The following is a 71,019-nucleotide window of genomic DNA, read 5'->3' as shown; positions in this document are numbered from 1 at the left end:
AACTACCCAAGCGTAACGGAAGTCGAACAAAAGGCTTTTGGAAGGGGAATTTGACGATGTTGTAAGCCTGTAACTGAGAGTGAGGGAGCAACTACGGACTCCATTATCTACCCCTACCACTCTCTCTGTTTAATGATAATTTTTTTTTAATTATAATAATTCTTTTAAAGTAAAGGAAAAATTGAAGAATAAATATATAGGGTTATTTTGGGAATAATGGTGGGTGGAAAAATAGTTATATGTTTTTTCACATTTTATGGTGGGTGTAGGTATAAAATGGGTGGGAAAATAAGACACGGGGGTAGGCATATCACCATCCAAAACTGACATGAAAAATAGGTTTATAGGGCTGGGCATTTAATAAAAAAACTAGAAACTAGTCTCTCTGTACGCGCTCAAGGGCATGTGAGATGTATTTTTTCATCACAGTCTTTAAAATGTGTTACTTCAGTTGTTTTCTTATTTGCCCATCCTAAGTTTTTGATTTTGAATGACTAACACTTATTTTTTAACGAATTTGTGAGAGGCCAACACTAATATTTCCTCCTATATTTTCAATAGATACCTTGAACGTACATATTTTTTTTTTCTCTTTTGATTAGAAGTAGTAGGAAGAGGATTCTAGAGATCCTCGCATCCTAGTTTTCGTCAGATATTATTTGTGTTTAATTTTAAATAAAAAAAGTCAAATGATTTCTGACCGCACGATACACAATGAATGGCTAAGAAGTGGGGGTACCTAGGATCCCCACAAAATGGATCCGAATGAGATTTGTTTGTACCATACTTAGGGCCTCCGTATTTAAATCTCGTATAAATACTCGGGGGACTCAAATGTAATTATGTAATAAAGGAAAGGGCAAATATGTCATAAGTGATGAGCCCTTATTCTATAAAATGGACTCCTCACCCTCATAATGGGAGAGGCTAATTCCTAGGCCATGAGGATCCTCACACTCTCTCCTTCACAATCCTCTCATAAATACAATATCAGTGTGGACGTAGCCCAAACATTGGGGTGAACCACGATACATCTTGTGTTATTTACTTTCTTACAGATTCACGGTCGGATTTACGTTGTTCCAAGACCCCTCCGGTTTTGTGCATCAACATTTGGCGCCGTTTATGGGAATTGACACGAAAAACTATGTCGGTTCTCTTTCATTTTTTCATCTCACCACCGTGAAACCTTCACAACCTCACCACTGTCCACCGTTGATCTGTAAAACCCAAGAAACAACCAAAACTCTCTCTGCCTCTCTTTTGCTTCTGATCTCTTTCACCTCTTCAAACAAAACACCACAAAACTCTCTCTCTCTCCCCTTTCTCTCTGCACCTCAAAAACCAGCATCTTCTTCGATCTTCCAGGCCCATTTCCCCAATCTCAGCTGACTACGCAATCATGGGCTGCACCCAGTCCAAGATCGAAAACCATTCCAAGTGTTTACTTGAAAAAGAAAAAAAAAATATCTTGTCTATCTTCGAAGTGCATTTTGTGGGTTTTCAATGGCGTCATCCAAGCAAATGGAGGAGGAGACAGCTGCCCATGAACCAACAGACGTGAACAGAGGTGTTGTTAAGGAATCGACGGTCAGGGTGGAGACTACTTAGGTGGCTGATAACCTGGGGAGGCCAATAGAGTTTGGGGAGCGCGAGGAGAAGCTCGGTGTGCTTGGGTCAATGATGAAGGTGGTGACAGGGACTTTAGAGCATGCTAAGGAAGCTGTGGTGGGGAACCCCACGAAGAAAGTTAGGCTCAAGAGAAGGGCAGGGATGAGTTCTTCAAGTCCCGCATCCAGAAATACCAATCATCAGAAATCTCAGGTCGTCGCCCTCCTCAACTGCAAGAGCTTCCCGGTCTCTTCGACATGTCGAAATTCGAGAAGAAGGACATTTTCATCGGAACCTACATGCCCTCCCTAGAGCTCACTGGCGGCTACCGCATCCTCTCCTACCTTGACACATCAGAACCCAAGCACGACAAGCTGAAGCGGGTCATTTTCTACCTCCTCAAGTCGAGTCGCGACTCCGTCCTACCCGAGTTTCACTTGTCCTTCACGGAGCTTTTTGAAACTCTGGAGACCGCTCTCATCGACAAAGGTAAAGCCAACTTTGTCGCAGCCAACGATCAGGCTGCGTTTAACTTCCTAGCCCGGTCACTGCAGTTCTCTTCGCTTTACACTTCCACTTCCAACAACATCATCTGATTACGCACATGGAATCGAAAGGCGCTTCGTCTGTGTTGGTCTGCACATTTTTGGATAAACCATCGAGACGGAAGGTTGATTTTCAGCTTCCCAGCAAAGGAAAATTCTACCACGGTTTCGAGGTCAAATCCGTTTCTTCTTCCCCATTTTTAGTCTTTAGCTGCATTGAATCTGTTGCAAACAAAGATATATTACCCTGAAAGCTGTTTAGAGGAACCCCGCATTTGAGGCTTGATTGATTCGGAAACCAAAACAAAAAAAGAAACAAGAAACCATATGGGAATAAAGATTGAAGTTCTGGGTTGGCTAGGAATTGGTGTGGAATGCAGGGGCAGTGAGAAAGAAGCCATGGATGATAGCTCGACGATAACAACGTCTCGGTCCGGCGTTCCCATGGATGTCGGTGTTCTTTTCCAATACCTACTTTAGTACAGGGTGCACATGCATGACAGCTCAGAGTCAGAGATGAAAGTGAAAAGAAAAAGCAAAAGCAAAGATAGAGACAGAGAGACAGAGAGGCGCAGTGAAAAGAGAATATTTCAGACAGCAGAAAAAGAAAAAGAAAAGAGAAAAGAAGATGTCTGCCACCTGCTGGAAAAAGAAAAAAAAAAAGAAAAAGAAAAAGGGAGGCTCTTCTCGAGAGCACATAGGGGATAACACAAAAGAAAAAGAAAAAAGGAGATCTTACTAAAGCCAAAGAAGATGCCCACACTTTCATCATGCATGTTCCTATTTTCTGAGAAAGCTACGGGAAGACCTAAGAGGAAGATAAGGGTTCCTTACTTTAAAGTGATGTAATTTACTTTTCTTATCTTTTGCAGACATCTGTATAAACCCCCATCAGAGGGTAATAATAATAATAATAAAAAAACGGCAAGCCCAAAATAATGGGCTGGAATGTTATGTGGAGGGCGAAGGCCCATATGCCCAAAAGAGCCAGGCCCTCTATTATCACCAACCAGGTGATCAAAAGTACGTCCAGTACTACAAAAAATTATTTGGCAGCCTACCGCTATTATCACCAACCAGGTGATCAAAAGTACACCCAGTACTCCAAAATTATTCGGCACCCTGTGAAGGAAATTTTGTGAAAAACATGTTCATTTGTGCAACATCTATGACATGCAATTAACATTTAAAGGCGAAATCATGCTTGTATGTACTAAAAAACAAAACATTACCCATGAAATTCAAAGCCTAGTAGAAAGGTGAGCCAAGACTCAACTCAAGAACAAAGTGAGTTGAGATATTTTATACCTTTGTTGATTCCTCTTTGCATAAGCAAAGGCTAATCACCCAAGGAGAGGGCCTTCATTCCTTGCTACTTAGTTCCATCAATTTCTTGGAGGAGGATGGTAGAAAGGATTCTCCAAGTTCCCAAAATTGAGAACCTTTAATTTTTCCATACCAAGGAGGGACTTGAAGAAGAGATGAGTGACCTTGGAGGATGAGAGATTGCTAGCTAATCTCCTCCAAGGGGGCCGGCCTCTTAGAGAGAAAAGGAGAGCATTGTGTTCTCATCCTTTCCCCAAAAGAAAACCCTAAGGATGAAATGTCTATAAAGTTGCCTTTATACCACCTCACAATGGAGTGGCAAACTTGCAATTAAACCAAGTTCACTACCCCTTTCGATATGGCCGGCCATTAAGGTTTCATTGGGCTTTCATGCCCTTTGTGTTTTCAAGTTGTCATACAACTTGAGTTAATAGGCTTGACATTCAAATCCCATTGGGCCTTACGGCCCAAAACTAACTCGAGGTCTTTAACAAACTTTATTCGTTTGATTAATTAACATATTAATTAATCCTTGCCATAAATAGTTAAACCATTTAATTATCCTTACTCATCTCCATTGTTTCTTCAATCTCTACCTTACACGGTGTACGATCCATTAGGTTCCTTTTAGCGAGGCAGTGGGCGATTAGAACTCTTTCAAATCGATTGTGAATTGAAACTTACTTTCAATTCTCCCTTTAGTGATTATACACGTTTAGGGCTTCCACAAACCATGAGTGACACCTAGCAGTATGTCATGGTTACCTAAGCTAATCATAAGAGGTGGAGAACCTATTCAGTTTAGGATTGCAATGCGATACAGTCCTTCTCTAATACAATACTCTTAACCACATTGTTTAGTTTGATAGTTTAATCATGTCTACTATCCAATGTGATTCATTTACTTATATGATTACCTTGAATGTGATTTGGAATGACTTCCTAAATCTCATTCATACTCTGGCCAGAGATTCTTAATCATATCATAGAGTATTCTCCCTCAAACGGTTTGAAGGTTAGAGATCCCTTGTTGCGCATTCACTTGCCTCCATGGCTAAGTGGCTTAACCCCAACTATGTCGTGGACACTCTCGGATAGAGTGACTTTGACATAGTCAAAGATCAAGGACCTAACCACAAGACAACTATGATGCCTCAGGTCAAAGGACTACTTTGCATTATCCTAACCATGAGTTCTCATGTGACATGAGTATGAGAACTCCTCGTTGATCGTGTTCAGTGGACTCATTCGCTATTGAGCACCTACATGCTTGTCTTGGTGTCAATCACACCAATGACTCGAGACCAGTCACTCTCCCTGAGAGAAGACACAGTATGTACTGATCTTAAGGAACTGTCAATGCCCAATTGGCAATCCTATGATCAGGAACGTTTAGGATATGTATACGAAAGAGAATGGTCTCATGAATCTAACTTGTTTAAATTACATTCTCCTAATTACATATTCCTTGGACTTATTGTTTAAGCATATAACATTTATATGAGACGGCTTAAAACAATAATCTTTGCCCTTGATATTAAACTAGATTAGTTTAACATGTGAAATGTCCGTAAAGTATCATCATATAATTGGTTTTAGGGCACATTTCCAACACCCTGCCGCTATTATCACCAACCAGGTGATCAAAAATATGTCCAGTACTCCAAAATTATACATGAGCATTACTCATGTCAATCATATATAAACATTTCATGAGCATCACTCATGTCAATCATACATAAACATTCATGAGCATCACTCATGTCAACATTCATGAGCATCACTCATGTCAACATCCATGAGCATCACTCATGTCAATCAGCTTGAAAAGCTTCATTTACAGAGCTCTAGCTTCAAAAGCTTCATTTACAAAAGCTCCATCTTCGAAAGCTTCATTTACAGAGCTCTAGCTTCAAAAGCTTCATTTACAGAGCTCTAGCTTCAAAGCTTCAACTTGCAAAGCTTCACCTACAAAGCTTCAGTGCATGGTCTACAAAAACCGCCTTCGAACAACCGCCATTTCGGCCCATACATGAATTGAATTTGAAGTCTCCAGCCAACAACCTCTATTGACTAAAGACTTAGGGGACTACACTATATACATATATTGGGCCTCATGAAAAATACTTGGGGGACTTAGCCCATTATTTATGTACTGAGGAGCGAGCCCTTATTCTATAAAAGGGACTCTCTCACTTTCTTTAGAGAGCACCCATCACTTATGTATTGAGGAGCGAGTACTTATTCTATAAAAGGGACTCCCTCACCTTCATTAAAGAGCATCACCGCTAGCTGAGCAACCGCCTCGCCATGAACATCAACTCTAGCCCATCATTTATGTATTGAGGAGCGAGCCCTTATTCTATAAAAAGGACTCCCTCATCTTCAACGCCACAAGCCGATCCAACCAAGGCAACATAAGCCACAAGCAGAGCAGCCTCGCAACATATGCTACTTCTAGTTGAGCATCATTTCAGATTAAGCACCGCCTCATATTGAGTATCAGTCCTAGACAACATCTAGTTACTTTGGCCCACACATGAACTGAATTTTAAGTCTCCAGCCAAAAGACTCTCTTGATTAAAAACTTGGGGGACTACTGTTTGTACCATACTTAAGGCCTCCGTATTTAGATCTCATATAAATACTCGGGGGATTCAAATGTAATTATGTAATAAAGGAAGAGGCAAATATTTAATAAGTGAGGAGTTCTTATTCTATAAAAGGGACTCCTCACCCTCACAATGGGAGAGGCTAATTCCTAGGCCATGAGGATCCTCACAATCTCTCCCTCACAATCCTCTCAAAAATACAATATCAGTGTGGATGTAGCCCAAACATTGGGGTGAACCACGATACATCTTGTGTTATTTACTTTCTTGCAGATTCACTGTCGGATTTACGTTGTTCCAAGACCCCTCCGGTTTTGTGCATCAACAAGATTCAATTCCGAAGTAGTAAGCTCAACCCTGTAACCAAGGAATATGTTAGAAGCAGTAAGCATATCACGCCCTAAACCTCGAGGTCGGTGGAAAAATATGACCCCGCGCCTGGTGCGTGAGTAATAATAAAAACAAATACGAGAAATCAAACTTCTCTTATAAAAGATAACTCCAAAATCCTTATAGGTGCACAAAATAAATTAAAAACTTAATCTCTCGTCTCTACCACAACCTCATCCCGTCTAACACCTATCTTGCCAAATAATTCATTTGTAAAATAAAAGGTGAGGTGTGAGCAACAACCACCGTCGCACAGTGAGTAGAATATATAATATACTAGTGAAGCGATGCCGTTTTACACACTCTAGAAAATACAATAGTAATATCAAAGCCTTAGCCATATAATTTCATATCACATCATCACTTCACATGTTCATTATATCCTTTATAAATTATAACTCACCACGTGATCCCTAATGACCATTCTGCCCTAATGTCCCCATGTGCGGTTTACATTTATCCCTTGAATTAATGCAACACTAAAGTTCTCCTACTCCATGAACATCTCAAACAATTCATTGATCAGATATACAATAATTCTGAAAGTACTTCACAAAATTTAACATGTTTGACTTGAAATAGAGAGATACTTAAAAATACCTCAAAACCCACGATATCTCATAATTTTCATTTATCAAAAAATAAGAATATTTTGAAACACATTACATGAACCACGATATCCCTTTCTTTTTCCCTCTCTACCAATTTGTATGCATTGCATGCGAACCCTAGCATTCATCAGTGCACTCATGTTTGGAAAAAGGATAAGGCACCACTCCTATTTATAGTGAAATAGGACGGCTCCAAAACTTGATCAATAAGTCAAAAACTAGTAAAATATATTTAAACCAAGGATAGGTTTAAAACTTGTTTGCAGGTGTCAAATGGAAGGCCAAAAAGAGAACAGTCAGCAGCTATAGTACTCAGGTGGAAGCTTACAATCACTACATACTGCCACCTCCTACTTGTAGCTTTACAACTCCAATTAACGACACCCACCTCAATGCCTCTAGGTATCCATACTCACCAACTTAGAATGCTTACAAGCACCTAAACAAGATAGCTACAAACCAAATTATGCCACCAACAAATTATATAGCTGCCAACACTCAACAAATAGAGTATTCGAAAAGCAGCTTACTTCTTTCTCTAGTCCTAGCATATGCCAAGTCCAAACTAAATCCACCTCATGCCAACCTAACTTGTACAATATGTATATATACATACTAGCCTCCATGCACGCGCTCACACGCATGGATAAGGATTTTTTTGAATTACGACGTGCTACGCATGATTTACATATTTTAAATGTATTTATTAATGTAGATGGAAATGAATAATAAAATATTAACGAATAGTAAATACATTTAATAAAAAGCGATCTTTTAACTAATCAAAACATTTGAATCCATATTAATAAAAGCAGTCTTTCAATTCTCATCTACATTTTATTGAATTTACATCAAGATTAGAAAAATAATATTTAATAAACAATTTATTGCTAGCACATTGTGAGGCTAAGCTCACTCCCTCCCCTTAGTGTAGATAAGCATGATTTATACATTTTAAATGTATTTATTTGCGTGAATTGCTTCAATATTTTTTTATTTTTTTATTTTCTTTTTTTATTACCAGCGCTACGTACCTCTTAAGATGTTTTGAACACATCATTCATGATTTTTCTTATTTATTATATTTTTCTTCCCCATTGTGTGGGCACCATCAACTTTATCATTTGTTTATTCTTTTCTCTCCTCCCTTTCATTTTTTTTATTCTTTTCTCTCTTCCCACTTATATTTGTATTATATTTTATGATGATCAAATTACCAAATTACCCTCGCATGATTTGACATATTATTTTGGATTGGTTTTGGATTTTTTTGGTTGAGGGGCTTTTGGTCCTATTTGTTTTTTGTTGAAGCCGCGTGACCCCAAAATTTTGTCAGTATGCGTGACCCCAAATTGGGGCTCTCGCTTTCTATATAAAAGATACATATATATAAAACACACATATACGTAATGTACTAAAGGGAAATCATTACAAACTCTTTAAATACAATATATATATATATATATATATATATATATATATATATATTTAAAATACGGAATCTCACAAAGCACAACCCTGGAACCAAAGAATATGTTAGCACAACCTTGCAAGTTCCTACCTATATGTTTTAATTTACTCATTTATTGTTGGATTCAAGAACAAAGATCACTCTTTGAACCTTTTTTTTTCTTAGAATGAAATAGCAAGAGGCATTTTTTTAATTAGCCATGCGCACCTCAAGATGACTTGCGTTAGTTGTTATTCATTATAATTGTGAAGAAATATTTGAAAAAAGTATGATATTGTATAGAGATGAGAAGTGAAATATGCCAAATGGCTGCACATAATTGGAAGCATAAAGTCGTAGCTATTGTTGTGGATACTCTATCACACATAGCAGTGCCTTTAACTATCTTCTCCACGTTACCTTCACAAGCATGCACATATATTAACTTATCTTCTTTTTCCTTGTATTTTAAATTAACTGGCAGAGCTCATGATGTTTTCATTAGTCACTTTATAAAGAGGGAACTTTTTATAGTACATACAGGAAAACTAAAAAAATTATAAAATGGCTCAATTAATAGTCATCAACATTAAAAATTTCACAAAAAAAACCATCCTGATTCAAAGATGAAGAATATTACAAACTACAAACATAAAGTCTTCTTGCAATATCAACGCCATGGTATTCATCTTTTCCTATGAGGTTGCAACTTCTAAATTGAAAGGTTATAAATTCCAAACTGGTGCAAGTTTGCCAAGCAAGCAAAATCGATCTGACTTGTTGGTTCTCCTTAAAAAAAAAGCTCCACAATCTGCTGGAAACTTGCAACATTTATGCAATTAACATAAGTAAGCACAAAAAAATTATATATTCTGATGTGGTAAACACTAACACACAAATTAAACCCTATATATTATGCAATCGTAGTACGATTAAGTAGGGATCGTTCTATTCCGGGGATTAGAAGGGATGCTAATCAACACAAATTAAACTTATAAAACTGAAAACTAAATTAAACTAACAAAACAATGAGGGGGGAGTTTTGGGACGAATTTAATGAAAACAAAATTAAATGGCAGCAAGTAAATTAAATTGTGAATGAAATATGGATGAAAGGATAGCTAAAGGATTCTTCTCCATACATGAAACATATGCATACAAATCGATTTCCAGTTATTCTTGCTATTAACCATGAATGACAATGCCCCAAATTAACTGTGAACAGCGCTAATTAATTCTCAAATTTTCCTAAGTTCATTGAATTGGACTCAGTGACGCAATCAAATTATTCTTCTCAAGTTCCCTAACTATGAAAAGCATGATAGAGATACATCTCAAAGATCATTAAGTTCTGTGAAAATCATAAGCATTGACAAATAATTCGTAACTATGAAAAGCATGATACTCCTACCAAGAATTTACTTAACTCAATCATGACTAGTGACTTTTACTACTTGCAAATATAAGTTCATAACGATTAGGTGAAATTCTCTTATATTCTAGCATAATGCATCCTTAATAAACATACAAGAATAAGTTCTCTATAAAGCAGATAAGTAAATTTCATTCATGTTTTATGAAACAATAACTTGATGTAATCAATTTATATAAAACATATGATCATGGCTTCGAATTCACCTCTAGCTAAAAAGAAACTTAGTTACAGATGTTCATCATAACTGAAAAACAATCTAAAATAAACATTGAAACTTAAAACAAAGATAGAAAGAACTCTGAAAATTCCAGCAACTTCAATGGATGAATGGTATGCATGGCACACCCTAAATCTCTGTAGGAATTTCATATATATATGGGAAAATGGCTGAATCCAAGGAGGAAAGTGTTTTTGGCATTTTTGAGTTATTTTAGGACTCTAAAAATCAGGTAGAAAGTGTTGGAATGTGATTAGGATTCATCCTTGCAGCTGGAGATAAGATAAGATGTTGGATAAGATAGGATAAGATAAGATAATGTTCCTCTCCAATTAGGACTCCTCTTTCTTGTGTAATTCCTTGTCTTCCAAGCCTCAACTTTAATCTCTCCAGATTTTAGCACATATCAAGCACCATTTAAACACAAAAAATGTCCAACCCATATGCTATCCACGCATGCTATCTAATCCAAGTCCAAATTGCTCCATTTAGCTATTTATTATCATTTTTACCAACTGAACCTACAATAATATGAAAATCACTTAAATTACCAAAATAAATGGAAAAAAATAAGATACCAAAGTCGCATAAATATGCTCCTATCAAATTCCCCCACACTTTGATTTTGCTAGTCCTCGAGCAAAACAAAGAAAACAAAACAAAACCTAAACCTTCCAACAATTGCCTTAGGGATTTCCAATGCAACATGACATGTTAAAAATCACTACTCATATAGATTTTAGCCATTCTTGCTCTTGAGCTTATACTTAACCGTAGTAACCACTCACTAGCTCGCATTTAATCAATTAAAACAACATTTGAAAGTTGTAACATGCCTTAGAGAATTCACTCTTTCCTCATCGGTTATACTCTCTATTTTCACACAAATTTTCTGACTATATTCCCTATACTAAGTATATATGCTCATACCAATTTCAAACTCCACATATTGAATCACATAACAATCAAGATAAAAGTCTATGGGTTGTAATGAGGTTAGGGTATTGAATCACATAACAAAGAAAGGTTAAGGATAAACAAAGGTTCTTAAAGTGATAGTAAGTAAAGTAATGAAATCAACACTTAGAATTCAACTTTTGATTGCAGCACCCAACTATAAACACAAAGGGGATTTTCATACAACTTTAGGGTCAGATTCACAGTTTTGGACCCTTGTTCAACAACCAACACTTATAAACTCATTCTCACTTCTTTTCAACCTCTTTTTTTTTTTTTCAATGTTTATCTTCTTTTTCAACACTTTTTTTTTCTTTGAAACATAAAACATAAGCACTACTTGATAGGAGCATATTTATGCGACTTAGTTACCTTGTTTTAGTGCATTTATGTTGTTATTTCTTAGTTAATTTAGTATTTCAAGCCAGTTTCGTGTGTTTGTAGGTCCAAAGGGTTAAAGAGGCAAAGAAGTGCATTTTGGAGCTTTTTGGAGCAGTTTTGGGTTTGGAATGGATAGCACATGCATGGAGCTAGGTGGATGGTGAAATTGAAAACCAAAAGAGGTTAGAAGTCAAGAGAAGTCAGAATGGAAGCTTGGAAGACAAGGAAAGACACAATTCAACCTTTTCCTACAAAGGTGGCGCCTTGTCTCCCCTTTGTCCCCTCTTTGTCCCTCCTTGTGCAGTATTTTCCCTTGCCATGTTTCCTTATTCCTAAACCATGTAAAACCTTTCCCTTCTTCTCTAGGACACTTTGGGACACCTAAATCCCAACCCTAGTGCCTTGCCGCACCTTTCCCTTCATTCCCTCTTCCTTGCCGCACAAGGGAGACCATTCCCTTTCCTATTTTCTGCCATAAATCACTTTCCCTTTCTCTAAAGATCCTTGCGCATATTCCTTAGCCTTTTCTCTTTAATTTCTGATTTTTACTCCTTGTGGGACAAAAATAGCTAAGTTCTAAACCTTTCCTATACTTTGCCGTGTTCCCTAGCCCTATTTATATTACTCTTTGCCGCTGCCAACCATCATCCATCAACACAATCTTTCAACCATTCACCACCATACATACTTTCAGCCATTCTCCCATACAATTCACCACTCAAACCTTCACCCATCCCTTGTGCCGCAACAAAGAGAAGAAGGAGGACCCTTGGAGTGCTTGCTATTCAAGTTTGGATTGTTGGATCATTCTTAGGTGTAATCTATCTTTTGTTTTCAATGTTTAAATTTGTTTGTCTTTGTTTTGTGAAAATCAGGAGCTAAACCCCTTTTAGCTAGGGGGAATTTTGAAACCATGAACATATTTTGCAATATGAATTGAATACTTCCGGTTGTGATTCTATGAATTGTGAATGCAATTTACTTAATTGTTTAATTGATAACTTATTCGTGTTTGGGGATTAAGGATGCATACTTAGTTTGCATGCATGAATTTGATGCTAGAATACAAGGGAGTTTCACCTAATCGTTATGAACTTGTATTCATAAGTAGTGGAGGTTGCTAGTCACAATCGTGTTAAGTAGATTCTTGGCAGGAGTATCATGCTCATCATAGTTACGAATGCCTTGTCAATGCTTATGATTTTCACAAAGCTTAATGATCTTTGATTGTATCTTTATTATGTTGTTCATGTAGGGAACTTTTGAAGAATAATTTGAGTTGCCGATGCATTCTCCGTCCAATTCAATGACTTAAGGAAAATCTGAGGGTTAATTAGTGCTGTTCATGGTTAATCTGGGGTGTTGAGATTCATGGTTTATTGAAAAGCAACTGGAAATCAATTTGTATGCAAGTGTGTCATGTGTGGAGAATGACCCTCTAGCTAGCCAATCACCTATATTTTTTCCCAAAATCGTCATAAATTTGTCTTAAGTCTTTAGTTACTTGTTTTACTTAAAATTCGTCCAAAACCCAATCCCTTTTACTTTAGAGTGTCAAATTAGTTAGAATTTGTCTTAGTTTGTGTTTTTAAGTGTTTTGAGTCAAGTTTAAATCAATTTTCGTCCAAATCACTCTCTTGTGTCTAGTTTAAGTCTATTTGATTGTTTTGTGCTGTTTAGAGTCTTTATAGCTTGTTTTGAGTTTTTTGAGTCTAGTTAAGTTTTTTTAAGCCTAGTTTTATGTTTTTGAGTCAGTCTTAATTAGATTAGAAATCCCTCCCAATCCCTGGTCTAGAACGATCCCTACTTACATCTTTACTACAATTGTCAATAAGAGGGTTTAATTTGTGTGTTAAGTTAATTTTCGCATCAAAATTTTGGTGTCGTTCTCGATCTAGAATGCTCACAAACTCGTTGTTTCTTTTTATTTATTTTCGTGTGTTTTTGTTTCTAGTTTCTAACCTTGTTTTGGTTTCTTGTTTTTAGGTACTAGTTTATGACTCGAAGTTCTCAACTAGTTCATGAACATATATTTAACTTTGACGACGATTTTGAGCGGAGTTTGAGAAGGAAGAGGAATCAACAAGGAAGAGGAATCAACAAGAATCTAATCCACCTAGCCCTGACCCCGTGCTTGAAGAAGAAGGAGTAGAAGAGGAAGAATAGCCCACGGCTAGAGGAAGCATAAGTCATGGCAACAGATAATCGAACAATTAAGGAACTTTCCGGTTCAGGATTGGACAATGCCGTGGCCCTATGCATCCAATACCCCATGGTAGCTCAAGGCAAGACTGAAGAGTTCAAGTTAAAGTCCAGTTTGTTACATCACATTCCAAAGTACCATGGGTTGTCCATGTAGGATCCAAACAAACACTTGAAAGAATTTGAAGTGGTTTGTTCAAGCATGACCCTAGTCAACGTCGATGGAATCATATTGAAGATGAAAGCGTTTCCATTCTCTCTAATGGACAAGGCTAAGGATTGGTTGTACAAATTAGCTCCCGGAACTATCACATCTTGGGAGAGCATGAAAAGAGCATTCTTAGAGAATTTCTTTCCAACATCAAGAATCATTCTTTTGAGAAAATGGATTAGTGGTATTCAACAAAATCAAGGAGAATCCTTTCCGGCATACTACGAACGTTTCAAAGCTCTTGTTGCATCATGTCCCCAACATCAAATGAAATAAGAGCTTCTCATTCAATATTTCTACGAAGGACTTCTTCCCATTGAAAGACAAATGCTAGACGCTTCAGCGGGAGGTGCTTTGGTGGACAAAACACCCATTGCTGCCAAGACCCTAATTGCTAACCACGCCTTAAATGCACAACCATATGAAGGTGTTGGACAAAGGGAGCCCCCACGACAACAACCCCAAGTGAATGAGGTGAGTACAATTTCTAAAATTCAATCATAATTAGCTAACCTCACTGTTCTTGTGTCACAGGTTGTGGATGGATCCAAAATGCAAAGTGCAGCCATATGTGGAGTGTGTTCGAGGCAAGGACATCTCAATGACCAATGTCCTCAATTGATTGAAAATGGAGGATGGGAAACTGCCCATGCCATGGGTTATCAAGGACCAAATCAGCCACGAAACGATCCATACTCCAACACTTACAATACGGGGTGGAGAGATCATCCAAATTTCAAATGGAGAGAGCCACAACAACCTACCCAACAAGGAGGATTTCGACAACCACCCCCTGTGATGTTTCCAAGGCCATACACACCACCACAACCTCCACCACAATCTGCCCAAACAAACTCCGGTACATCTTTGGATAACGATACACTTCTTACATTACTAACTTCATTGACGCAGAGCCAACAAAGTCAAGCCAAGGAGATGAATGAAGTCAAGAAGCAAATTGGGCAGATGGCGAAGTTTATGGGGCAATTTAGAGAAGAAGGAAAACTACCTAGCTCCACCATTGTCAATCCAAAATGAGGCTTTGAATCTGCCAAGGCAATCACATTGGGAAGTGGAAAACAAGTAGGGACTGATCCACAATCATTCAATTTAAGCCAAAAAGAGGACGAGAAGTTGCAATTCAAAGAGGAGGAGCAAGACAAGGCCACGACAAGGAAGGAAACAATCTTGCCGCAACTTCCTACACTCCCTAATCCTTCCAATCCGTTCACCACAGGTAAGAAAGGTTCAAATTCTGTTAATTCTAACCTTATTCCACCCAATGTACCTTTCCCTCACAGATTCATGCAATCAAATAAGGAAGAAAGTGACAAGGACATTCTTGAGACATTTAGGAAGGTACAAGTCAATATCCCACTCTTGGATGCAATCAAACAAGTCCCAAAGTACGCCAAATTCTTGAAAGAACTTTGCACCACAAGAAAGAAGATTTCAAACAAGGAGGTGGTAAGGGTAGGTGAGAATGTTTCAGTCGTCTTGCAACGTAAACTGCCCCCTAAATGCAAAGATCTGGGTAGTTTTACAATTCCTTGTGTTATAGGCAGTACTCGTTTTGAACATGCCATGTTAGACTTAGGTGCATCTATTAATGTCATGCCCTATTCAATTTATGCATCTATGAACTTAGGTGAGCTGAAAAATGATGAAGTGATTATTCAATTAGCCGATCGAACTAATGCTTATCCAAAAGGAGTTTTGGAGGATGTTTTAGTGCAGGTTAATCATTTAATCTTTCCAGCTGATTTCTATGTGCTCGAGATAGAAGACTCGACCCATTCTTCCTCACTGCCAATCCTACTTGGAAAGCCATTCATGAAAACAGCCTGCACCAAGATAGATGTGTTCAAGGGGATGTTATCCATGGAATTTGATGGGGAAGTTATTGATTTCAATCTTTCTGAAACTATTAAGTATCCTAGTGATAATCATTCTTGTTTTTCTATTGATATAATTGATTCTTTGGCGTAGGAATATCTTGAAGATTTGAATGAGGATGCACTTGAAATGGCCATTACCAAGGGAGTAGGACTCGAAAACGAAGGGGAAGGTGATGTCCATGCCCATGGCAAGGAGGGAAACAACCTTGCCGTGCCTTTTAATGAGGAGTTGGCCGAAGTTACTACTACCCTTGAATCAATTCCAAAGCATGTTGGTAAGCCTTCCGAACCAATTTCAATTCCTATTTATACTAATAAGATGCTACCTTCAGTAATGCAGCCACTTTCCTTTGAACTTAAACCATTACCAAGCCATTTGAAGTATGTTTTCTTAGGAGACCATGAGACTTTGACCGTCATCATCTCTTCCTCACTCACGGCACAAGAAGAAGAAAAGTTGGTGAGGGTGTTGAGGGAGTACAAAATAGCCATTAGATGGAGCTTGGCCGACATCAAAGGTATAAGTCCTACAACTTATATGCATCACATACTCTTGAAGGAATGAGCTAAACCATCATGTGAAGCTCAACGCCGACTTAACCCACCAATGATGGAAGTAGTCAAAAATGAGATTATCAAGCTACTTGATTGTGGAATGATCTATCCAATCTCTGATAGTCGGTGGGTTTCGCAGGTCCAAGTTGTTCCTAAGAAATCTGGAGTCACTGTGGTGAAAAACAAAGAGAATAAGCTTGTGCCCACACGTATCCAAACCGGTTGGAGGGTTTGCATTGATTATAGGAAGCTAAATGCCACTACAAGGAAGGATCATTTTCCTTTGCCATTTATTGATCAAATGCTTGAAAGGTTAGCTGGTTATGCATTTTATTGTTTTCTTAATGGTTACTTAGGTTATAATTAGATTGTAATAGCCCCGGAGGATCAAGAAAAGACCACTTTCACTTGCCCATTTGGTACATTTGCTTATCGTTGATGCGAAAATTAACTTAACACACAAATTTAACCCTCTTTTGACAAGTGTAGTATAAGTATAAGTAGGGATCGTTTTGGATCGGGGATTAGGAGGGCTTGCTAATAACCTCTAAACTGACTCAAAAACATAAAACTAAACTTAAAAACACTTAACAAGACTCACAAGACTCAAAGCAAACTTAAAATACTCAAAACAGCTTAAAACAACCAAATAAACTTAAACTAGACACTAGGAATGATTTTGGACGAAAATTGACTTTTACTTGAAACAAAACATTTAAAAACACAAATTAAAACAGATTCTAACTAATTAGACACACTAAAGTAAAGGGTGAGTGAGTTTTGGACGAAGTTGAAACAAACAAACAAGTATGAAAAACTAGACAGATTGTAAAACAAATTTGAGAAATAAGATGATGGATGGGATAGCTAGAGGCTTTTTCTCCACACATGACATGTATGCAAATAACTCGATTTCCAGTTAGTACTTCATTGAATTATGAATGATAATGCTCCAAATTAACCGTGACATCACTAGTTAACTCTCAGATTTTCCTTGTTTTATTGGATTGGATGACATCATTCGACAACCCAAAACATTCTTCTAAAGTTCCCTACATGACATCATAATAGAGATACAATCAAAGATCATTACGTTTAATGAAAATCATAAGCATTGACAAAGCACTTGCAACTATGACATCATGTCACTCATGCTAGGAATTGAACTTAACACGATCCTTTATAAGCAACCTTCACTACATGTGAATATATGTTTGTAACAATTATGTGAAACTTCCTTATATTCTAGCAACGGATTTATGCATGCCAATTAAGTGTCAACCCTTAATTAACAAATACACATAAGTTATCAATCAAATAGTTAAGCCAATTGCATTCACGATTCAAGAGTTCATAACTGGAATTTATCAAATTATATTGCACACATAATCATGGCTTTGAAATCACCCCTAGCCAAGAGGGGTTTAGCCACTCATATTTACAACAAAACGAAAGGAAATGAATTTAAACATTAGAAACAAAAGAAAGAAAACACCTAAACGCTCCAACGATCCAAGTTGGACAGCAAGCACGTCTAAGCACTTTCCTTCCCTTCCTTTGCTACGGCACAAGATGTTGGTGAGTGTTTGAAGGTTTGTTTGTATGGAGGAATGGATGTGTTTGGATGAAGGTTGTGTTGAAAATGGGAGTGAATTATTTAACCAAGTATGAACTCAATTTATGTTACACACACTTCCTTTTATAGAGGAAGTGCATGGTAATGGAGGGGAACATGGAGTGGTGTAGCAATTGAGTGCAATGATGCATGAAATCTGAAATGATGGAGGGAACAAGGAATGGTGCAGCAATTGAGTGCAATGATTCAATGTAGTGATGCATGAAATCTAAAATGATGGAGGGAACAAGGAATGGTGCAGCAATTGAGTGCAATGATTCAATGTAATGATGCATGAAATCTGAAATAATGAAGGGGACAAGGGTGATTATGCATGGCATGGGTGGAAAGGTGAGTAAGTGGTGAATCAATGAGTGCAAGGAGGTGAAAGAATATTGTGCACATGGTAGACAAAGGAAAGGAAGTGGAATGATGCAACAAATGAGTCAATGGAGGGAACATGGATGATGATGCACGGTATAGGAATCCAAAGGGAGTGCAATGGTGGTGCACGACAATGATGGAAAGGTGAATGGTGGAGTGACACCCCTTTGTGGCTGAGCTCTTTGTCCTTTTTACATTAATTCTTCTTTCTCTTTAACACATTCCTAGCCTCTTTAGTCTTCAATTTCATCCATCCACCTTGCTCCATGCATGTGCTATTCATTTGAAGCCCAAAACTACTCCAAAATACACCAAAATGCATCTTATTGCTTTATAAGGCCTATGAACCTACAAACACACGAAAATAGCTTAAAATACATAATTAACTAAGAAATAACAACATAAATGCATGAGAACAAGCTAACTCAGTCGCATAAATATGCTCCTATCAAATTCCCCCACACTTAGCTTTTGCTAGTCCTCGAGCAAAACAAAACAAACGAAACGAACAAAACACAACCTAGATCTTCCAACATTTGCCTCAGGGATTTTTAATGAAACATGACATGTTAAAAATCATCATTCCCACAGATTTTGGTCATCTTTACACTTGAGCACATACTTAATCATAGTCACCACTTACTAGTTCATAATTAACCAATTAAAACAATGTTTTGAATGTAGTAACATGCCTTAGAGAACTTTCTCAATTCCTTACAAGATACTCTCTATTTTCACACATATTTTCTTACTACACACCCTACACTAGTATATGTGAGAAGATTGATGTAAACATGAAAGACTAGGACTCACAATGTTATAACAAAGAAAGCAATTTTCTGGAGTTATTAAGCATGTTTAGATACGATCTCATGAATGGAATGCTACTACTTAGAGGCGAGAACCAGTCACACCATATGCTCATACCAATTTCGAACTCCACAAATTGAAGCACACAACACTCAGGATTGAAGTCAAGGGTTGTAACAGGGCTTGGGGGTAATGGCTAACAAAGAAAGGATAGGGATAACAAACGTTCTTAAAGCGATAGCAAGCAAAGCAATGAAATAGACACTTGGAAATCACTTTAGAATGCAGAATCACCTTTTAAATGCAAAAGGAAGATTCATGCAACACTTAGGGCCAAATTCAATGTTTTGAACCCTTTCTTTAACAAATAACACTTTAGAGCTCTTTTTCATACTTTTTTTTCAATTCTTTTTTTTTCTTTTTTTTTTCTTTTCTACCCGTGCCTTATTAAGGACTTTGGCACACACACACATACAAGAATCACTTCCCCCACACTTGCTTTCTACAATACATTGATAAAAAAAAGGAGTTCATTTTAAGTCATGCTTTACTACACAACTTCATCTTGAATATGTGTTATGCAAATCAATAGCATGCTTTGAATGAAATAGGCATGAGTTCTAGCATGTGGAACTAAATGATGAAACGCCTTCTAAGTAGCAATCAAGTAAAGAATAATGAGATCATGCAACGACTTTAGAAAACAATGATGCACAGATTATTAATTCTCCAAATAAACATTTAGGCTCAAGTCTCACAAGGTTGTAGCGTTCATTTGAATTCCTTCCTTCAAGCATGTTACAAAAACTGATTTTTCCTTTATGATTGCATGTGAATTCATAAATTATAACCACAACCAAGCATACACCAAAGAGTAAATCAAATTTTCATCCATGTTTATAACTCTCTTTAACAGTCATGTAATTAAAAACCAAATCCTCATCATTGTGTTGGAAGGTACCCTAAGACACAAATAAACACACAAAAACAACTCTTTTTGGGTTTTTCAAAACAATTTTTCAAATTTTTATGAGATTTTCGGATTTTTATGTCAAAACACACTAAAACACTCCAAAACAGCTTAAAAATACTTACAAACAGCAAGGAACAACACTAGAAGTAATGGGTGATAAACTTCTACGAATTTTATGCAAAACAACTTGGTTACCCCCCCCCCCCCACACTTAAATCAAACATTGTCCTCAATGTTTCAAGCATAAACTCACACAAAAACAAGCAAACAAACAAACAACGAATAAACATGACAAGTATTGCAAAGTAAAAACCAGACAGAGTATAGTTTAAGAACGCAAATCTGGTTTTGGAGATAGATGATTTTGTTGACTTTCCACAGCTTTGATCTCGAACTGGTTTGGAATTCTGAGTGAGGAATATTAGAGTTCCTTGGTTGTGCAGTTTGCATTCTTCTCTACTTGTTTCTTCTGCACGGCAGGTAGGCACGAGGTAGAGGTGATGGTCTGTTTCTTTCTTCAATCTTTCCTAGAGGTGATGGTCTGTTTCTTTCTTCAATCTTTCCAAGTGCCCACCATTTGCTTTCTTTATCCTTGTCCCTAGCTGAGGATGAATTAGCACATTGTCTCCATATGCTTCGAGGTATCATTTTCACTTCCCTTGTCTCCGCATGCTCGAACCCGCCAAGTTGAATCATTGACGGCTGAAGTGATAAGTCTCAAACAAGAGATCAGAGGGCTCAAGCATGAGAATAAACAGTTGCACAGGCTCGCACATGACTATGCTACAAACATGAAGAGGAAGCTCGACTAGCTGCAGGAATCTAATGGTCAGATTTTACTTTATTATCAAAGGTTTGTGGGTTTGTTCCAAAGGCATTTATTGCCTTCATCTTCTAAGACTGTACCGCGTAATGAAGCTCCAAATGATCAACCTTCAGTGACTCCTCCTTCTGGGGTTCTACCTAGTACTGAGGCTCCGAATAATCACCCTCTGGTGCCTCTTCGATTTGGGGCTCTGCCGACTGCTGAGACTTCTCCTGAGCAACCTTTGTGAAGGCTCCCTCTTGTTTGTTTATTTTGATTCATGTATATGTACATATTTGTAACTTATTGGAGATATCAATAAACAAGCTTTGCTTCATTTCAACATATTGTGTTAAATACACCAAGGCCTTCTTCACTAAGTTCTTTGAATTTTTCCTTTTGTTGAAGCTTGTATGTTGAAGCTTAGTGAGTGAAGCATGTAGGTTAAGGTAGTGCTCCCTTACTTTCCCGAGTGAGTAAAACTTCTCGTTTGGAGACTTGAAAAATCCAAGTCACTGAGTGGTCGTGAGACTTCCGAGTATCAAGGTGCAATAGCATATGGTAGGAGTCCCCCAAGTCTCCGGTCGAGGGAGTTGACGAATGAGGCATTTCCTTTCTAAGTGGTAGCCCAAAACTCCTTCTTCATATACATTTGTTATGAAAGTTGTTAGGCCCAAAGAAGAGGAGGCCTAGGCAAATTTTTTTTTTCAATTTTTTTTTTTGAATTTTCGAATTTTTGAAATTTTGAATTTCCAAATTTTTGAATTTTCGAATTTCCAAAAAAAAAAATTATATATATATTTTAAAGCTTTGTAGGTGAAGCTTTGGTGTTGAAGCTTTGGTGTTAAAGCTTTGTAGGTGAAGCTTTGAGGTTGAAGCTTTGTTGGGCACCATGAATTGATTTTGCTTCACACTATCTTGATCAAGATAGTGTGAAGCTTTTGTAGGTGAAGCTTTTTTGTTGAAGTTTTGTAGGTGAAGCTTTTGTGGGTCAGGCTTTTGTGGGTCAAGCTTTTGTAGGTGAAGCTTTTGTGGGTCAAGCTTTTATGGGTCAAGCTTTTGTGGGTCAAGCTTTTGTGTGTGAAGCTTTTGTAGGTCCAGCTTTGTTGGGCACCCTGAATTGATTTTGCTTCACACTATCTTGATCAAGATAGTGTGAAGCTTTTGAGAATTTGTAGTTGTCCTCCATTGATGAAGCTTTTGTTGGTGAAGCTTTGGAGTTGAAACTTTGTAGGTGAAGCTTTGGAGTTGAAGCTTTTGTTGGGTACCATGAATTGATTTTGCTTCACACTATCTTGATCAAGATAATGTGAAGCTTTATAGAATTTGTAGCTGTCCTCCATTGATGAAGCTTTTGTTGGTGAAGCTTTGGAGTTGAAGCTTTTGTTGGTGAAGCTTTTATGGGTGAAGCTTTTGTTGGGTACCATGAATTGATTTTGCTTCACACTATCTTGATCAAGATAGTGTGAAGCTTTTAAGAATTTGTAGTTGTCCTCCATTGATGAAGCTTTTGTTGGTGAAGCTTTGGAGTTGAAGCTTTCGTTGAATTTTTTTTTTTTTTTTAAGGAAACTAGAAATTTGAAAATGTGGGAGAGACAACCACACCTTGAAGTAGTCGAAGGTTTGGATGAACCATATAAATTGAATTTGCTTCGAACAGTCTTGAATTTGCTTCGAACGTTTAAGAATTGTGGTTGCCCTCCATTGATGAAGCTTTTGTTGGCACCATAAATTGGTTTTGCTTCACACTGTCTTGATCAAAAGTGTGTGAAGCTTTTGAGAATTGTGGTTGCCCTCCATTGATGAAGCTCTTGTTGGCACCATAAATTGATTTTGCTTCACACTGTCTTGATCAAGAGTGTGTGAAGCTTTTGAGAATTGTGGTTGCCCTCCATTGATGAAGCTATTGTTGGCACCATAAATTGATTTTGCTTCACACTGTCTTGATCAAGAGTGTGTGAAGCTTTTGAGAATTGTGGTTGAACTCCTTTGATGAAGCTCTTGTTGGCACCATAAATTGGTTTTGCTTCACACTGTCTTGATCAAGAGTGTGTGAAGCTTTCTACGAGTTGTAGTGTTTGCATTGTTACAGAGGGGAAATGTTTGAAGCTGATGCAAAAGAGTTGAATACTTGATCTTCGTATGCCATGCACTGAAGTTGCTGTTGGCTTGCAATAAGACTTTGTTGGTGACTATAACTCTTGTTGGGCATAAGTGCTCCCCTAGTTGAGTTGTCAAGCTTGAGGGTTTTTGATTATTTGTGAATACTAGGAGTTCACATGTACAAGTTGTACCACTCGTTTTCTGGTAGGTGGAATGAATGGTGAGTTGCTTTCATCACTTGGTTGGTGGTATGAAGGTGAGTTCCTTCTTCTCCTCATTAGTGGCATGAATGGCAAGTTATCAAATGATATTAGAGTACGGGTTGTACATTTCATCACCTGGTTGGTGGCATGAATGAGAGTACAGGTTGTTCATTTCATCACCTAGTTGATGGCATGAAGATGAGTTCCTTCCTCACCTGGTTGGTGGCATGAGTGGCAAGTTGCCAAATGATATTAGAGTACGAGTTGTACATTTCATCACCTGGTTGGTAGGATGAAGGAGAGTACGAGTTGTACATTTCATCACCTGGTTGGTAGCATGAATGGTAAGTTGCCAAATGATATTAGAGTACAGGTTGTACATTTCATCACCTGGTTGGTGGCATGAAGGAGAGTACGGGTTGTACATTTCATCACCTGGTTAATGGCATGAAGATGAGTTCCTTTTTCACCTGGTTGGTGGCATGAATCGCAAGTTGCCAAATGATACTAGAGTACGGGTTATACATTTCATCACCTGGTTGGTGGCATGAAGAAGAGTACGGGTTGTATATTTCATCACCTGGATGGTGGCATGAAGATGAGTTCATTCTTCACATTTCATCACCTGGTTGGTGAGAATAAGGGCAAGATGTCTAGGCACATTGTAGAAAGTGTCGAATGACACAAAATATGTTGAACCCCTTCAAAGCACAGTTGGCTTATGTATGCATGTGTTGGAATGTATGATTGAACGAATATACTATGAAGCTGTTCGTTTATTTGTATAGTCTTGTTGACATATACTTAGACTTTATTTCATGTTGGAAGCATTCATGTTAAAGCTTTGAACCTGAGTGTTTCATTGCTAGGAATGTAAGAGGATTATGATCAAGTTGTCTAAATCACCTCTTTATTGAATTCATGCCAAATAGTCTTCGTTACATAAGATGTCAAACAGCTGAAGCTTAACACTTGTACAATGTGAGTTTACTTGTAATAGTACTTCAAGTGATCAGCGTTCCATAAATGGCCAAGGGTCTTGCCATCGGAGCTTCTAAGCTTGTAGGAGCCAGGGTGACTGATGCCAACAACTTCAAACGGTCTATCCAAGTTTGGACTAAGTGTTCCTTCACTCGGGACTTTGTTGCAGAGTAATCTTTTCTTCAATACCCAGTCCTCCACTTTGAAAGAACGAGGTTTGACCCTGGAGTCATAGTAGTTGGAGATGCGTTGCTTGTAAGCGACATTCCTCAAGTGAGCCTGGTTTCTGTGTTCCTCGACTAGATCTAAGTTGAGGGTAAGTTGTTTGCCATTTTCACTTTGCACGTAGTTTTGGACTCAGAACGTTGCTTGCTCAAGCTCAACTGGGACAACTGCTTCTGTACCAAAGGCAAGTGAGAATGGGGTTTCTCCTGTTGATGTTCGATACGAAGTGCGGTATGACCAAAGAACTTGGGGTACAAATTTTGGCCAATAACCTTTAGCCTTGTCCAAGCTGGTTTTCAAAGTTCGCTTGATTATTTTGTTGATGGCTTCAACTTGTCCATTAGACTGGGGATGAGCTGGGGAGGCAAAACATAAGTTGATGTTGAACTTAGAATAGAGCATCTTGAACTTATTGTTGTCGAACTGTCGCCTGTTGTTAGTGACTATCGCATTGGGAATGCCGAATCTGCAAATGATGTTCTTCCATACGAAGTCTTATATTTTTGCCTCAGTAATGGTTGCCGAGGGTTTTACTTCGGCTCACTTTGTGAAGTAGTCAACTGCAACGATTGCATAGCGGACCTTGCCCTTCCCTGCAGGCATTGGGCTGATCAAATCAAGTCTTCATTGGGCGAATGGCCAAGGGCTGATCATGGGAGTGAGTGGCTCGGGAGGGGAGCGAGGAATAGTTGCGTAACGTTGACACTTATCACATGAGCGGGATCTTCTGATGGCATCTTGATGAAGTGTTGGCCAGTAATATCCTTGGCGAAAAGCCTTGTGTGCTAGGGATCGAGATCCAACATGATCTCCGCAGACTCCTTCATGTATTTCCTGAAGGACAGTTTCCACCTCTGCAGGTGTAAGGCATCTTAGGTATGGTAGGTTAAAACCCCATTTGTAGAGTTGGTCATTAATGATCAAGTAACGGGTAGCCTTGTATCGAATCTGCTTAGCTTGGACTTTGTCATTTAGAAGGGTGCCATGAGCAAGGAATCTATAAATCGGGATAATCCAACTATCCCCCTGTTGTAAGTTGCGCACTTCCACATCCATGGTGCTTGGTGCTGCCAATAATTCGACTTGAATTTTTCTCCCAATCTTGTCTTCCACAACTGAGGGGAGGCGAGACAAAGCATCTGCATGACTGTTTGCCGCTCGAGGAATTTGGGTGATCTGGTAGTGGAAGTGCTAGAGCAACAATTGTGTTTGTGCCAGATATGCTGCCATAGAGTTATCCTTAGCATCAAAGTTGTTGGTGACCTGGTTAACCACCGATTAGGAGTCATTGAAGATATCAATTCGTTTAACCCCAAGATGTTTGGCCAAACGTAAGCCTGCTAGGAGGGCTTCATATTCGGCCTCATTGTTCGACGCCTTGAATTTGAAACGAATATCATACTCCATCGCCACTTTGTCAGGGGTCGTAAGGATTAGTCCTGCTCCACAACCCTGTTGGTTGGACGAGCCATCAACATATAGTCTCCATGCTGGGGCTGTTGGTTCTATTTTCTAAGCTTTCGAGGGTAATGAAACCACTTCTTTAGGCGTAGAAATGATGTCAACAGGATATGTGAAGTCGGCGATGAAGTCTGCCACTGCTTGGCCCTTCTCAGCTGGTTTTGGTTGGTAAGAGATGTCAAACTCACCCAATGCTATCGCCCATTTGATCATTCACCCGGAAGTGTCAGGACTTTGGAGTATCTGTCGAAGAGGATGATTGGTAAGCACGATGATGGAGTGTGCTTGGAAGTAAGGGCGAAGTTTTCAAGCAGACATGACCAATCCTAGAGCCAATTTCTCAATGTTGGAGTATCGTGTCTCTGCATCTTGTAAGGCCTTGCTAGCGTAGTAGACAGGTCGTTCGACATTACCATCATTTCGAATGAGAACAGAACTTACTGCTAAAGCCGATACCGACAGATAGATAATGAGAGTGTCACCAACCTCAGGTTTGGAGAGCAAATGAGCTTTACTCATGTAGTCTTTGAGGTTCTTGAATGCTTCAGCACATTCAACAGTCCATGTAATGTACTTCTTACTTCTCTTAAGTGCTTTGAAGAAAGGAGCACATCTGTCTGTGGCCTTAGAGATGAACCTAGTTAAGGCTGCCACCTTGCCAGTAAGGCTCTGGCTGTCTTTTGAAGTTACCGGTTCCTTCATGTCGAGGATTGCTTTGATCTTCTCGGGATTAGCCTCAATGCCTCGTTGGCTTATCATGAAGCCTAAGAATTTGCCAGAGCCTACGCCGAAGGCACATTTGTTGGGATTCAACCTCATTCGATACCTCTTCAGAATGATGAAAGTTTCAGATAGGTTGGTGATGTGTTGGTCAGCATGTTTGCTCTTGACTAGCATATCATCAATGTAAACTTCCATGTTCTTCCCAATCTGTTCAGCGAACATTGAATTGACCAGTCTCTGATAAGTCGCTCCTGCAATTTTTAGGCCGAACGACATGACTTTATAGCAATATAGTCCCCTGTTAGTAGTGAAGGCTGTGTGTTCTTGGTCTAGAGGGTTCATGAGGATTTGGTTGTATCCTGAGTAAGCATCCATGAAGCTCAGGAGTTCACACCCTGCTGTAGAGTCTATAAGTCTGTCTGTGAGAGGAAGAGGAAAGATATCCTTCGGGCATCCTTTGTTTAGGTCGGTGTAATCGACACATATTCTCCACAAGACCTTTTGGAGCAGGAGACTTTCCTTGGTCGGATTCTTCTTAACAAGTACAACATTTGCTACCCACGTTGGATAATTGACTTCTTGGATGAAGCCTATGCCTTTGAGTTTTTCAACTTCTACCTTCATTGCCTCGTACCGTTCAGCATCATAAGATCTTCGCTTCTGTCTCACTGGCTTAGTCTTGGGGTCAATACTTAAACGATGACAGATTATATCGTGAGAGATGCCTGGCATGTCCTCGTATGACCAAGCGAAGACCTCAGTGTTCTCTTGCAAAAAAGAGATCAATGCCAACCGAATGGGTGGTGACAAGGTGGTACCAATCTTCACCATGCAATCCGGATAATCTTTTGAGATAGAGACCTTCTCTAACTCTTCAGCGGGTTGTGCTTGCTGGGTGAAAGAGTCATCTCGAGGATCGTCAGGTTGACTGTTGCCACCGTGAAGATCCAAGTTGGCTTCGTCTGGGTTGGTCTTTATGACTTGGTCATGTATAGAAAGGGTTTCCTTGGGCACATGCAGGTGTTGTTGCTTGACCGAAGTGTTGTAACATGATCGTGCATTAAGTTAATCTCCTCTGATGTAACCATTGCCATAGGGGGTTGGAAATTTCATCAACAACATATGTGTGGATACCATGGCCTTGAGATCATTGATGCCTGTGCGTTCGAAGATGGCATTGTATGCCGTTGGGCAATCAACCACCAGGAAGTTAGTGGTAATGGTAGCTGTGTAAGGGTCTGTACAGGTAAGTGTATGCTCCCCAAAGGTTGCACGATATCACCGGAGAAGCTTATCAGAGGGGAAATCGAGCGATCGAGCAAGTGTTCAGCTACATTAAGTGCCCTGAAAGCTTCATCAAACATGATATTGACCGAAGCCCCTGTGTCTACCAAGATTCGTCGTACTTCAAAGTTGGCTATGTGAGCTTCCACGATCAGTGGGTCATTGTGAGGGTAGATGATACCTCTTTCTTCCTCAGGGTAGAAACATATTGGATCCCAGTTAGGCTTTTGATACTTACCTCCCCTGATGTCTTCCACGTGAAACACTTGGTGGCCAGACCTTAAAGCTCGTTCACTATTTTTCATGATCATGTTGGAAGATTTAGATATGGGTATGCCACCACTTATGGAATATATCACATTTACCTGGCGTTGGTTACGGTTACCCCTTGGAGGGTGAAGAAGGAATTGATCAATTTTTCCTTCACTTGCCAAAGCTTCAATATGATCACGAAGGGTGATACACTTCTCGCCGTCATGGCTGTTATGCTCGTGGTAGCAGCAAAACGTGCCCGTGTTCTTCATGGGCTTGTAATCCGGGTGCCTCGGCTTTGGCTTCGGTATCAAGTGTGTTATGCTGGGGTAAATGGCCACGCATGTGGCGTTCAAAGGTGTGTATGCCTCATACCTCAGGGTAGGGGCTGTCCTAACACGTGCTTGACCCATTATGTTGACTGTCTGGGGTCGGGGATTATCATAGCGATACCCTTGGTTATCGCAGTAGTGTCCCTTACTCTTTTTACTAAAATGAGACTAGTGAGGATGGAAATCTTTCCTTTTGCCCTAAGATTGATATGTCTGTTGACTTGGCGAAGTATTAAGTAAGGCAAGGGGAGGCACCGTTACCGTTTGGAAGGTCGAGGTCTTCTCATTTGGTTAGATCTGGCTTCCACTCCCTACTTGCTGATAAGGGGTGGTTGTGGGGGGTTTCCCTTGATATGTCATTGCCTCGGCGAAGGCATGGTTGTAAGCCTGTGCCATCACCTCAGAGTAAGTCTTCCAAGTGTTGTCATTGATCATGTACTTGAAGAAACAATCACGTAGGCCTGCCGTAAAGGCCTTGAGGGTGGTCTTGTTATCTGCCTAAGTGCAACGAGAATACTCATGGCTAAAACGACTAACATACTCTCGTAGTGACTCGTCCGGCTTCTGGCGAATAGTGTACAAGTTATCTGTAGAATGCAAGCGATCGGTCTGGAAGATGTGTTGAGAGACAAACAGTTTCCTTGGTTCCTCAAATGAGTTTACTGTCTCAGGTGGAAGACGGCAATACCAGTTTAGAGCTCCGCCAGAGAAGGTGGATGGGAAAAGAAGACATCGCTCTTTGTCGGTGTGCACCCGATATGCCATAGTGGACTCAAAGAGGTTAAGGTGTTTAATTGGGTCCTCCCTTCCAGTATAGAGTTGTAAACCAAGCTTTTGTTTTGTCTTCGCTTGAAGGGGGTGTCAAGGATCCTTCTTGTGAGAGGGCCAGGCCTGGATTGGTTCCAGTCAGGTATCTTGGCCTGGCATTCGGCCTTCAACTTGTTTACTTCCTTAAGGAGCTGTAGGACAAGGGGGTCTTGAGTGGAGTCATGTACCACTGGGATTTTCTTTCGTAAGTCTCAATCGCCTCTTTGAAGTAGGAAAGTTTAAGTAAGGGCGTGTGATTTTTCCTTGGACTCGTTGTACTGACTTCTAGGGTGAGTCTGTCGAAATACCTCAGAGTCCCCTGTACCTTTATGTTCCTCTAGGACATGTCGTTCCTTCCCTAGATTGGCAGCTGGCCTGGATCGTAGGAGGGGACCGAGTATTTCCGAAACCCTTGGGTCATTGATCTTCGAGCATATATGGAGGGGATTCTCTCGACGTTGCTTTAGGAAGTCTCGGCAGTGACGATAAACGGCTTTCGATCCTTCCAACCTTTCTGCAAGAAGGTGTCTTCCTCCACTTCTCCTGTTTCGGGTCGAAGCAGCTGGGTTGAGAGAAGTCTCATGTTGATCAATGTTTTGATGATTAGCTCGCTCCTCATCAGGGATACCCATGTCGAAGAAAGATGACCCTCCTTGTTCGGGGGCACCCAGGTGATGGTTGATGTCCATAGGGGCAACAAGCTCATGTGTTTGAGTACGCATAGTTTCATGGAGCGTCTCAAAGAGCTTCTCATACTGCTCTTGGAGGATCTCATTCGTCATTGCTATTTTGTTGTTTTGAGCTTCTAGCTCATCGACTTTAGCTTGATTAAGCCTTGTCATTTGATTAAGCCTTGTCATTTTTCATTTGATTAAGCCTTGTCATTGTGTATATATCGGTTGTTCTGTTTCTTAAGATTGTGATTAAAAGACCTTTTTCAGATTACGTGAAAACTCATTTTGTGAAGGAATTTGATACTTAAATGTTTCTTCAGGTATGAATGGCTCCCAAAACAAAGAAAACACTGCAACTTCATTAACTGCCGGAATCAATCTCAACATAAAGGAAAGTTTCTGTAAGCATGCTTTATTCCTAGGGTGAGATTTCAGTTTAATAGAATTTTTTGTCTATGCGGGTTTTGAATTTTATCATAAGATTTTTTTCTTAATTGGTATGCAAAAGCGAATAAAATCTGTGTTATTTGGGTCTGACTTTTTAGTTGTTTTGTTATGAAATTGTTAATTGATTGCATATCGTTAATTTGATACATTTTTTTTTTTTGATGTTAGCTCCAATTTCATGCTCTAAGAAAGTTATGGATTCATTTTTTGTAGCAAATATTAAAGTATCAATATCCAAAAGAGTTAAATTAGTTTCAATTCTTAAATTATCAGTATACAGAAGAAAGATCTATTAGTTTCAATTTAAATACTTTTGAAAAGTTAGAAATAGTTCTATTAGTTTCAATTTGTACACTTTTTGAAATTTAGAGATCTACTGAGCATGTTGAAAATTTGAAGTAGTACTTTTGCATACTCCAAACTGTGACCTATAGTTCCTTTAATATTTTTCATCCATTTGAATTGATACAAAATAACATAATGAATCCCACTACTATGTTTATGTCAATATTCTTCCACTTTCTTACACTGAATTTAACTTTTCTAACATTGGTAAGCTTCCCTCTCAAAAAAAAATTCTCTTCAGTAAATACGATTTATCAAATGCTTAATTTGGGTTTGGAGTTGCTTTTTTCTCATGGTAAAAATTGGTGTGTCCCATCCAGAACAATTAGTGGGCATTTTGAGGTTTGTTCCAGTAAAGGGTTTAAGGTTTTTTATAATGTCATATCGTGTTGGGATTTTTGAAAGTTGGTTTATTTTGAAATTAAAGATTTTATGCATCATTCAGTTGGTAAAGGACACTTTGAAATCAATTTTTTCCGCAGCTGAGACAATTGATTAGTTGATAAGAAAGCGACATTATACATATACTAAAACCCAGTTCCCCTAAGCACTATTTTTCACTGTTCGTGAACAGTGAAAGGACGGTAATGCCCTCGGGTTTTCTTAGCTTTGCCCTTATGTTTGCAGTGAATTGCCGGTTTTACCCATTGATCCCAAGTGTTCTGTGTCGTTTCTTTCTCTCCTTCCATTCATCTCTTTCACTTCACCTTTCAGCTCTCCATTTTTTGCTTTCCTCAACTGGGTTTTCCTTCGTTGTCGTTGTGCGCTCTGATTTCTCTCAATTTCTTCCTTTTCGTTTCGCGAAATTATCTCCGGCGAGACACGATCTTTGATTTTTGCAATCATTGTTGGCTGTTCTTCTCTGTTTTTGGCTGCCATCCGTACGTTGGATCGATTTCGTCTTTTTCACCGTTTGTTTCAAGCCTCTCTTTTGAGAGAATTTTTACGTATTAAGGTTAGTGATTTCTAAACTTTTGAGTTTTGCTTTGCAGTTTGATTTCATTTTTGGTTGTCTTGCCCAAATGTTAGAAGCTTTTAATTTTTTTGGGTTCCATTTTAAATGGGTTGTTGCTTTCGGAGTTTTCGTTTGATGACAGAGATGGGGGTTTTTGGGGAAAAACTTTTAATGAGTTTTTTAGTTAAGTTGTGTTGTGGGTCTTGACAAATGGATTTTTTGTTGAAATTGTTTCTCTTCTCTTTTTCTTTTTTTTTTTTTTTTTTGAACTTTTGTATGCAGCTTTGGAAGACATTTATGCTTGAGTTGAGAAACTTTGGTTGCTCGCTTTTAGGTTTTGTTGTAGAATTAATTTTTTTTTTTTTTTTTTTTTTAAAGAGTTACATTCGTGGGAATTCATTTATTCGTCTTTTTTTCTGTATCTGGAAAATGCCACCTGATGTGAGTTTATAATTAAATATGAATATCAAAATGGGTTTTCTGTGCAAATTTTATTTTTCTGATTTTTGGGTTTTTGTTTTCAGGCTTTAGCGCCGTCGTTTTCCGAAGCCCTCTCAAGGTAAGCAATTTAAATTTCTGGTGGATTTAGTTTTTTGTTTTAAGTTTTATTATATTGGAGTTAAATTCGGTTGCACCTTCGAGTTGGTTTTGGGGTTGATTTTGGGGTTGATTTTGTTTATGTTTTTGTTTGGTTTTATTTATGCTTTTAACTTAAGGAGTAAATAGGTCCTCATTACAACACCAATGTACCGCTTAGATACATATATATAAGTGAAAGGTCAGACTGATACATTTTGGAGACGTGTACCTCCGATCTGGAGGAGTTTCTCCATTGAAGTGTTTTAAGATATGCTCAAAGCATTTGACGTATCTCTGGGAAAATCATAGAAAAAATTGTTAATCACATTGATGTAGATAGATAAGGAACATCAAGCTTAAACGGGAAATCCAAAAATTTAACTGACTCACAATCTGACTTGGGACAACCAGAGTTTTTCCATCTATACACCTTATATGGTTATAGTAATTCATGGCCTCCTCAGCCGTAGGGAAGAACTGCAGATACATGGAAAAACAAACAAGAAAAAGTTATAGCCATAAGTGCAAGAAATATAAAGCCAAAAGAAGCACCAACATTTCCACCATACAACCCCAGGTCTTAAGGTGCTGATTATTGATCTTACCTTAAGAAATACGAGAAGGCTACAAATCGTCACTCCTGTCCTTGCCATACCAGCTTTACAATGAACCACCACAACATTTTCGATGCCCTCCTGTAACCATGAATGAGCACTTCGACAGAAAGATTCTATGAGTTCGCTTGGGGGGCAATTATGATCATCAAATGGGAAACTTGCAACCTTGAAACATTCAGAGAAGCCAAATATAGAAGAAGCTGTTAATCAACATGACTGAAAAACAGAATTACAGCAACGAAAAGTTAAACGTTTTAATCTATTTGACTATACTTTAAACTTTCTTCTTTCTCAATATATTAACACATGCAAGATAGCCCTCATTAAGTCATCACATCATTCACATAAATATCTTATGATTTCATCAACGGCCATTTTGTTATTTAATCGAGATGTTAAAGTGAAGAACTTTAATAGCTCCATCAATGATACATAATTCTTTTATTATTATTATTATTTTGCATATAAAAATGTGCCAAGCACTTCACCTAGCAACAATATCATACCTTATTTTTCAATTTACTTATAAGGTTTCACATTTTTGTAAATATCAAGAACAAAAACCTGGAACAGCCTCACAATTTGGTGCACTGACTAGGTAATTGACAGTTGGGTATAGGTATGGGTAGTTAAAAACTATGAGACATGAAAATTATTGTCAAATGCAAGGATAGAAGGTCGTGTATTTGCAAAGTTGAAGTGGCCCAAGGACTGAGTTGGTATGTTTGAGTAGATTACCTGATCTCCTTAGTTGAGTTTAGGTTTAATGCTCAGTAGTTGTTGTGCTTCTGCTGCTTTTTAGTTGTCGAGGATATGGAGGGAGAGCAAGTAAAAAGATTGTATTTATTGTGTTGACGCATTATTGAACAAGAGACCCAAAAGGAAGGACATATTCGATCTCAAGGTCTGTCAGCTTTCACTTCTTAATTTTATTATTATTAATTTTGTTTGCTCTTTGAAATTTGAATGCATGAGTTTTTTAATTTTTTTGCGATTAGTTTACCTGAGATGGGTTTTGGGTAATCATATGTTATTTTCCGATTTTGGTTACAGGATGCGAATCATTGCTTCTTTAGAAAAGATTAAGGAAGGTGAGCAATTTCAGAAAAAAATGCGATTATCATTTTTTTTTTACATCTATAGTGTCATGTTAGCATTATTGCTTACGTATAAATGTGTGTGTTTTACATTTATATAAGGGTTTTTATATTAACACCCCACAAAATGTTGAATGCACCCCACATTAAAATTTAATATTAAATGACTTATTTACTCCACTATGCAATGACAATTTTGACCTTATTAGGTTTAAAAAAAAATAAAGATTTATAAATACACCCCAAATCACTTTTAGCGTATTTTTTATCTTCTCAACTATCAAACATGTTGATTAAGAAAAATTGTTTTTGACGAATGGAACACGAAATCGATGTTTCAGGAGCTTCACATGATGTAAAACTTCATGGTTTTCATTGTTTTAGTGATTTCGATGACATCGATAATTATTTAATTTTGCGTTTGCTGCATTATTTAAACTTCTATATTCATATTCATCTTTTAGTGTTCATATGGTTAGATTCAATCCCAGAAAATTAAAAATGAGTGTTATAAGATTTGAGAAATGTGGGGTGTATGTACAAAATATAATATGTATATTGAGAATGTGGGGTGTGAGGGTATTATGGAAAAGTAAGTGGGGTGTATTAAGATAATTTTTAAGTGAAAAAGCAAATGTGGGGGTGTATTAAGTTTGTGGGGTTTATTCAACAATTTGTGAGGTGTTAATATAATTAGCCTTTATATAATGCCTTTAATTTTAACCTCAATGTTCACTAATGCCTTTAACTATCCTCTGTTTTACATCTCAATGACGACACAAAAGCTCCATAGAAAAAGTTTCAGCTTTTGACTCAAATTTCGACGGTGCCCCTATCATTTCTTCGAAAATCAAAGCAACCCCAAGCAATTCCGGAATCATTTTTATTTGTCCCAAAATCCAGTATGTATTATCTTCATCTCAAATTTATTCATCTCACAAACGTTGATATCAAGTTCATAGTTTTTCATTGTTCGAAATTCTACACTACTCAATATTTACTAACACTTTTATTTTCCTCTATTTACCTTTTTATTAGTGATGTTGCAGCAAAGGAAATATCAGACACGACTCAGTCCAAAGGCTCCAACCAGAAATGTATCAGGTTCCCCAATCATTTCTGAAACCATATTTATGGCTGCAAAACAGAGTATGTATACCCTTTCATTGTTCTATACTTTTTGAATTATTAACGATCTATTAAACATGATCTCTTTATCCCATTCGCTTAAAACTCAAATAGTTCACTAGATTTCTTTATCATAGTATCTTTCGACCATCTTTTGTATGTAAGTCGGACAATTTTGTAAATCTTTTGTATGTAAATGTTATATACATATGCATCAAGCATTCTCTTTTGTATGTAAATAGGATTATCTACCAAATCTTTTGCACATAAAATAGTATGTAGATATAGATCAAGTATTTTTGTATGTACATAGTGCTATACACAAAATTTCATACAGTTTTCAATCCCGCAGCATCGCGCAGGCATCTCTTACTAGTTTTCATTCTATTTGTAAGATTTAGCCAAAAGTATTTTTTAACAACTATGATATATTTTGATTTCAATTCATAATTACTTGTTTTGTTAAATTTAACCTCGAATCTGTTAGTAAATCTTTATACTTTGTGCAAATACATATATAATCATGTATGTATAATTTTTATAATGTTGTTAAACATTTTTACTTTCATCTTTTTGTTCGTAGAGGGTGAAAACCGCGTTGTTCACAGATGCAAAACAGGGGACATCTTCTACTTCATATGGGAAGTAGAGATTTGTTCGATTGTGATTGTTTTTCTGATTTGGTTAAATTCGAAATTAGTTGGCTTGCGTCTAATTTAGTTGTTTGCATTGTTTGCACATGTAGTCGTTTTTCTAACTTAGTTCATCAAAATATGTCATACATTTTCTAATACCGTAGTAACGTGTGAATCACATTTCCCGCAGCAACTCGCTGCCTACACTTTCTAGTTATCTATTCTAAAATTGAGGTAGGATTTACTGTTCATTTAGCTACAGTTAAATTTTTGCCCCTCGATTTCACCTTATTTACAAGAAACCCATCATATTTGGGTTGGGTTGGAAGGGTAATTATTAGAAGGGGCGTTTTGATATAGACCCCTCATTTTTAGGCTTCTTAGATTAAACATCTGTTCATTTGAACAATTTGATTAAACATTCTCCTACAATTTTGGTGTCATGTGTATTTTAATTAACCCATTGTAATGTACCTAAATTACATATTTTGCCATAGCCTTTAACATATCTCTTTGCCGTATCCAGATTCTTCACCCCAAAATGCACGCAAATTTCCTAGATTCTTGTTAACTAATGTCTCAGAGTTTTAATCCGAGAAGAATACTTGTTGAATATGAGAAGAATTTGAATTTAAGGATATTAATAATGTTATTTTTCTAGTGAATTTTATTTTCTTGCGGCATTTCCTTCCTATGAATGTACCATAAGTTTCAGAAGCCTTCTTTTTGTACCGAGGTCGATGTTGGTATTCAGGTTCCAGTTACTGATTTTTATTCAATTATCAGTTGGGTGCGTTGATTTTGATTGTCTTTCGAAGTCGAATGTTTTGATTAAACGGAAAAATTAAAGATGAAAACTTGATTAATTTAGGTATATCTGAAGCTATTATCGAGTTAAAAAAATGATTCACACGTTAGGGTCGATGCATGTTGTGTATTAGCCAAATTGTTAATTAGGGTTTTAGTATCAATCGAATTAAGAATCCCATATGGAGCTTTGGTTGGATCTCAAATCCATCCAACTTGCTAGGAGTTACACCGCAGCAACGTACGTAGCTAGTATAAGAAGTAGAGGGCATGGCCGTCTTTGGCACTTTTATATTTATTTAAAAAAAAACATATTTGGTACATATATTTCCTCTTGATTAAACATATATTTTTCCTTGGTACATATTCGGTACGTTTAAATATATTATCTGAACGTACCAGCCTCATGCCTCCGAAAATAGAGAATATGTCTAATTATCACACATGATATCAATATAAAAAAGTGAAAACAACCACTAATTGAAATGGATAAGTCAATTCAAAATTAAAAGATGAGAATCACAGAATTCTAACGTGGGAGAAGAAACTGGCTTCAAAAAAAAAAGGCCAAGTACATAAATATATCAACCTAAAAGGATATATATGGAATTTAATAATTAACATTTTAAATTAAAAAAACACAATAATTACATGTAATCTAAATAAATATAAAAATGTTTATTGTTTAGGCATCCTAATCAAATTTCAAAATAGAACCAATGTTTAATCTAAAAAGTATTAAAAAAGTGCAGGAGATTCTAATTTTCCCTTATTAGAACTTAGAAGGATAATTTTGTCCATAGGGTATGGGACGGATTGGCCTTGATTTCACCTTATTTACAAGAAACCCATCAGATTTGGGCTTGATTTCACCTTAGAAGGGTAATTACCATATCTTTAATAATTCCTGACGACTACATTTGTTATTTAAACGTTTAGAGTGAAACTTTAATCATTCATGGCAGGGTATAAATACAGAGTGTAATATATACCCACTATCTCACTGTCTGGAAAAATTCATGAAGAAAATACGAGCATCTGTATCTTCCCTTTACAACTCATTGTTTAATATTTTATTATTATGTGGACCTAAAGCATATCACATCACATACCATTTTATTATTTTAATCCATTAGACACATGGGTAGGCTGGTCACATTCACCTATTCCGTACACCCACTACATCATTTTGAGTGTTATTGTATTATTGCAACCACAATTTACAATCTGATCTGGGTTTTCCAAGAATAAGCCTTTCTGATTAAATTATTATTTTTGATAAACCCATTTAGAGTCTGATCTGGGTTTTGCCTGGATTCCGGGGTAAAAACCTTGAAACTTCAAGGTTGGTTTAATCTGGGTTTTCCAAGTAAGGTCTGCATGAAAGTGTTGGCTGCTGCTGCTCCGCTCCCTCAACGCTCATTTTTTACACCTCGCATCGTCGATCCGATCCCCGCTCCAATCCGCCAAACAGGTTCGTCCCCCTCCCAAATCCCTAATTCGTATTGTTTATTTCTGTCCGAATTTTGATCTGATTTTTTTTTTTTTCATATTTCCAGTATATCCTTTGTTATTCATTCCTCCTCATCTCTCTGTCAGTGCTTTCACTGAAATTTTCAGTTCTTAGATCGTATTTTGTTTCTGATTTTTGTTTGCGTTCAGTGTGATTTTGTGTGAAAGAATCAAAGATGTTGGGAATTTTAAGGCAAAAAGTGGGAGCTGGAAGCTCATCAGCTATGGTACACACTCTACTTCTGCAATTTATGAACTTTCATTATATAAAACACTTGATTAATTTATTATTATGTGATTTACTGCCTAATCTTTGTGTTGGTTCAGACTTTGGGGCAGAGGATCCGCCCCGCCACGTCGGCAATGAGGGGTTTCGCATCTTCGGCGAAAGAGGTAATCTGACGCCTACCATCACCTAATCTTTGGCATATATAATCCATGCGATTGCTTAACAAAAAATTTGTGTTTTTTGCTTTTTTAGAAGATTAACTTTTGTATAAAATATAAATCTTATAAACATTCTACCCATTGTTTAGTTTAACGAATTTTGTAGTGTTAGTTCTGCACCATTCCAATTTGCCTTTGATTGGATAAATAATAGCATTGTTTAGCTAATTTGCAAATTTCCTCATATTCCTAAGTTAGCATTTTTAGTCAAAATTTTTAGATTTTATAGATTTTTCCTGTTCATGATGATAAAAATTTAGGGCTTTGATTTGTTGATGTGATTTCCACACTCTGAATTCAAATAGAAATGCAAGGATATATTAGATGTGTGAGTAAATTTTCAGTCTTCATATATTTGTTTACCCTTAACGATATGTGAATTATTGATTGATAATTTGAAAATATGTATGCTATTATTGATTAAGAAAAATTAGTTCATTAATTTTTAGTCAAAATTTTCAGTCTTCAAAATCTGCTTCAAATTTGTGATTTAATATAATTGGGCTTTAGAAAAAAATTCATGATTTTGTCTAATCCAATTGAGCGATTAGAAAAATTTTCATCAAATTTCTGGGTTCCCTGAATCTTGATGTTGAGAGAGCTTGGTTGCTTTAATTGCTAATGAAATTAGCTTCTAAACGTTCATAGTTTGCTTTTTTATTTTCGTTCTATATTTTCTTCGAGTTCTGATATATTTGTTTTTTTTGTTGTCATATATTGCCGATGCCAAAATATCATATTTACAAGGACAAAGATAGCAAGGTTCTAAATCAATTTTTTATCCTGGTTCTACTGCTGGGTTCACTATCAATAAAAGGCACATGAAATATGGTATTGATTTTAGAGCCTTTGATTTCTCAGATTGTCTTCATATATCGAATGTCATCTGAATTTAGTTGTAGTTAATTTGTCAAAGTTTGTTGTTGTTTAGCTTTTTCAAATGGCAGCCTTAGTATTTGCCCAGTATTTTTTGTGAATTCCAAACTTTGCTTATAATTGTAGGTACGTAAAAGCTGCCAATTGGATTTGTTCCCCAGATGATAATGGCATACCTATATAATGGTTGTTCTTTTGCTTTGATGTAGAAGTAAGAAAATTGTTTTGCCCCTTATGTATCCTGCTTCTTTCTGTCCGTGTGTTCTTTGTTCAAAGGTTGGTTGGTTGTTAAACTTGCTGTTGTAGAAGAGTTAATTTCTGGTAGGCAGATGATTATAGTGTTGTTCCTACTATGCATAAGGTCGTGGTAATAATATTGTGAGATTTTGTGTCTGCATAAATCCAGTAATGGTTTTGATAATCAGAAAGTAATCTCTCAACCTCTTTGTGATTATAGTTGCTTTGATGCTGTCATAGGGACTTTTATCATACTTACAAATTGATTTTGATATATCCATTTGTAGGTTTAAAATTTTTGTCAAACCCAAAAGTTACCTTGCTGGGTATATTTAAAAAGTAGTTTAAGTAATCAATATTACTATGGTAGTTTTCAAGTATATGTTAATTGGAATTAATCATTTTGGTTTTATTTTTAAAACTACATATCTGTGGTAAGGAGGGATACCTATTGAAGTTTTGAATTTCCAGTAAATCTGATCATCAGGTGTTTAAAGATTTGAATTTTTAAAGTGGTTCCACAAAACCTGCAAAGTGGTTCAACAAAACCTGCAAAGTGGTTCCACAAAAATCTGCAAAGTGGACGTTATGTTGCTTGCAGCAGTAGATTGTTTAGGGTTTAGGGTTTAGTTGAAAAAGATGTACAAAAAAAAACTAGGTAATGAGGCACTGAATTGGGTTTGAGAGTTTTGACATTATGAGAGAGGTAGGGAGTATATAGGGAGAGAGGGAGGTAGGTGATTTGCAGAAATGGAGGGTGAGAGAAAAACGGGAGAAAAGGGGTAGTACATTATATTTTGATTTTATAATTTTGGGGGTTTTGTGTTTAAACTTTTTTAGTACTTTTTTGTAGATATAGCCTACAAATGTTGGACATAATCATTACTTCCTCTTACAATTATTAAAGTTAATTATATTAACTAAAGTTGATTTGAATGTGATGATGATGGCAACCACTAACAACAAAACAACAATCTCCTTATATTAAGGAGAAAGAACCGAAAGGTGAGGAAGAAAAGAAAGGAAAGGAGGAAAGAGAGCTCTGCACATGCAAATGTCAGTGTACATGTAAAGCAGAAGTTTTACTCTTTCGTGTTGTTTATCTCGGTCTAGCTCTGGTATTTTGAGGGTCTACGAGAATACAATATACGAGTCAGGTCTCATAGCTTTCTTGCTATATGATATCATATAAATAAATGCTAGAATGCTAAATTTTAACCAAGACCATACTCACAAGCAAAATACAAATACAAAAGTCCATTTTAAAATGAAGGTTGTGATTTATCGAAAGATGTTCCGTAAACATAGGAATTATGGATATGTAGTCATATGTATTTTAGCATTATGTGATGAATAGGTTTATTTTTTCTTAAATTATTTTTCTTTGGGTAATGCATGTCGTGATCACCATAGTGATGTTTGATGTTCTTCAGGTGCTTCTTGGGGATGTTGGAGCTGGGAAATCAAGTTTGGTGTTGCGCTTTGTAAAAGAACAATTCGTTGAATTTCAGGTTTGTTCTATATCTTTCAAAGGACGCATTTTCTATTTTATCCATACCTTTACTTTTATAGTATGTTATTACAAGAATCAATTGCCACCCTTATTTGGTGGTATTATCTTTACAACACATTCAAAGCAGTGAATAAAATTGCACTTGCTATTTGTTCTGTCAACTGGACTACTAGAGTAGAACTATAGAAATATCTGGTGAAAGCAATGAAGAAATCACTATGATTGATCTGCAAAGAAGCTTTAATAAGTTACAAGAGAGTAGCAATGTAAATTGAACTGCTTATTTTATGGATCAATTCACCTACCTCTTGCTTTTTCTTTCATTTGGAGATAATTGTGTAAATGTGTGGTTTTGTGAGCGTTACTCATGTACAACGTGTGTTGTTTGAATTGCTATATTTAAGAATGTAATTGTATTCCTGTAGTATTTTCAGTTATTTTTTCTATGAATATTATTCATGGTTTGAAAACCTGCAGTAAAGCGCGGGCATTCATGCTAGTGATATCGATTCTGGAAGCATGCCGAAACAAGGCTGTTTGGCCACAATTCACAAGAATTGCTCCGCCTTTGCCCGAGCAATTCAAATTCAAACAACTCCAATTAGGCTTCCACAACATCAACAACCTTTGCGTTGATCTGTACTTCCACTACGCCAAGGGACAAGACGCCATGTCGCCCGTGGAATTCCAGGAAACTCTGATGAACCAAGTGCTTCATTCGGCTTGGTCGCACAATACTCTAACCAGCCTTAAACTCATCTGCAACTTCATAGACAGACGCGGCGACGGTGGAAAACGCAACCAAGACGAAGCTTTCTTCACGGTAACGATTTGGCTCCACCAGAACCACCCAAAAACCCTTGCCTACAATCTCGTGCCAATTTCCGGCTCCTTCGGACGTATCCTAGACCTTCCCTGCATTCTCTCGCAGGTTCTATGGGGCGAAGCTCACTTGAAATTTATTGGGAGGACAAGGGAGGAGGCAGATTCAAACAGAATGGTGAAGGTCAAGGAAAAGGACGCCAAGTCAAGGGCAAGCGAATTGTTGTTGAGGAGGAAGGCGATCCACACAGCCAACAAGGCGGCTCAGAGATACGAGCGCGACACTAATTACCGCTTCTTGCACAACTGTGTTTCGGATATTTTTGCCCAGTGCCTCAAGTCTGATATTGAAAAATTTCATCATCACAAGGACCATAACCATGACCATCATGATGATTACTGCTTGGAGATTACCCAAACGGCTACTTCTTTGCCTACCATCGCTGATCATCATATGTTGTTCGAAAACATTGCAAGGAAGGTTTTCTCGCCAGAATCATGCCTTTGAGAAGGGGATGGTAGTGTTTGTTGTATTGACCGACTAAGGCAGGAGGTTTTGTCGCCCTTGAGAAAAACTATGGCGCCAGAGGGCTGGGAACCTGCCAACCGGTGGGGTTATAGAGTGGAGTACAAGCAAGAGCAACTGGTTGCAGCCAATGAGATTGATCCTGGCTATGCTGCGCTGCTTTCGCATGACATATTAAGTTATATCAAGCATCCTGAGCTCGAGCAAGAGGCTGATGTTAAGTGGAAGAAAATGGTGGAGGTCTACTCAAAGCAGGTGAAGTTGAAGAATTGGTTAGCTGTGTGATGTTGACAACACCTTGTCGGCGGGTTTGGCTTTGGGGCTTTTGTTGCCTCAATTGAGTGACGAGCCAAGGAAGGGAAAAGTGGTCACCTAATGCAAAAACCCTCAGCTGCATTCGATACAAGGCGATGATCTTAATTCGAGGGCCGAATATATGCAGACTTTGATCAAAAGCCAGGATTGGACGACTGATTTCGGGAAGGTGTTCGATGTGATTCTAGAAGAGGCAATGAATGCGAATTTGAAGCCAGATAAGATGGTCAAGAAGGTGCTTGCCTTGCCAAATAAGATCGTCATTTTGTATGAATAAGTAGAATATACATCCATCTGCTAAGATACATTCAAATCTGGCATGCCAGTCCCCTGCCCACTACCAAAAGCCAAAGCTAAAGTACAATTACAATTAATTATTAAAATGTGTATTATAGAAAAGGAAAGGGTCCAAAACAAGTACAAGGGTGCACAAAGGGATAAAGGAGCAAGCGGAAATCATTTCCTGATATTTATCACCTTCCTTCTCTTCTAATGCCAGCGAGCAGTGATTGAGTCACGTTTACGGAAGGCGCAGGGTCAATCCAGGGAGTGTTAGCTCCACTTGCATTGCTGCCTCTCGGCTGACTGTTGAGGGGAACATTACTATCCTTGGATGCAGTTGATGGGGTATCATCCTCCGCCAATAATATTCCTGTTGAAAATGTTGTTACGTCTTTAAAATTATAATATGTCAAATAGCTTGGCTTCGACATGACCATGCCTATTTCCATGTCTCCAGAGAGCATTGCAACCACGCGTGACATAGATGGCCTCGCCATCGGTGATCCCTGCGTGCACATGAGAGCTGTTTTTATCAATCTAGTTGCTTTAGTTTCATCAAACTCTGTCAATCTCGGATCCACCAGCCCCAGAGTTTGGTCGTTTTCATGTAGAGTCCATACCTGAAAAACATTATGCCACGATCAAGGGAAAGTATAAATAAATTTTTTCACAACAATGCCTAAATGAAGCTAGGCGAATGCAATTCCTACCCATTCAAGAAGATAAATCTTTTCTGGATTCAAGTTATTGTAAGAGTTTGGTCTCCCGCTGAGGATCTCCAAAACGACGACTCCAAAACCAAACACATCGGCCTTCTCTGTCAAATGTCCAAACAATGCATACTCCGGTGCCAAATAGCCTCTGCAATGCAAGATAATCAAATGGTTGCACAATGTTGCTTGAGATCATTAGAGGCATTATTAACATGTGTTAAAATTTCATGCAAGTGTAAATGTGTGTGGCCATAATGTATGTATCCTCTGGAAAAACAATAAAGGATGGCTTACATTGTCCCTGCAACCTTGGTGCTGATGTGGGTTTTCTCGTCATCATAAAGCTTTGCTAGTCCAAAATCTGATATTTTTGGGGAGAGTTCTGCATCGAGCAAAATATTACTCGCTTTGACATCTCGATGTACAATCCTTGGCCTTGACTCCTCATGAAGGTAAGCAAGTCCTCTTGCTGTTCCCAACAATATATTGAATCGAGTAGGCCAGTCAAGGTGCAAGTTACTTGTTCCTGAAATATTAGTGAACACATCCAATCAAAAACATTTCTGAACAATTTTAGAGTGCTTGAAACTGCAGACAATGTTGTTTCCATGCAACCTAAAAGTAGATAGGTTTGTACCAAAAAGTGCCTGATCAAGGCTCTTGTTTTCAAGATACTCATAAACCAAAATGCGGTGGTTGCCTTCGATGCAGCATCCATACAATTTCACTAGATTCCGATGTTGCACAGCATATATGGTAGCAATTTCAAATACAAATTGACTCTTCCCTTGGTGAAATGCTACTGAAAGTTGCTTCAAAGCCACTACTCTCCCATCAGAAAGTGTACCCTACAATGTACCCAGAAACACAATTTAGTGCCATGAAAAGAAAGAAAAAAGAAGCTTTATTTTCTTCTCTCGCTCACTCGCTCTCTCCCCCTTTCTCTTGTCATTACTTCAAGTACATGATACTGATGTAATACGGATTTCACCTTATAAACAGGGCCATATCCTCCCTCTCCTAACTTATTTGAAGGATTAAAATCTTCGGCTGCAGCTCTCAACTCAGCATAACTGAAAGTATTTAGTCGAGGGTCTAATCCTAGAATATCTGCACATTCACGAAATAGTGACAATAGTTTTACTTTCGTAAAAGCATTATTACTTGTGTGTGTTAATGTCAGAGCAGAGAAACCTGAATTGGATACCACTAATAATATGGTCGTTTACCTTCGTCGTCCTCTTTTTCTGATGTTTTCCTCCTCATATATAGAATCGCAAATATTAATAGCAGGCTCACAACTCCAACAGGAACTGCAATACCAACTGTCAATTCAGTCCTGCTCTTCTTAGTTGGTGGAAGCCAGAAAACTGTTGGGGTAAAATGTGAGTGATAAAATAGACGAATTCTTCAGTGTCAATTAACAGCAGAAAAATACATTTAAACCACTTATAGGAAATCTCTATAAGTCAACACATACTATACCTGAAGCAGCATGGACAGCCGCTATTAGTGGGCCGTAATCACCATAATCGGGTATGCAACAAGTCCCCTTACCAGCCCAGAACAGATGAATTTCAAGATAATTCTCTGACACGCTAACATTAAATTTTCTCACAACTGCTCGGTTAACACCACCTGCCTCCTTCGATATGTCAAAGTCCTTCGTCATGCGGGTACCCTAGCAACCAAATGAAGAGGTAGGTGATAATTCTAGTCTCCTTTAAATCACTGTCTTTAGTTAATGTAGCTTAAAACATCGAAAACCTGTCCAATGAGGTGTTTACTTCAAATAAGTTAGAATTTTTATTCTATAAGCAGTCTTACCTGAATATAGATATCAAATACACGCCGTCCTAGACTTTTCCAAGTTTGCGAAGTGCGACTTTCATAAACCGTCTCTGCAAAGTGCAATGTTACAGTGTATGGCCCATTCTCAAGGCCCATGCCATAATATCTCAGTGATCCTTGGGACACTCTTGAAGTCGAGAAAAGGTATGGGGTCACATCTGTTCCGGTGACTACTGCAGTGGTATCTACCAGAAACAATGGGTTCTTCCATGTGTCATTAACCAAACCGGCATTGCTGACAGCCCATTTCTCTGTACTTGTTACATAGAATGCTGCTTGGCCAAGAGGTGAGTCGTCAGTCTCATACAATATGCCATCACCTCCCGTCAATTGTTTTCCACCACACTTGATTGAGAAGCTTGCATCTGTAAAGTTTCATGTAATACCAGAAGCTAGCCATGATTAGCGATGAAACGTCAAATTGAAGACTCATACAAATGTTATTCAGTCACAAATTTCTAACCAGTTATGCGTATTACTGAACTTATAAAAACATGCTTGCAATCTATACCCATATGTATACATAACTAGAGAAGCAATGCCTTTTCCTTTAACATGACGTTGCGTTAAAATAGTAAATGATGGGTGACATAAGAGCAGATTACATCGTGGGGTATTTCGATTGCATGGAAAATTTCTCTGGAGGCAATTCAATCCAGGAAGACTGCAAACATAGAGAACAATTATTAGTTATCCAAATAGAATCATGTAGTGGACGAGTAGTGATAGTATTGCTTGTCTAAAAACTAGTTAGAGAAACTTCAACTCACGTTATGTTTGAACTGTCAAATGTGAAGTTGTTGACCACTAAGTTCCTGCATAAAATCATTAATCAATCAACATATGAAGAACTATATCTTTATCAAATGAAATTTCCATGTACAAGATCAAAACTTAGTAGGCAAGTAGCACTGTGAAAACGAATCTCAACGATAATTTTTTGTCCAAACATATTCTGGTGATTTAAACTGTAAAATGAAGGTGAAAGATAAAAGGACACGTACAGTTGCAACCTTGTGGTCACCCACTGCGGAAAGCTTCCTGATAAAAAATTGTAAGACAAATCTCTGCAAATAACAAAATAGAATCAAAAGACACAATTATTAAGAACTTGTGTAAGATAGGATTAGAATGCTTACGATTATACACAAGCACATACATGCACTGTGCATTCTATATGACTACTTTAAGAAACGAGGACTTACATAGTCTGAAGTTGATCGCTCTTTTGGCTCGGAAGAGGTCCGGACAAACTATTGTTTCCAAGAAACCTAGCCATTTCGATTATAGTAGAAGGCACCCAGAAAAGAAAAAGAGATGAACAAACAAAAGGTCAGATGTGCACAAAATCTAGAAGGATTAGTCCAGATCTTCAATCAAAGTAGGGAATGTTAAAGATTTGATAACTTATGTATGATAAGGCAAGCAAAAGATAATATTAAGGACGGGGATTACAAGGAATCAAGATAACTCAGATTATTGAACAAAGAACTTGGGAGTTGGCCTGCCAAATTGTTGAAACTCAGATCCCTGCAACACCAACGATAAGTTGAGAGGAGCAATCAGAATGAAAGAAAACTATTGGTCTCGTTGGGACTCAAGCTTATATTTGCTGGTACGTACAGTGTCTGTAGACTTTGATATTCTCCAATATCAGATGGGATGGTACCAGTGATTAATGCGTTTCGTAGTTTTCTGTATTCCAAAATCATAAAATTTGATAAAAAGTAGATGGAGTAAGATATCAAATTTCAAAAGGAAAAAGAAGTTAGATGAAAGTATCTGGATCGATGAGAATCTTCACTTACAAATCAATCAAGCTTTTCAGATTTTTTATGAAATCAAGAGAAGAGCTCCCATTGTGTATATCACTGATATACCTACATCATTATATGCAAAATAAACTGAAATCCCGTCTTCGGAGAAAGAGAGAGAGAATTACAATTTATGAAACATTTGTACTTACAGATAGTACAATGAGGTCAGTTGAGAAAAGCTGGTTGGTATTGGGCCTTCGAAAGAGTTCCCTTGAAATTGCCTACAGAAACATATAAGAAGCTTGTGAACAAATTATCCATCTCAGGTCTGCTTTCATAAACTGCAAAAGATAAAAGGTTTCTCTACTTACAAATAAGTGAGGTTTGTCCAACTCCCTATGAAATCAGGTATCTTTCCTGAGAAAGGACTGTCCGATGCCCAGCTAAAATTCAAAAAGTTGAATTATACTAAGCTCATCCAAGAAAAGCAATCTCAAAATACGATTTAAGAGCCGTTCTTACAAGGCTCGCATGTTGGTGAGCTTGGCAAATGTTGAAGGAATTTCACCACCGAGTTCACAGCTGTCCATGAAACTGTGAAAATCATAAGGCAACTGATTAATACCCATTTCATACAATAAAGTGCAATTTTTGCTCATCCGTAAGGAATTAACATGTAATTCAAATTTGATGATTTAACGAAGCACTACGTACAAGAGGGGTGTTATTCTGTGTGCTGTGGCTTCCTTCGCTCCCCATGTTAGAGAGGGATGCCTGGTCAAAATAGAGTGTACGAATGGTGGAAACCAGCTTGACAAAGCTGAAGAGAGTGGGAATAAGTGTCGTTCCCACAGACAACGCCAAATGTTGATGCACAAAATCAGTGGGGACTTTGGTACAACAAAAAATGTTAAGTTTGTGACCTTCGCTAGATTGCTTCTGTCACTAGTGTGGATAAGTATGTAAATGGATAGGGATAGGGAAGCAAACACAAGATGTACGTGGTTCACCCAGATTGGCTACATCCACGGAGTAAAGGAGTTCTCATTAATTGTGAAGGGTTTACACAAGTACATAGGTTCAAGCTCTCCTTTAGTGAGTACAAGTGAATGATTCAGTACAAATGACATTAGGAAATATTGTTAGAGAATGATCTCTATTTATAGAAGAGAGTTTCTAGTTTCATTCTGACATTGACACGTGTCATGTTGTGATTGGCTTCTGATGTTGACACGTGTCGCGCTTTGATTGGCTTTTGATGTCGACACGTGTCGCGCTGTGATTGGCCTCCTGGTTGGAGCGAAACTCTTATGGGTCCTTGACGGTATAACGTTGACCGGTGTTCAGTATTTCAGGATTGGTCAAGTATGGTACAAACACATGCTATTGATTTGCATAACACATTTTCAAGATGAAGTTGTGTAGTGACCACCAAAGCCAAATTGCCATGCCCCTATTTCATTATGTGTTTAAGTTTAACCCCGTTGAGCCTGGTTAAGCCTATGTTCTTTGTTAATCCACACTATCACTACCAAGCCTAGTTTTAGGACCATCCATACCCTTATTCTTGAAGCATAGTAAAGCATGACTTAAAATGAACTCATTTTTTTATCAATGTATTGCATAAAGCAAGTGTGGGGGAAGTGAGAATTGAAAAGAGTATGAAAAAGAGCTCTAAAGTGTTGTTTGTTAAAAAAGGGTCCAAAACATTGAATTCGGCCCTAAGTGTTGCATGAATCTTCCCTTTGTATTTAAAAGTTGATTCTACATTCTAAAGTGAGTTCCAATTGTCTATTTCATTGCTTTGCTTGCTATCGCTTTAAGAACGTTTGTTATTCCTATCCTTTCTTTATTAGCCATTACCCCCAAGCCCTGTTACAACCCTTGACTTCAATCTTGAGTGTTGTGTATTTCAATTTGTGGAGTTCGAAATTGGTATGAGCATATGGTGTCACTGGTTCTTGCATCTAAGTAGTAGCATTCCAATCATGAGGTCATATCTAAACTTGCTTAATAACTCCAGAAAATTGCTTTCTTTGTTATAACATATGTGAGTCCTAGTCTTTCGTGTTTACATCAATCTTCTCACATATACTAGTGTAGGGTGTGTAGTCAGAAAATGTGTGTGAAAATAGAGAGTATCTTGTAAGGAATTGAGCAAATTCTCTAAGGCATGTTACTACATTCAAAACATCGTTTTAATTGGTTAATTGTGAACTAGTAAGGGGTGACTGTGATTAAGTATGTGCTAAAGTGTAAAGATGACCAAAATCTGTGGGAATGATGATTTTTAACATGTCATATTTCATTAAAAATCCCTGAGGCAAATGTTGGAAGGTCTAGGTTGTGTTTTGTTTGTTTCGTTTGTTTTGTTTTGCTCGAGGACTAGCAAAAGCTAAGTGTAGGGGAATTTGATAGGAGCATATTTATGCGACTGAGTTAGCTTGTTCTCATGCATTTATGTTGTTATTTCTTAGTTAATTATGTATTTTAAGCTATTTTCGTGTGTTTGTAGGTCCATAGGCCTTATAAAGCAATAACGTGCATTTTGGTGCATTTTGGAGCAGTTTTGGGCTTGGAATGGATAGCACATGCATGGAGCAAGGTGGATGGACCAAATTGAAGACTAAAGAGGCTAGGAATGTGTTAAAGAAAAAGAAGAATTAGTGTAAAAAGGACAAAGAGCTCAGCCATAAAGGGGTGTCACTCCACCATTCACCTTTCCATCATTGTCGTGCATCACCATTGCACTCCCTTTGGATTCCTATGTTGTGCATCATCATCCATGTTCCCTCCATTGACTCATTTGTTGCATCATTCCACCTCATTTCCTTTGTCTACCATGTGCACAATATCCTTTCACCTCATTGCACTCATTGTTTCACCACTTACTCACCTTTCCAACCATGCCATGCATAACCACCCTTGTCTCCTTCACTATTTCTGATTTCATGCATCAAAACATTGAATCATTGCACTCAATTGCTGCACATTTCTTGTCCCCTTCACCTATCAGATTTCATACAACTTTTACCTCCACTACATGCACTCATTGATGCACCATCCACCACATTTGGAATCCCATGCCATGCATCATGAGTCTTGTTGCACCTTTGACTCATTTCTGCACCATTCCACCTCCCTTTCCTTTCTCTACCATGTTCACAATCATTCATGTTCCCTAGCTGCAACTGTTGGAGATATGCCCTGAAAGTCAATCTTTGGAAGAAACCTTTCAGGACAATGTCTATATGTATGGAAAAACTCTAATACATCAAAAAGGCAAAGTCACTCATTAGGACTATCTCAATAATCGATATAGGTCCTAAAAGGTGAATCCATGGACACTGGATCGATGGAAGAAGTAATCTAATGATGTTAGACTACAAAGACCTTCTTCTCATAACCATGATGTCCAAAAGAGTTCCTGGTCATAGGATTGTCGGAGGGACACTGACAATACATAGACCAGTACATACTATGTCCCCTTCCCATGGGAAGGATGGAAAGTCTCATGCCATTCATGTAGTGACACTAAGATAAGTATGTAGGTGCTCATTATGGGAATGAGTTCACTGAACACAATCAAACGAGAGTACTTGCATGGAGGTCTACTCACATGTCAAGCAAGTAACTCTACTGGTTGGAATAATGTAAGTAATCCTTTGACCTGAGACATCATAGTTGTCTTGGAGATATGTTGCTGATCATTTGATAATGAGACGTGACCACATCTCATCTTGGATGTGTTCTATGCATTGTTGGGGTCAGTGATTTATTCTCAGAGGCATGTGAATGATCAACAAGGGATCTCTAATCCTCGTTATGAGAGGATGAATACTCTAAGATATGATTTAGGAATCTTCGGCCGAAGTATCGAGCGTAATGATGGAAAGCGTTCCTATACGACTCAATAGAATCATATAACTTGATATAATCACATTAGGGGTTTGACATTAAATATCCATACCCTAGTAATATGATTGTGAGTATTGTATTAGAGAAGGATCGAATTACATTGTAATTCCAACTGAATAGGTTCTCCGAACAAATTCTACATTAGCTTGGGTAGCCATGATATATGGTTAGATGTCACTCATGGCTTGTGGGTTCTTCTAGATGATTAAATAAGTAGTCATCAAAGAAGAAGGAGAATTGAAAGTAAGTTTTAATTCACTAAGTGATTGGATTAATACAAATCAATTGGATTGGTGCCAATCACCTCACTGCCTTGCTAATTAGAACCTAAAATGGTTGTAAACCGAAACACTCTTGTAGTGAGACAACTAAAGGATGAAGGAATAAATTAATTGGATTAATTAAGTGTTATGATTAATTAGAAAGTCTAAAGAAATCATAGAAGTGATGAAAGATCGTTTTGGACTTAAAGAAAAGTTCGGGTTCATTTGGGCCCATTAAGCCTAAACCCATTGGGCTTTTATTTAAGTATAGGATGACTTGAAATGATAAAAGCCCAAAGCCCAAACAACACAAAAGGAGCCGGCCATTGGAGAGAGAGAGAGAGTCAAGTTGTTGACTCACTTCTTAGACATTTATAAAGGAAGTTTAGTGAAATAGTTTCATTAGGGTTTTGTGTGTTCTTTTCACAAAAGAAGAAAACATCTATCTCTCTCTACACTCACACAAAGCCGGCCACCAAAGGGGATTTAGCTAATCATCTTCTCTCACTTTGGTTATTCCATTATCCATCTCACTACATTAGTGGGTGTAGATCTTTAGAGGTCTCCTACTTTGGAGACTAAAGGAGAAAGGAGCTCTAAATCTTTCAAGGTGGAGGAAGCTAGAAGGGAGGCTAGACTCAAGGAGTTCCAAGAACAAAGAGCTTGGAGGTGGTCCATCCTTGGTCTCAAGTCTAGATCAAGAGGTATAAAACTATACCCTCACTTTGTTCTTCAATATTTTCTTAGATACATCATATATGAACCTATGCTTCTTGAAGGGGATTTGCATGACTATAGCTTTGATATTATGTGATAACATGCTTCCGTTGCAAATGTATATAAATTTTGAATTGTATATGTATGCTAGTCACTAGAAATCCCACATAAATCTCATTATTTCCCTTCAGCAACACCACTCCATTTTACCCCCCTCATGCTTTGCATCATGACTTCACTTTCACCTTTGAATCATTTCAAACACCACTCAATGCACTCATTGCTGCAACACCACTCTATTTTACCCCCTATGCTTTGCATCATTACTTCATTTTTACCCTTGAATCATTGCAAACACCACCAAATTCCCTCCATTGTCGTGCACTTCCTCTATAAAAAGAAGTGTGTGTGGCAGCCATATAGTTTAGTTTTGGCTTGATCATTCATCCCCATTTCAATACAACCTTCATCCAAACACATCCATTCATCTTTATATCCATTCCTCCATACAAACAAACCTTCAAACACTCACCAACACCTTGTGCCGTAGCAAAGGAATGGAAGGAAAGTGCTTGGAAGTGCTTGCTGTCCAACTTGGATCGTTGGAGTGTTTATGTGTTTTCTTTCTTTTGTTTCTAATGTTTAAATTCATTTCCTTTCATTTTGTTGTAAATATGAGTGGCTAAACCCCTCTTGGCTAGGGGTGATTTCAAAGCCATGATTATGTGTGCAATATAATTTGATAAATTCCAGTTATGAACTCTTGAATCGTGAATGCAATTGGCTTAACTATTTGATTGATAACTTATTTGTATTTGTTAATTAAGGGTCGACACTTCATTGGCATGCATAAATCCGTTGCTAGAATATAAGGAAGTTTCACATAATCGTTACAAACTTATATTCACATGTAGTGAAGGTCGTTTATAAACGATCGCGTTATGTTCAATTCCTAGCATAAGCGACATGATGTCATAGTTGCAAGTGCTTTGTCAATGCTTATGATTTTCATTAAACGTAATGATCTTTGATTGTATCTCTATTATGATGTCATGTAGGGAACTTTTGAAGAATGTTTTGGGTTGTCGAATGATGTCATCCAATCCAATAAAACAAGGAAAATCTGAGAGTTAACTAGTGATGTCACGGTTAATTTGGAGCATTGTCGTTCATAATTCAATGAAGTAGTAACTGGAAATCAAGCTATTTGCATACATGTTATGTGTGGAAAAAAAAAAAGCCTCTAGCTATCCCATCCATCATCTTATTTCTCAAATTTGTTTTACAATCTGTCTGGTTTTTCATACTTGTTTGTTTGTTTCAACTTCATCCAAATCAAAACCCCCCTTTTAGTTTCTTGTTTCAAAGTGTTTCAAATCTGTTTTAGTTTGTGTTTTTAAGTATTTTGATTCAAGTAAAAGTCAATTTTCATCCAAAGTCATTCCTAGTGTCTAATTAAAGTTTATTTGGTTGTTTTGAGCTGTTTTGAGTATTTTAAGTTTGCTTTGAGTCTTGTGAGTCTTGTTAAGTGTTTTTAAGTTTAGTTTTATGTTTTTGAGTCAGTTTAGAGGTTATTAGCAAGCCCTCCTAATCCCTGGTCCAGAACGATCCCTACTTATACTTGTACTACAATTGTCAAAAGATGGTTAAATTTGTGTGTTAAGATAATTTTCGCATCAGTGCTCGAGTATGACACCAATTAATGTGGATGGGAATATTCTGAAGATGAAAGCCTTTCCATTCTCTCTTATGGAAAAGGCTAAAGATTGGCTCTTTGAATTAGCACCTGGAACCGTCACTTCTTGGGAAAGCATGAGGAAAGCATTCTTAGAGAAATTCTTCCGCACTTGAAGAGTCATTCTTTTGAGGAAGAGAATTAGTGGATTTCAACAAGGCCTAGGAGAATCCTTTCCATCATGTTATGAGCATTTTAAGACTTTAGTTGCACCTTGTCCGCAACATCAAATGAAAGAAGAGCTTTTAATTCAATATTTCTATGAAATACTACTTCCACATGAAAGACAAATGCTTGATGCTTCAGCAGGAGGTGCTTTGGTTGACAAAACACCAATTGCTACGAAGATATTATTTACGAGTCGAGCCTTGAATGCATAACAATACGAAGGAGTTGGAGGAAGAGATCATACATGGCAAAGTCAAGTTAATGAGGTAAGTGCAATTTCAGAACTTCAATCTCAAATGGCTAACGTCTCTACTCTTATTTCACAGGTTGTTGAAGGATCCAAGGTGCAAGGTACAGCTACTTGTGGTTTGTGCTCTATGCAAGGACATCTCACTGATCAATGTCCTCAATTGATAGAGAATGGAGGATGGGAAAGTGCCAATGTCGTAGGTTATCAAGGCCAAAATCAACCAAGGTATGACCCATTTTCTAACACCTACAATCAAGGTTGGAGAAATCATCCAAATATGAAGTGGAGGGAACCTCAACAACAAGGCGGATATAGACAGCCACCTCAGGGGCTTTATCAAAGGCTATATGCACCACCACAGCCTTCACAACAATCTTCCCAAGCAAACCCAGGTTCGTCAATGGATAATGATAAAATTCTTCAAGTACTCTTCTTTGACTCAGGGTTTACAAAATCAAGCCAAAGAGAAGGGCGAAATGAAGAAGCAATTTGGGCAGATGGCATAATTCATTAGACAATTTAGAGAACAAGGCAAACTACCTAGTTCAACCATTGTCAATCCAAATGGAGGTTTTGAAACTGCCAAGGCCATCACTTTGAGAAGTGGAAAAGAAATTGGAACCAATCCAAAAATGTCCAAACATAGCCAAAAAGAGGACGAACAGCTGCTGCTCGAAGAAGAAGAGGTGGACAAGGCCAAGGCAATGGAAGAGCAATCCTTGCCATAACCATCTAAGGCTCATATGCCACCCAATTTAGGTAATGGTGGCTCGAATTCAATTCGTTCTAGCCCTATTCCACCAAATGTGCCTTTCCCTCATAGGTTTATGCAATCTAAAAAAGAAAAGAATGAAAAAGACATCTTAGAAACCTTCAGGAAGGTACAAGTCAATATCTCGCTTCTTGATGCAATAAAGCAAGTTCCGAAGTATGCTAAGTTTTTTAAGAAGCTTTGCACAACAAAGAAACGGATTCCGGAGAAGGAGGTGGTACATGTAAGTGAAAATGTCTTTGTAGTTTTGCAAAAAAAGCTGCCACCTAACTGCAAAGATCTAGGTAGTTTCACTATCCCTTGTGTTATTGGTAATACAAGGTTTGAACATGCTATGCTAGATTTAGGTGCTTCCATTAATGTCATGCCATATTCCGTTTATGCATCTATTAATCTAGGAGAGCTTAAAATGATGGTGTCATTATTCAATTGGTTGATTGATCTAATGCATATCCGAAAGGAGTTTTGGAAGATGCTTTGGTGGAGGTAGGCCATTTGATTTTTCCCGCAGATTTTTATATGCTTAAGATGGAGGATTCAGCCCACTCTATATCATTGCCAATCTTACTTGGAAGACCTTTCATGAAAACAGCGTAAACCAAGATTGATGTGTCCAAGGGAGCGTTAACTATGGAGTTTGATGGCAATGTGATTAATTTTAATGTTTTTGAATCTATTAAGTATCCTAATGATGTTAGTTCTTGTTTTGCCATTAATGTGATTAAAAATATAGGGCAGGAACATTCAACACCTCTCAAGAAGGATGTATTTAAAACCACCATTGAAAAGGGAATTGGAGTGGATCACACGGAACAAGCCACTGCCCTTAAAAAACCCAAGGCTGAGAGCACCATCTCTGAAATTGTTGACAGTGTTGCTACTTTTGAGTCTTCATTGCAGTACATCGGTGAGCCACCTATTCCAATTCCAATTCCCATTTCAACTAATAGGTTGTTACCTTCTTTGGTTCAGGTGCCCAATCGAATCCAAGTTGGTGGGAGAGTTTACATTGACTTTAGAAAGCTCAACGCCACAATCAGGAAGGATCACTATCGCCTTCCGTTCATAGATCCAATGCATGGAAGTTTTGAGGAGCATGTCGTGAAGGATGTACCTCTCCATGCCATTGGTTCTAGTGAAGCTTAAATGGAGGTATCATCCGGCTGGAAGACGTTAAAGCAAGCGCTTCTTGGGAGGCAACCCATGTGTTCAAATAAAGAGACAATGGAATTTACGACTCCTACAACCAGATTTGCTCTCTTTTACCCTTCTCTTTATTGTTTTTACTTTGCTATGATTGTCTTTTTTGCTAGTTATCTTTTGTTGCTTTCTTGTTTAAGTTTATTTTTGAGACATTGAGGACAATGTTTGGTTTAAGTGTGTGGGGGTAAACAAATTGCTTTCCATGATTTCTCTGCGAATTTCACCAGCTATCACTACTAACGTTGTTATTCACTATTTTAAAATGTTTTCTTATGTGTCATATAAAAAAATTTTGAAAAAAAAAATCGAAATTTTTTGAGAAAATACCAAAAAAATATGTCGTTTTTGTTGCTTGTTTGTGTCTTAGGGTACCTTCCAACACAATGATGAGGATTTGGTTTTTAATTGCATGACTGTTAAAGAAAGTTACAAACATGGGTGGAAGATTGATATGCTCTTTGGTTAATACTTAGTTGTAGTTGTCATTTACGAATTCACATGTAATCACAAAGAGAAAAAAAATCAGTTTTTGTAACATGCTTGAAGGAAGAAACTAAAACTAACGCTAACAACCTTGTGAGACTTGAGCCTATTCCTTGTTTTGTAGAGATAATAATATGTGATATTCTTGTTTTCTAAAGTTGTTGCATGATCTCATTATTTCTTTGCTTGGTTGCTACTTCGAATGCTTTTTCATCATTTTAGTTCCAAATACTAGAACTCATGCCCGTTTCATTCAAAGCATAAAATTGATTGCATAACAAATAACAAGATGAAGTTGTTTAGTTACCACTAGAGCCAAAAAGCCTTATCCCTTGCATACATATTGTAGGTTTAACCCCGTTGAGCCTTATTTAGCCTATTTTCTTTGTTAGCTTGCATTATCCCTACCTAGCCTAGTATAGGAATATCCATACCCTTGTTCTTAAAGAATAGTGAAGCATGACTTATTGAGAATTCCTTTTGATCTATGATTTGCAGAAAAATAAGTGTGGGGGAAGGATTTGTTCTTTTGAATCCGGTGAAGTAGTGCTTATGTTTTATGTTTCAAAACAAAAAAGAAAAAAAAAGAGAAAAACGTTGAAAAAGAAACAGAAAAGAAAGAAGAAGAAAAAAGTTGAGAAAAGGAAAAAAAAGAGGTTGAAAAGAAGTGAGAATGAGTGCATAAGTGTTGGTTGTCGAAGAAGGGTCCAAAAATATGAATCTGACCCTAAAGTTGTACGAATCTCCCCTTTGTGTTTAAAGTTGGGTGCTGCAATCAAAAGTTGAATTCTAAGTGTTGATTTCATACTTTGCATACTATCACTTTAAGAACATTTGTTGATCCTTAACCTCTCTTTGTTAGCCAATACCTTAGCCCCATTACAACCCTTAGACTTTTATCTTGATTGTTATGTTATTCAATATGTGGAGTTTGAAATTGGTACGAGCATATGGAATCCCTGGTTCTCGCTTCTAAGTAATGGCATTCCGTTCATGAGATCATATACATGTTTGTATTAATAGAATTCAGAAAGTGCCTTCTTTGTTATAACATATGTGAGTGCTAGTCTACATGTTTACATCAATCTTCTCACATATACTAGTATAGGGAGTGTAGTTAGAAAATCTGTGTGGAAATAGAGAGTATATCCGGTGAGGAATTGCGTGAAATCTCTAAGGAATGTTACTATTTTCAAATGTTGTTTTAATTGATTAAATGCGAGCTGGTGAGTGGTTATTGTGGTTAAGTATAAGCTTAAGAGTAAGGATGGCTAAAATCTATGTGAGTAGTGATTTTTAACATGTCATGTTTCATTGGAAATCCCTGAGGCGATTGTTGGAAGGTTTAGGTTTTGTTTTGTTTTCTTTGTTTCGCTCAGGGACTAGCAAAAGCTAACTATGGGGGGATTTGATAGGAGCATATTTATGCGACTTTGTTATCTTATTTCTTTGCATTTAGTTAGTTCATTTCCATTTATTATCGTAATTTAAATTATTTTCGTATTATTGTAGGTCCAATTGGTAAAGATGACAATAAATGGCAAAATGGAGCAATTTGGAGCAGTTTTGGACTTGGATTGGATAGCATGCGTGTGGAGTAGGGGGCTGGACGTTTTTGGTGTTTTACATGTGCTAAATATGTGCTAAAATCTGGAGGAATCAAATTTGGAAGCTTAGAAGACAAGGAAAGACATAATCTTATCTTACCTTATCCATACTTATCTTATCTTATCCAATTTACCTTATCCAAACATTATCCTACTTTATCCAACATTATCTCATATTATCTCCAGTTGCAAAAGGAGTCCTTATCCTATTCTAAATACTTCCCATCTGATTCTAGGAGTCATAATCCATTCAAACACCCTAATCCTTTTTCTCCTTGGTTTATGCCGAACCCTACCCTATATATATGTATTTCTGCCGCAGCAATTAGGGGAGAAAACTTGGTGTCGCACGTTCTATTCCAAATTGGTGCCGCAACCTGCAAGAGCCAAAGGAAAATGATTGTGCCGCATCTTGTCATTCAACCATTGGAGATTTCAGAGTTCTTTTTGTCCTTGCTTAGTTTCAATGTGTATTTTAGTTTGCTTTTCAATTATGATGAACATGTGTAACTAAATTTCTTTTTAGCTAGAGGTGAATTTGAAGCCATGACCATACGTTTTATATGAATTGATTACATCTAATTATTATTTCATAAAACATGAATGCGATTTACTTATCTGTTTTATAGAGAACTTATTCTTGTAAGTTTATTAAGGATGCATACTTAGTTTGCATGCAGGGATTTGATGCTAGAATATTGATGTGGTAAAAACTAACACACAAATTAAACCCTATTAAGATAGTTGTAGTATGTGTAAGTAGGGATCGTTCTAGGCCGGGGATTAGTTAGGGATGCTAATCAATACAAATTAAACTTAAAAACTGAAAACTAGACTCAAACAACTCAAAACAAGCTAAACTGACTCAAATAACACAAAACTAAGTTAAATTGACTCAAAACAAGAACTAGAGGGTGATTTGGACGAAAATTAAACTAAAAAGACTCATAATACTAAATGGGGCTTGTTTTGACGAATTTAAAGTAAACCTAAGTACTTGCAAAAACAAACTAAAGGTAATACGAAGTTGGATGTTTTTAGGGGTGAAAGGCTAGCTAGAGGGTCCTTGTCCACACATGACACATATGCATACAAATCGATTTCCAGTTATTCTTCCTATGAACCATGAATGACAATGCCCCAAATTAATCATGAAAAGCACAAATTAACTTTCAGATTTTCCTAAGTTCATTGAACTGGACTCAGCGATGCAACCAAATTATTCTTACCAAGTTCCCTACATGAACTGCATAATAGAGATACATATAAAAAATCATTAAGTTCTATGAAAATCATAAGCATTGACAAGGCATTCATAACTATGAACTGCATGATACTCCTGCTAGGACTTAACACAATCTTGACTAGCTACCTCTACTACTTGTAAATATAAGTTCAGAACTATTAGGTGAAATTCCCTTATATTTTAGCATCAAATCCCTGCATGCAAACTAAGTGTGCACCCTTAATCAACACACAAGAACAAGTTATCAATCAAACAGATAAGTAAATTGCATTCACGATTCATGAAATCATAACTGGATGTAATCAATTCATATCACACATATGTTCATGGCTTTTAATTCTCCTTTAGCTAAAATGAATTTAGTTCCACATGTTCGCCATTAAACAAAGACAATTGAAATTAAACATTGAAAATAAAAGATAGAATACACCTAGAAATGCTCCAACAATCCAAAGGTCTTGAATGGCAGGCACGGCTCCAAGGGTCTCCTCTCCTTTCTCCTTGCAAAGTTGCGACACAATTGTATTTTTATCTCTGAATTTCTCTCTTGTGTATGTTGTGCTCTGAATGGTGCGGCATTGGTGTATATATAGGGCTAGGGCATGGCACAAAGGTTGTAGAGAAGAAGGATTTGGCATGGCAGATTCCTAAGGGGAAAGGGATAGGGTGGTTCGGCACAAATCTTCTAGAACCAAATTTTTAGGTATCCTAATCTGAAAATAATTCCCCCTTGCAGTTGGAATTTAGGTAGAATAGGATTAGGATAAGGTTAGGATAATATAAGATAAGGTTTGTTTGGATAATGTTGGATAAGATAAGGTTTGGATAATGTTCCTTCCTTTTAGCTGATTCCTTATCTTCCAAGTCTTGAATTAATTTCTCCATCTCTTCAGCACATTCCTAGCCTCTTGAACTTCAAAAATGTCCATCCACCTTGCTCCATGCATGTGCTATCCATTCTTGGCCCAAAACTGCTCAAAATTACTCCAAATTGCACTTTCTTGCCAACTTTGTCATTTGAACCTGAAAACACACGAAAATAGTTTAAAACACTCTAATAAGTAGAAATTAGCTATGTAAATGCAAGAAAACAAGCTAACTAAGTCGCATAAATATGCTCCTATAAAATATAAGGGAATTTCACCTAATCGTTATGAACTTATATTTATAGGTAGTAAAATTCACTAGTATGATTGAGTTAAGTAAATCCATAGCAGGAGTATCATGCTTTTCATAGTTACAAATGCCTTGTCAATGCATATGATTTTCACAGAACTTAATGACCTTTGATATGTGTCTCGATCATGCTTTCATAGTTAGAGAACTTGAGAAGGATAATTTGGTTGCGTCGCTGAGTCCAAATCAATGAACTTAGGAAAGTTTGAGAATTAATTAGTGCATTCACAATTAATTTGGGGCATTGTCATTCATGGTTTATAGAAAGAATAACTAGAAATCGATTTATGTGCATATTTTTCATGTGTGGAGAAGAATCCTCTAGCTAGATTTTCACCCACATTCCCTTTACAACTCAATTTGATTGCTGCTATTTACTTTTGTTTCTTAAAATTCGTAAAAAAAAATCCCCCTTAGTTTTTATTTTGTGTTAGTCTAGCTTAGTTTTCAGTTTTTAAGTTTTATTTGTGTTGATTAGCATCCCTCCTAATCCACGGCCTAGAACGATCCCTACTTACTCATACTACAATCATATTGATAGGAGCATATTTATGCGCCTTAGTTAGTTAGTTCTTATGCATTTATGTTGTGTTTTCTTAGTTAAGTTAGTCTTTTAAGCTATTTTCATGTGTTTTCAGGTTTTAGAGACAAAGTGAGCAAAAGGATGCAATTTGGAGCATTTTGGAGCAAAATTGGGCTAAAATGGAGTTCATGCACATGAAGCACAAGGGATGGACGAATTTGAGGAATTGGTGAAGCTAGGAAGGCGTTTCAAAGTTGAAGAATTGAAGATACAAAGTTTCCTAGTTGAAGAAGGAAATGACTTGAATGAAGGATTCCTAAATGAATTGGGATTCCTAATCACTAAAGGAGTCCTAATTGAAGATGGATTCCTAGATATATGAAGTTTCCTACTCAAGCAAGGTTTCCTACATGAAGAAGAAGAATTAAAGCCAAAGAATCAGCTCAAGATAAGGAGTATTATCCAAAACCTCATCCATAACCTTATCTTAGCCTATCTTATCCAATCAAACCTTATCCTATCCTATCTTATCCTTATCCTAAACTATCCACATTCCAGCCACTTAGGAGGGTTTCTAATTAGATTAGGATGCTTAAAATGGGATTTCTAGAAGACCTTATCTTATCCTACCAAGATGACACCTAGGAACCTTTCTAGAAGCCTAAAAATCTGCCTTGCATTATCTTCTAGAACCCTAGATCCTTGCCGCACCTAATACCTATTTCCCTTGGGATTTTTGGTTTCTAGAAGTCTTATCTTTTCACACTCTTTCTGCTGCACATTATCTCCCAATCCCTTTGGGTTTTTGACTTGTTTTCCTTATAGGATTGGATGTTATTATCCTATGCAATTTAGGCCTTTAAAACCTTGTCCTTTGCTACCTAGGAGATGGGATTTTCAGCTTATAAATACAAGGCCTTGCCGCACATATCACACACCACCCTCTACCAGATTTTCACTACACCATTCACCATTCATACCTCTTGTGCCGTGAGTTTGCAAGGAGAAGAAGGAAGACAACTTGGAGCCGTGCATGCCATTCAAGGAGCTTGGATTGTGGAGCGTTTCTAGGTGTTTTCTATCTTTATGTCAATGTTTAAATTTATTTGTCTTTGTGTATTTGCGAACATGAGGAACTAATTTCTTTATAGTTAGAGGGGAATTCAAAGCCATGATCATATGTTTTATATGACTTGATTTCTTCCAATTATGATTTCATGAATCGCGAATGTGGTTTACTTATCTATTTGATTGATAACATGTTTATGTATGTTGATTGAGGGTCGACACTTAGTTTGCATGCATGAATTTGATGCTAGAGTATAAGGGAATTTCACCTAATCGTTATTAACTTATATTCATAAGTAGTAAAAGTCGCTAGTCACGATTGTGTTAAGTAAATCCTAGGCAAGAGTAACATGCGTATCCCATAGTGATGAATGCCTCGTCAATGCTTATGATTTCCATTGAACTTAATGATCTTTGATATGTGTCTCTATCATGCGTATTCCATAGTTAGGGTCCTTGATAAGAATAATTTGGTTGTAATGCGTATCCCATTCAATTCAATGAATCTAGGGAAATCTGAGAGTTAATTGGTCAATCTAGTTAATTTGGGGCATTGTCATTCATGGTTCGTTGAAAGAGTAATTGGAGATCGAGTCGTATGCATATGTTTCATGTGTGGAGAAGGAACCTTCTAACTAGCCTTTCCCCATTCTATTTCATCAAAATCGTTTTCATTAAAGTTTGTTTTTAAAGTTTTTGTTTTAAAAGTTAAATTCGTCCAAAATCAATCCCCATTTACTTAGTTGAGTCATAGTAGTTAGAAATCACTTTAGTTTATGTTTTTAAGTGTCTTAGGTCAAGATAAAACCAATTTTCGTCCAAGATTGAGTCTAGTGTTCAAAACTGCCCAGATTGTGGTTTTAAGGCAGTTTTGAGTGTTTTTGGGCTGTTTTGAGTCTTTTGGTTTGTTTTGGTGTTTTAAAGTTTAGTTTTGCATTCTTTGAGTTTACTTTAGTGTTTTAAACTTGTTTTTACGTATTTGAGTCCGTTTTCAAGTGATTTTGCAATCCCTCCTAATCCCCGGTTTAGAACGATCCCTACTTACATACTTTGCTACAATTGATAAAAAGAGGGTTAATTTGAGTGTCAACATAATTTTCACATCACATATAAATTATAGGGTTTAATTTGTGTGTTAGTTTCTACCATATCAGTTGCCAAGGATTAGTAAAATTGCTAATCACTCAGTTTTTTGTTTATTTGTCCTTTGGTATTTAATTTAGTTTTATTTCTTTGATTTCAGGTACTAGAGAAGCAAGACATGGCCATTGCTAATCTTCAAGCTCAAATGGCGAATCTTACTTCTCTTATGTCGCAGTATATCAAAAGGTCCACAATGCAAAGTGTGGCTACATTTGGTGTGTCCTCTAGGCAAGGATATCAAACTAATCAACGTCCTCAATTAATTGACAATGGAGGTTGGGATAGTGTCAATGCTTGGGGTTATCAAGTCCATAATCAATCAAGGAACGACTTATTTTCCAACACTTACAATCCAGGTGGGAGAGATCATTCAAATTTTATATGGAGGGAACCTTAATAAGTTCAACAAGAAGGATATTGGCAGCCATCTGAGGAGTTCTATTTAAGACCTATGCAGCCATCACAACCTCCCCTACAACAATTCCAACCAAATTCAAGCATGTCCATGGATCATATTAAAATTCTTCAAACACTAAATACTTATTGTGCTTCTTTGACTCAGGATCTGGAAAACCAAGCTAAAGAGAATGTCGAATTGAAAAATCAACTTGGGCACATCACTGAATTCATGGGACAAATTCAAGAACAAAGCAAACTCTTTAACTCAACTATTGTCAATTCAACGGAAGATTTTGAAATCGCTGAAGCAATCACTTTGGGAAGTGGTATGGAGTTTGAAGCTAAACCAAAGGCATCCAAACATAGCCTAGAATTGGACAAAGAGCTGTTGTCCAAATAGGAGGATGAAGACTCAGCCACAACAAGCTTAGAAGAAGTGTTGCCGCAGTACTCAATCATCTTTAATCCTTGTGATTCAGCCACCCTAGCTCCACTGTTGAAGTTCCCTTCGAGTGAAAATATAAGGATAGTATAGTGGCACAAGTAAGGTTGTCCAACCACAAGGACTAAGAAACAACTTAGTAAAACCTTTGACTCTTACAAATTAGCATTAGTTAAAGACTCCTATAACTTAAAATGGGGGGTTTGAGTAATTTTGGAAAAGAAATAAAGACAGAAAGAAAAGTGAAAAATTAGAACTATCTAAAAACATACCTAAGACATGGAATAGTTTAGAAACGTTTTTAAGACATAAATCTGACTTCAAATAAACAAAGGCCTTCCCCTAAACATTCCTGAATCAGTGATATGATCTTTTAACTTATCCTTTTCAAATGCACAACTAAGATGTTCACATATCTAGCATGGCATATAACTAGATTGTATGAATCCTCTCTTACTTTGCATGTTAGATGCATGGCATATACATAAAACTTATATTTGTAGGTGCAACCTAGCATGGCATATACTTAGATTTAGCACCTAAAAACTCATTAAGAACAAAGAGGATTATGAACATCACATGAACCCTAGAACATGACATTTATCCTAGATTTTCATGGAATTAGCTTACATGATTAGTTATGAACCTAACCACATGTTGCTAAGGAATGAAAGAAGATATGGCAGTCATCCTTATCATTCTCAACAGAAAGCAAACATAAACAAGGTAGCTAAGCTTGAAAATATGTGCTTGAAATGATTGAAACAGAAAACAGATTCTAGCTTGCAAATGAAATTGATAAACTAAAGCTGCATCATAACATTAATTCAATCATGTCTAGGGCTTCAAAGCAGCCCTAAGTATCCATAAACTAAATTAAAAACATAACAAAATACATAAAAAGTTAGGAAAGCTAGAACCTAGAAATTGCTCAAGGCTGAAGACTCCTGCTCTCTCCAGATTCTGTGTTTTTCTGTTTTTTTTCTCCTCTTCTTCCCTCCTGTTGTGTATTTGTCTCCTATTAAAAGGCTTAGGAGTTATCTAACATCTGACACATTTACAGCCTTAAATTGACTCTCATTTATAGCTCATTACAATCAACTTTTAGTATATAAGTAACTGAAAACTAGCTGTTATCAGAAGTTGTAACTGAGCAGCTCCTCTTTATTTTGTCCTAATTTCTTGTCGAAACCTCCAAATCACAAGGTGTAAAGACCATCAGAAAGAAGACTTCCAGGGCTTTCGAACCGTGTATGGCCCATTTTTTAATTCATTCTGAGCACTTCGGGCCAAAGTTCGCAAGTTGGCTGTTCTGCAAGGGCCTTTTATGGCGGATCATAGGCAACTTGTGGGCTATGGTCTAGTCTTGGGCGAGTTAGGCTTCAAACTATCCATTCTAGGCTCTAAAGATATTCAAAATAAGATGATTTCTTTAAGCCCTTACTTTCATCCTAAAATACAATATAAACAACAAAATACCTTGTGATGCATAGAGATTTTAAGTAAAAAAACCTAAGTAAAAGAGGGCATATAAATATAACTTTATGCACTCAACATCCACCACCACCCAATTCAGGTAAGGTTCCAAATTCAAGTCTTTCTAACCCCATTCCACCAAATGTACCTTTTCCTTGCAGGTTTTTGCAATCCAAGAAAGAAAAGGGAAAGAAAGACATCTTCAAAACCTTTCCAAAGATTCAAGAGAAAGAAGTGGCTAGGGAATATCTAGAATTCATCAAAGAGGATGTACTTGAGACAATCATCCCCAAAGAAGTCAGATTTTATAACATGGGACAAGTCACTGCCCTCACACCAAATCTGGTCGAGTGCAACATTCCTGAAACTTTCGAAGTGGTCTTTGTCCTTGAGTTCTTGTCGCAGCACACAGGTAAGCCACCTCCTCAAATTTCAATTTCGTTTTCTACTAATATGTTGATTTTAATGATTCAGGCACCCACTCTAGAATTTAAACCATTACCGGATCATTTCAAGTATCACCTTCCATTCAGAGATCAACTCCATGCCGCTGGTCCTAGTGAGGATTAATTGGAGGTGTTGTCTGGCTGGAAGATGTTAAAGGAAGCACTTTTTGAGAGGCAACCCACGTATTCAAACAAAGAGACATTGGAATTTCCGGCTCTTACAACTAGATTTGCTTTCTTTTACCCATCTCTTTATTGTTTTTACTTTGCTATGATTGTCTTGTTTGCTAGTTATCTTTTGTTGCTTTCTTCTTTAAGTTTGTTTTTGAAACATTGAGGACAATGTTTGTTTTAAGTGTGGGGGGGGGGGGGGTAAACAGATTTCTTTTCATGATTTATCTTCGAATTTCACCACCTATCATTACTAACCTTGTTATTCACTATTTTTAAGTGTTTTCTTGTGTGTCATATAAAAAACATTTGAACAAAAATAGAAGAAGATTGAGAAAATACCAAAAAGAGTCGTTTTTGTTGCTTTTTTGTGTCTTAGGGTACCTTCCAACACAATGGTGAAAATTTGATTTTTAATTGCATGGTTGTTAAAGAACGAACCTGAGTTTTGTTGGGCAGATTGTGGTTGAGGTTGAGATTGTGCGAATGGCCTTTGATATATCCCAGGGGGTGGCTGTCGAAATCCCCCTTGTTGTTGAGGTTATTGAGGCTCCCTCCACTTGAAGTTTGGATGATCTCTCTATCCCGGATTGTATGTATTTGAGTATGGGTCATTCCTTTGCTAATTTTGCCCGTTGATAACCTATGGCATTGGCACTTTCCCATCCTCCATTCTCTATCAATTGAGGGCATTGATCATTGAGGTGCCCTTGCATAGAACACACACCACACACACTTGGTGTATTTCCTTGCACTTTCGATCCTTTGACAAACTGTGACAACAGAACAGTGAGATTAGCCATTTGAGATTGAAGTTCTGAAGTTGCACTTACCTCACTTGTTGCCGTGGGATGTCTCTTTGTCCAACACCTTCGTATTGTTGTGCATTCAAGGCTCGGTTTGCAATTAAGATCTTGGCAGCCACCGGTGTTTTGTCAACCAATGCACCCCCTGCCGAGGCATCTAGCATTTGTCTCTCAATTGGAAGGAGTCCCTCGTAGAAATATTGAAGCAAAAGTTCTTCCTTCATTTGATGTTAAGGGCACGAGGCAACTAGAGCCTTGAAACGGTCATAATATGCTAGAAAGGATTCGCCTTGGCTTTGTTGAATGCCACTAATCTTCTTCCTCAAAAGAATGACACTCGAAGTTGGGAAGAATTTCTCCAAGAACGCCCTATTCATGCCTTTCCAAGAAGTGACGGTTCCAGGTGCTAATTCGTAGAGCCAATCTTTAACCTTGTCTATAAGAGAGAATGGAAAGGTTTTCATCTTCAAAATATTCCCATCGACATTGATGGGTGTCATGCTCGAACATACCACTTCAAACTCCTTAAGATGCTTGTTTGGATCTTCCATGGACAGCCCATGGTATTTGGGGATGTGATGCAACAAGCTAGACTTCAATTCGAACTCATTGGTCTTTCCTTGGGCAGCCATGGGGTATTTAATGCAAAGGGGCACGACATTGTCCAACCCTGAGGTTGAAAGTTCTTTGATCGTACGATTGTCCGCTGCCATGACTTGCTCTTCTTTTTCTTCTTCCTCAAATTCAGATTCGGCCTCTGAACTTGAACTAGGTGGATTAGGTTCTGGTTGCTTCCTCTTTCTTCTCAAACTTCGTTCAAAATCATCGTCGAACTCCAAGATGTTTGACTAATAGGTTGAGAACTACGAGTCATAAACTAGTACCTGAAACAAGAAACAAAATGACTCAACAACCAAGTAGAAGGTATGGCAAAAACACTAACAAACACACTTTAATACGAAATTAAAACACATAGACACAAGACACAAACAAGGGAGATTAGCAAGTTTGCTAATCCCCGGCAACGGCACCAAAATTTGATGTGAAAATTTACTTGACACACAAATTAAACCCTATTGATGACAATTGCAGTAGAGATGTAAGTAGGGATCGTTCTAGATCGGGGATTAACAAGGGCTGCTAATCAACACAAATAAGACTCAAAAACACTAAACTAGACTCTATAGACTCAAAACTGACTTAAAACACTCAAAACAGCAACAAACAATAAAAAACACTCAGTTCGAGACCTAACAAGTGAATTGGACGACAATAAAACTTAACTTGACTCAAAATATTGAAAGAAAACAGATTATGACTCAACTAACAAGACTCAATGAAAGGGGGACTGATGTGAAAATTAACTTGACACACAAATTAAACCCTATGGATGACAATTGTAGTATATGAGCAAATAGGGATCGTTCTAACCAGGGATTAACTAGGGATGCTAATCAATGTAAAACTGACTCAAGAACATAAAAATATAATGTAGAACACTAAACTAGACTCAATTAATGCAAAACTAGGGTTTAAAACACCTAAACAAACTAAAAACTCAAAACAGCAACTAAAAGGCTCAAAACTGCCTTAAAACCACTTTCTGGGCAGTTTTGAGTACCTAACACTAGTTTGGACGAATTTGGACTATGACTTGACTCAAAACACTTAAAAACACAACTAAATGGATTTCTAACTAATCTAACACTTTAAAATAGATGGGGGAATGATTTTGACGAAATTAAAACTTTAAAACTCAAACTTTAAAAACAAATGTAAAGCAAAACAGATTGTGATTAAATAGAATGGTGAGAAGCTAGTTAGAGGATTCCTTATCCACACATGAACATATGCATACAACTCAATCTCCAATTACTCTTTCAACAAACCATGAATGACAATGCCCCAAATTAACTAGATTGCACCAATTAATTCTCAGATTTCCCTAGATTCATTGAATTGAATGGAATACGCATTACAACCAAATTATTCTTATCAAGGACCCTAACTATGGAATACGCATGATAGAGACACATATCAAAGATCATTAAGTTCAATGGAAATCATAAGCATTGACGAGGCATTCATAACTATGGGATACGCATGTTACTCTTGCCTAGGATTCACTTAACACAATCGTGACTAGCGACTTTCACTACTTATGAATATAAGTTAATAACGATTAGGTGAAATTCCCTTATACCCTAGCATCAAGTTTAAGCATGCAAATTAAGTGTCGACCCTCAACCCACATACATAAACAAGTTATCAATCAAATAGATAAGTAAATCACATTCACAATTTCTGAAATCATAATTGGAAGAAATCAAATCATATAAAACATATGTCCATGGCTTCAAATTCACCTCTAACTAAAAAGAAATTAGTTCCACATGTCTAACATAATTGAACAACAATTTAAATTAAACATGAAAACAGAAACAAAGAAAGAAAGAACTCCAAACACTCCACTAATGGCAGATTGCATGTGCAAGGTGTCTTCCTCCTTTGGTGGCTGCACAAGGTGGTGATGGTGGTGGGAAGGCACGGCTGTGGTAGATGAATGGTTATGGAAAAGGGTAGAAGGGTTAAAAGGACTAGGGAGGCACGGCAGGGGCTTAGAACTAGGGAGAATGAAGGGGTTGGTTGCGGCAAGGGTTTAGAATGAATTTCTGGAGTGCATGGATGATATGGGAGGTGGTATGTTCGGCCAAGAGGTTTAAAAGAGTATATATAGGCACTTAAAAACCCTAGCAATCAGATTAGGGTTTCTAGAAACCCAAATCCACCAGAAAATAGGTTAAAACAATCAGAATTTGCAAGGGAAAAGGCCTAGGGTTCGGCTGGTTTAGTGGGCTAGGGTTTAGGCTTCTAGAATGCCTTGCAAGGCAAGGAAATCAGATATTTAAAACCCTAGGTGCGGCATAGGGTTAGGGAGATCAGATTTGGAAATGGGCTAGGGTTTAGGTGCGGCATAGGGTGAATATCCACAAAGAATTAGGGCTTAGGTCCACTTAGTTTTAAACAGGGATTTGTATAACCCAAATCCACAACTAAAGGCCCTAATAAGTCAGAATTTAAGAGAGAATGGGCTAGGAAGTGCGGCTCAAGTCCAAGAGGTAAGGATAGGTCATCCAAAAGCCCAACGCCAAGAATAGAAACTCTCACAAATGGAAACCTCCAAGAATAGAAACTTCCAACTTTAGAAACTTTGGTTTCTAATTCTGAATTCTTTGTTCTTCACATTCATTTCTTCATTTCTTAAGCTCCTTTGCCCTTCGAACTCGTCCATTCCTTGTGCTCCAAGCATGTACTTTCCAATCTAAGCTCCATTTTGCTCCAAAAGGCTCCAATTTGCATCCTTTTATGTCATATGCCCTTTAAGCTTGAAAACACATGAAAGTAGCTCAAAAGACTACTTTAACGAAGAAAACATAACAAAAATGCATAAGAACTAGCTAACTAAGGCGCATAAATATGCTCCTATCAGGGACTGTTTTTGACGAATTTAAA

General features: G+C 37.5%; 3 protein-coding genes and 1 long non-coding RNA gene across 20 annotated transcripts; 3 read left to right on the top strand and 1 right to left on the bottom strand.

Annotated features, from left to right (window-relative positions):
* Positions 1–14,275: 14,275 nt before the first annotated feature.
* On the top strand, positions 14,276–16,768 carry LOC139196339 (uncharacterized). The gene is made up of 6 exons (XM_070822129.1): positions 14,276–14,422; positions 14,483–14,931; positions 15,064–15,847; positions 15,938–16,121; positions 16,242–16,364; positions 16,758–16,768. The coding sequence occupies exons 1-6, from the start codon at positions 14,276–14,278 to the stop codon at positions 16,766–16,768; spliced, it is 1,698 nt and encodes a 565-aa protein (XP_070678230.1).
* Positions 16,769–31,545: 14,777 nt separating this feature from the next.
* LOC114824728 (uncharacterized) lies at positions 31,546–35,548 on the top strand. The gene is made up of 6 exons (XR_003773020.2): positions 31,546–31,780; positions 32,305–32,339; positions 33,779–33,880; positions 34,030–34,067; positions 34,859–34,975; positions 35,112–35,548. It is a non-coding gene; the product is annotated as an uncharacterized lncRNA (long non-coding RNA).
* A 2,210-nt stretch (positions 35,549–37,758) lies between these two features.
* LOC108170253 (uncharacterized) lies at positions 37,759–57,667 on the top strand. Of its 17 annotated transcripts, none has more exons than XR_003773257.2 (7): positions 37,759–38,117; positions 38,306–38,382; positions 38,483–38,548; positions 39,350–39,433; positions 39,605–39,689; positions 41,149–41,226; positions 50,010–53,196. XR_003773257.2 is itself a non-coding variant. In XM_070822400.1 (5 exons), exons 2-5 carry the CDS (start codon positions 38,332–38,334, stop codon positions 50,115–50,117), a joined length of 303 nt encoding a protein of 100 aa, XP_070678501.1. In that variant the 5' UTR covers positions 37,778–38,117; positions 38,306–38,331; the 3' UTR covers positions 50,118–53,196. The 17 variants fall into 17 exon arrangements, 6 of the variants coding, with proteins under 6 accessions (XP_070678501.1, XP_008369299.2, XP_070678489.1 ...); XR_003773228.2 differs by lacking the exon at positions 50,010–53,196 and adding an exon at positions 41,706–43,308; XR_003773236.2 differs by lacking the exon at positions 39,605–39,689.
* LOC103419224 (probable LRR receptor-like serine/threonine-protein kinase At1g56140) lies at positions 42,641–48,077 on the bottom strand. Its single transcript, XM_029101857.2, has 18 exons — positions 48,017–48,077; positions 47,866–47,937; positions 47,704–47,775; positions 47,546–47,617; positions 47,361–47,432; positions 47,193–47,267; positions 46,943–47,008; positions 46,742–46,804; positions 46,508–46,552; positions 46,343–46,401; positions 45,714–46,102; positions 45,372–45,567; positions 45,116–45,256; positions 44,878–44,996; positions 44,524–44,734; positions 44,181–44,412; positions 43,884–44,034; positions 42,641–43,793 (listed from the first exon to the last, which is right to left on the bottom strand). The coding sequence occupies exons 1-18, from the start codon at positions 48,025–48,027 to the stop codon at positions 43,365–43,367; spliced, it is 2,475 nt and encodes an 824-aa protein (XP_028957690.2). The 5' UTR covers positions 48,028–48,077; the 3' UTR covers positions 42,641–43,364.
* Positions 57,668–71,019: the final 13,352 nt, after the last annotated feature.

The sequence above is a fragment of the Malus domestica genome, chromosome 01 (assembly GCF_042453785.1).
Source record: "Malus domestica chromosome 01, GDT2T_hap1".
NCBI classification, from domain to species: domain Eukaryota; kingdom Viridiplantae; phylum Streptophyta; class Magnoliopsida; order Rosales; family Rosaceae; genus Malus; species Malus domestica.
The sequence above is the reverse complement of the archived record's forward strand: the minus strand, read 5'-3'. Positions and strand labels throughout refer to the sequence as shown.

Coding starts and splice junctions, on each gene's coding strand:
- LOC139196339 (XM_070822129.1), top strand. CDS start 14,276: ATGCTAGACGCTTCAGCGGGAGGTGCTTTGGTGGACAAAACACCCATT. Junction 14,423..14,482: donor AACAACCCCAAGTGAATGAG/GTGAGTACAATT, acceptor CTTGTGTCACAG/GTTGTGGATGGATCCAAAAT. Junction 14,932..15,063: donor CAGATGGCGAAGTTTATGGG/GCAATTTAGAGA, acceptor ATTCAATTTAAG/CCAAAAAGAGGACGAGAAGT.
- LOC108170253 (XM_008371075.4), top strand. CDS start 38,024: ATGAAAGTGTTGGCTGCTGCTGCTCCGCTCCCTCAACGCTCATTTTTT. Junction 38,118..38,323: donor CGCTCCAATCCGCCAAACAG/GTTCGTCCCCCT, acceptor TTTGTGTGAAAG/AATCAAAGATGTTGGGAATT. Junction 38,383..38,482: donor CTGGAAGCTCATCAGCTATG/GTACACACTCTA, acceptor GTGTTGGTTCAG/ACTTTGGGGCAGAGGATCCG.
- LOC103419224 (XM_029101857.2), bottom strand. Junction 47,776..47,865: donor TGGACAAACCTCACTTATTT/GTAAGTAGAGAA, acceptor ATGTTTCTGTAG/GCAATTTCAAGGGAACTCTT. Junction 47,009..47,192: donor CTGAGTTATCTTGATTCCTT/GTAATCCCCGTC, acceptor CGAAATGGCTAG/GTTTCTTGGAAACAATAGTT.